Here is a 72,089-nt window from a genome sequence, read left to right on the forward strand (position 1 = left end):
AAAAAAAAGGTAGTGTTGAGAGTGACTTTTTGGTCCTTTTTATCCTTGAGAGTCACTCCCTGATATTAAAATTCAAAAAAAAGTTGTTATGTTTTTTTATCACAACCAATCATTTTTCTATATAGCTAATGTTTGTCTTTAGGTGTATATAACATAATAGTGTACGTAATTCACACATGCATACTAATGCACATGTGTATAATTTCGGTGTGAAAAATAATTTTATATAGTAATAGAAAATAACCGATTAGGAAACTGATGGATAACCATGAGTTAAAACCAGAACCTTTCCCTTTTTTTCATATAAAAGCCGCTAAAAAACAAAAATATCCAAACTGAAACTGCCAAAAACTGAACAGTTGAAACTGTATCCCTACCATGCATATATCATGGACATTGGACTTGTTATAGTCAATGGACAAGACAAAATAACAAAAAAAAAAAAAAAAAAACTCACTACTAGAAAAAGAGTGGTGCAAAATGAGAAGGTCTACTTTTAAGAGATTTACATTAGTAGAATTAGTAAGTTGATTTAATAGTTTCCGTTACTGTGTTTAATTAGATTTAGAAATCTAGGTTTCTTGGTTATCAAGTATGACTTATCTATATAAAGAGGTCATTGTAGTTTGATTCGATCATTTAATAAATTTGGTCAATATCAAACCAATTATCAAAATTATCTCAAACCTAATATTCATCATTTTCAAAACTTCATCGTCTTATTCAATATAAGTTGATTGTTGCACCTTTAGGTTTTTTCCTTATCTTTTTTTTTTTTTTTTTTTTGAAATAATATTTTATTTGATATCCAAAAGAAATCGATCATACAAAGTTAGAAGGGGTCAAAAGTGCCACAAATTGCGCCGCAAGCCCATTCTGAAAAGATTTCCTAAAAGTGAACATAAATAAAATAAAATAAATAAATTGTGATTATATAAAGATTAAAAGACTTAAAGTTAGTAGGTTTGTTTTCAAAAGCAAACTCCATACTCATCATGCATAACAACTTTGATTGAACATCTGGGAATGGCTAAAACATGTGACTAGAGAGTAGAGATATATGATTATCATATTGGCAACCATTATTGTAAGAACTAATTTTATTCTTAAAATCAAATTTCACATAAATGATTTTGACTTAAACCTTTATCAAAAAAGTGATACCAAACAACCAAATACAAAACAATTTATGATTTAATGATGGGAACAAATATGGAAAGAGAAAATTACTAAAAAAGAAAAAAAAAATGAAAATATGGTAACTCATTTGAAGAGGAAAGCTCCACAATTTTTGTTTCTCATTCTTTAAGCTAGTTTTTTTGGTTTATGATTTAATTGGTTATCTTATTTCAAGAATGAGATAATGGTTTTTAAAATTCTCTACCAAATAAGTTTTTTTATACCCAAAAACAATTATGATAACCATAATAGATTATTTGTCATATAATGCATTATCATAATGGTTTCCAAACGGCCCCGACCTTGTGTTTAATTTCTATAGACAACAATTACTAGTTGAGAAAATAGAGCAGCGACATGACTGCTATTCAAAAGCTCTTTTGTACATACTAAAACTCTAAAAGCTAAGTCAACAATCAAGAAAGTGGTTATCATACACCATACCCATTCCTTCAAAGTCTTGAGCATTATTTTCCGAATACAACTCAGCCTTCCATCCAATATTTTCCAAATACACTATCATACTACCCATTAAACTTTCATAGTTCCATCACATCCAAAATTCCTAATATATTTCTTGATACGCGTGATTATGCAATTAGTGATCGATTACTATACTGCCTGGGAATGGTGTTGAGTTGGAGTCCTTTATTTACCTCATTTTCTTTAGGGTTATTTAGGTTTTAGTCGTACCTTTTTTTATATGGTATTTAGGTTTTTGTCCTAAAATTATGGATTATTAGGTTTATATCCTATACTTTTATCTGTTGACAGTGAGTCATTCAAGTTGACTATGGTCAAGCTGTTAGTTAGATTTTATTATATAGCCAAACTACCCTTGTACTTGCCTCCAACGTGGTGGTGACTACGCATTATAGTGTTGAAACTAATCAAACCAGTGTGCCACGTGTCAAAAATATGTTGAGTATTCAAGATATTAATGATCATTAATGGAAAAAGAAGTACAATACTTCCAAACTTTAACAATAGAAAGTCATAATCACAAGTGCATTGGTATTAAGTCAATAACAACATCAAATTCAATTATAAATTGTGGAATTAGATATATTGATTTTCTTATTAAACATTAAATCAAGATACTCATGAACAACTAACTTAATCCCAATAATGAATACCATGTCACTGAACATGCATCACTCTTCATCCTCCATATCCATTGAACTAACGGTGCAACAACATCTATCTTTGAATCAACGACAATTTCACCCAATTCCCAACCAATTATTTATTTATCAAGATAACCCATATTATACACTAATTCTATTCAATGAATATGAGAAAAGAGAGTTGAGAGATAGTAGGGATGGGGTTCCTACTAAGTAATTAGATTTTTTTTGGGGTTATTTCGTAATTGGGTGTTTTCTTGTGAATGGATGAGAAGGAATAAGGAGAGAGAAACTAGAAGAGAATGGTGTGAATGGGTATTTTGGTCATGTTAGTAAGAAAGTATTGGTTAACACAGTCAACAAATGGAAGTAATAGGATATAAGCCTAATAATCCATAATTTTATAGCAAAAACCTAAATACCTCATAAAAAGTAGGAGAAATAGTAAACCTAAATAAGCATTTTATTTATCTTTTCATATTCTCGTTGTTATTAGATTTGTACTTTGGTTCCTCTGTATCTTTTACTTTTTTCTTTATGGTTAGGTTTCTACAACTCTTTAGTTTCTTTATATGTACTTTGGATGGAGCCTGGAGGTAGTTTTTTCTCCCGTACTTATGTTGGAAGCTTTAGCATAGTTCTAAACCCCCAAAACAAAGGTATGTATGTACATATATAAAGCTGAATATATAACAAGTTGAAGTTGAAGTGCAAGACACTAACTAAAAGTAATATGCCCAACAAAGAAAAATGGAAAGGAATAACTTAAATTTAAAAAGATGCCCACTCACCCATTAAACTTGCCACCACTTCATCGAAAAGAATCCATGATTAGCAAGTGTGTACAGGGTCGAGTACTATATAGATTTGACAAGTGTCTTGGTTAACAAGAAGAACGATCGACTCTTTAGCATGTACATGTACAGATCTAGAGGAGGAAGCAAAACGAATAAAAACAAGCTTCAAATCAAATGTCGTACGTAACAAAATGTTGTTGAACTTAAATTAAATGCTTAAGAACACATAGTATCCACTTCCTTTGATAATAATGTCAGATTTACTAACAAAACTTGCTCAAAACATCAAAAATACAATCTAATCAAATGAATTAAATGCCCTAAAAAACATCTCCTTTCTCCAAAACAATCACAAATTTACCTCCAAAGCTTTCTGGATATTGGCCTCACTTCGCATAGCATCCTCTATCCTAAAGGGAAGTTTCTTCACAGGTATACGTACTTATACAATAGATCTTTCTTACCTACTTGGACTTCAACCTACATATATATATATATTAGATCAAATCAGTAATGGTGGTATCAAATCGCTTAACAATAGTGTAGAACTACAAATAATACAAAACATTTACCTGTTGTGTGACTTGTGTCGTCCTTAGGAACATAAACAATTCCATGAACAACAATGTACACTAGCTAGACTCATTATTCAAACCGAAAGCATACTCCACCATCCGTTTGCTAACAAGCTACGACACTTTCGTAACAACACATTGTACAGTGTGTGTCAGTGTCATATTCCTTAATACCAAGAGTATGATTTGTTTTCCCCAAAGGAGCAATTGGCATGCACTCAGGGCGGGGCAATGTTGTCTAAGGCCTTGCATAGGACCCCCAATATAAACCAAAACAAAATGCTCCATTAAGCTCGAAAAAACCCACTATAATAATTTTTTAAAGGGTGTTACCCCCATGGGAAGTTAGGGTCTCTCCCCAAATACACCCGCCCCCCTAAATGGGAAATTAGGGTCGCCCCCCTAAATACACACCGAATTTTTTTCGTGTGTATTTGGGGAAAATCCTAATTGGCTCATCTAGTGGGGGTAATATTGGTTAACCATTTTTTAAATCAACACAAAAATCCCATTCTCTAAAAAAAAAGGAAATAAAGGCCCTCATTTTGCAGACTTTGCATTGGCCATTCAAACACAGGGCGCCCCCATGCACTCTACCCTTAATAAAAACTTCTTTACCCTTTAGCCCCTCCTCATCTAGTGATCGAATTTCGGTATACTTTAAGTTTATTATGGCGAACATCTCCATATTTTCGAGAAAGAGGATCAGGTTGAACTGTTCGTCAAAGTAGCGGGAGCGAACTAGCAAAAAAAAGTAGCGGGAGCGGAAGTGGAAACTGCCTCTTGTTACGTTTTTCTTGCTTCTCAAGTTTCATCTATTCTGTATTAGCCGCTTTCTTGCTGAGAGAAAGAGTTGGTGTATTGGTTTCTTCTTTCGCTGCTGCAACTGGTCAAGGGTTCTGCCGGTATCGGAAGACAAGATTCAAACTGAAAAACATGGAAGAAATTTTGTTAAAAAATTTAAACTATAAAGAAACCCCCATTAAGGGAGAGACTTAAGGGTCTGTTTGTTAAATTTTAACTAATGGAAAGGAAAGGAAATAAGTGGTCCACTATGGAAAGGAAAGGAAAGGAATGGAATGGAATGGAAATAGTTTTAAAAATATGTCTGTTTGGCAAACTGTGGAAAGGAAAGTAAATTGTGTCTGTTTTTTTTGTTTCCTTTCCTTTCCCTAAAATTTTTAGGTCTGGACCATGGACACAAAATCATTTCCATTTCCTTAGTTTTGTTTCCGTACGGAAAGCAGCCTTTCCTTTCCATGGGCAAACAAACAACAAAAAAATTATGGAAAAGGTGGACCACACCTATTTTCCTTTCCTTTCCTTAGCATTTCCTTCAAAACAAACAGGCCCTAATTTATCAAAACAAAAGTACTAAGCCCAAGTCCAAGCCCCAGTCCAGTTATTGGCAGTTGGTTTGGGTTGGGCCCAGAATCCACAGCCAATTATACCCGCTCTGTTCTCATTCTCACAAAACCAAACTAAAAACACAAACACACGTTTCCTCTCAATTCTCAAAAAATATCAATCCGCACCTCTCCGATCACAAAAACAGCAACTGGGAATTTAATAATTCGAAAATGAGGACTAGAAATTCGGACACCCCAAAACCAGCTCCAACAAAGAAAACACCACCAATAAAAAAAAACCCCCCTTCTAAATCATCAACCAAGCCCACACCCGCCACGTCAGCAACAACTACCACACCGAAAACCGGCTCTACAAGTACCCCAAAACAAATAAAAACCACCGCTGCAACTGCCTCAAAACTGTCTACTACAAAGGTTGTCACAAAACCCAAAGGTAAATTATAAAACCCTCTTGGTGAATTTTTTTACTATTTGAGGTTATAAATTTATTTACTTCGTTAAATGTTTGTTTGTTATTAGTTGAAAAGGACGCGAGTTTAACGCCTGAAATTAAAGTTACACTTGTTACTTCAAAGCCTAAAGGTAATTTTGAACCCACCCCTTATTGTATGTTTCTTGGTGAATGTTTGAGGTTAATTAATTTTATTTAATGGTTATTATTAGTCGAAAAGGACGCAAGTTCATCCACGCCTAAAGGTAACCTCGAATCCATTGTTATGTGAAATTTTATGTTTCTTGGTTAATATTTATGATTCATATTATGCATTTATTATTATCAGTTGAAAAGGTCGCAAGTTCGCCTGTGGAAACTACTACCACGCCTGAAATTAAAGTGACACCTCCTGTAGCTACAATGCCTAAAGGTAATACTGAGACTGTTATTCTTGAAACCCTAGTTAATGGAATTCGTTTTCATTTTTGGGTTTTAATGGTTTATTAGTTGAAGAAGGTGGGAATGCTTTGGCGGAAACGGTGAAGGTGACACCAAAGGCTAAAGGCACACCTAAAGCTAGAACTGTTGTAGTAAAGAAGAAGATTGTTAAAATGACTTCTGCAGCTGCAAAAGCTAAAGCAGCTGCTGCAAAACCTGCTTTGGTTATTGTTGATGAAACTGTTAAGAAAGAAGAAGAACCTGTTGTTGAGAATGTGAACGAGCCATTGAATAAGGAAGAAGAAGAAGTTGTTGGTGGTGTTGATGAATCTTTAAAGAAAGAAGAATCAGTTGTTGCAAAGGTTGGTGAATCTTTGAAAGAGAAAGAAAAAGATGTTATGAATGATGAGGAAGATTCAAAGAAGGAAGAAATTTCTCATTCACATTCTGTTGAGTCTCCTAAGAACGTTGAGAGTGAACCTGTTGATGTGAAGGAGGAAGAGCAGATGGAAAAAGAAGATGATGTACAGGAAGCTGTTGATGATACGATGGATCCTGTGGGTAATGTAGATAATATGGAAGAAGATGTTAAGGAAGATACTGAAGGGAAAGAAGTTCAACTTGATGAAGAAGACCAGGATATTGAGGAGGAAATAGCAGATTATGGTGAGGAGGAAGGGTTTGAAGAACCTGCTGGGGATGAAGAGTGCTCTGAAGATGATCAATCGGAGCCAGATGAAGAAGCTAAGGGGTTGGATGAGGAAAATAGGGAAATATCTGCTCTTGCAAAGGAGAGAAAGATAAAGAAGGAGCGAGAGATATTTGTGGGTGGGCTGGATCGTGATGCTGGGGAGGAGGATGTTAGGAAGGTGTTTGAAAGTGTTGGAGAGGTTATTGAAGTTCGGTTGAATAAGAATCCGTCTAGTAATAAGAACAAAGGGTATGCATTTGTCAAGTTTGCAAATAAGGAGCAGGCAAACAAGGCACTGTCGGAAATAAAGAATCCTGTGGTATGAATCATTTCATTTTGTTTTCTCTGAGATATATTCTGTTGCATGAGTTTATTTGTCATTGCTTTTCCTATGACAGATACGTGGGAAGCGGTGTGGAGTCGCTCCTAGTGAAGACAATGATACGTTGTTTGTTGGAAATATCTGCAACACCTGGACAAAAGAAGCTGTAAGATTTGTTAAGAACACATCTCAAACATGTTTTCATATTTGGTTTATTTATTATTTGTGGACACTCCATGGTTTTGCAGATTAAGAAAAAGCTAAAGGAGTATGGGCTTGAAGGTGTTGAGAACATAACTCTTGTTGCGGATGCCCGACACGAAGGGCTGAGTCGTGGTTTTTCCTTCGTCGAGTTCTCTTGCCATGTTGATGCAATGCTTGCATATAAACGGCTGCAGAAGCCGGATGCTGTTTTTGGTCACGCTGAAAGGACTGTTAAAGTGGCCTTCGCTGAACCCTTACGTGAGCCAGATCCAGAGATTATGGCCCAGGTTAAGTCTGTGTTTGTGGATGGGCTCCCTCCTTATTGGGATGAAGATCGTGTTAGAGAGCATTTTAAACCGTATGGGGAGATAGAAAGGATTGTGCTGGCACGCAACATGCCTTCGGCCAAAAGGAAGGACTTTGGGTTTGTTGATTTTACTACCCATGGAGCTGCTATTACCTGCATTGACGGTGTAAATAACACAGAATTGGGTGATGAGAAATCAAAGGTACATTTAACATTTTAGTTTGTGTATCTTACAGTGCTAACAATGTATTTGCATGTAATCCCTGTGTACATCTCTGCTGGTACCGAGGCATTTCTAGGGGAAAACTTAATAAAACTGAGAGAGATGTTTCTGGAAAAAAATAGTTATATCATCTTTATGTTTATTGATAGAAATCTTAAAGGTCCTGCTCTTGTTTGTTCTTGATTTCATTTATTTCCAGCTTTCTCCTGCGGCCTGTCCTTTTGTCTTGAATGTGAATATATACGTACACAAGTACATGACTACATGCATAGGTGACTTAATAATTACTGAGATTGATTTGACTTGGCTTGGCACTAACCTTGTATTTTGTTAATGCCATGTGATGTCCAGTCAAAAGTTAAAGTGAGGCTATCAAATCCTCTTCCAAAGACTCAGGCTGTGAAGGGTGGACTTTGTGGGGGATTTCGAATAGGTCGTCCTGGAAGTGGGTTCTCCAGATTTGGTATGTCATAACTATCTTAAGGACCAACTCACTAAAAATCATGATTATTTTTGGTATGCTAATCTCCATCTGTTGGTTAAAAGGGAGAGGGAATGGACGAGGTGGACGCCCTTTTAATCGTGTCAACTTTCAACGTGGAAACGATTTCCATGCACGTGGGAGGGGGCGAACTGGAAGATTTTCATCTCCTTGTGATATTGTGGAAAGCCCATATACTGAGATTCGTGTACGCCGACCTGTTGATGGTCGAGGTGGCTTTGGTAAGCTTTTCAAGTTACAGCTGAATATATTTTTGTTTCCTCATCTCTTTTTCTACTTTTTTTTTTTTCTTTTTCTTTTTCTATGCCACTTTCCAAATGATTTATAAATCTCAATTCATTACAAAAATGACCCGTTATCGTACGATAACAGGAGGACAAAGGGGATACAATGAAGAGTTTTCTTCTAGAGCTGCTCCTCCTCCTCCATCAAGACCTGATCTTGGTAGATCTAGGTATGCTTCCACTGAGAGAGGACGCGGGAGGTACACCCAACTTAGGAGGCAACCATATTCACCCGAAGGACGCTTTAGTCGGCCTGTTGGGGCTAGGCATTACGTTGATGATCCTTACCTGTATGAGGATGGAGGTTATGGTTTAAAACGACCATATTCCATGGTGGTGAGTAAATTCAATTCCTATTTCAGTATTCCTCACTTTTTGCACTGCATCACTATATTGCTCATTTTTTGAAATTTGTCTTCTATGTTGGTTCAGGACCATGACCCTGGATATTTGGAGCCTAGTAGACTACGTCCGCGGTTTGATCAACCTGATCTCGTAATGCCATCACGTGAAACTCGTTATCAAGGTATATCTGTCTTCCTCTCCTTGCATTCTCTTTTATCTATACATACCTAATTACATATACATGTATAAGTTTTACCTTTCCACGGCGAAACCGAGTGGAGAAGCTTAGCGAGATTCTTACCATCATATTCTTGTTAAATAATGCTGTTCGGTTATGGGTGGATTGTGCTCTTTTTTTGAGTTGTTTATCTTAACCCCTTGTCTTTACTCGATGTCTAAGCACCTGTCCATTTCCATGTGTGTGTACACAGATAGATGTACATACATTTGTGTATGTGTTTGAGAGGTGTGTGTATTATATGAGTATTTTGACAGTTACAACTTACAACACTTCAGCGGGGTAAAGGGAATAAAGTTCTGAGTACAAAAAAAAAAAAAGTATATAATCTTTTAAAGACGCAAAAGAGCTATCTAAGTTCGGCTGGTTATCTGCATTCTGCACCAAAAGTCAGCCCCTAAGATATGGCCATTGGTAACCCACAGAGAGACAGAGATAGATATTTGGTTGCATATTAGTTTCTGATGTTTTATGCATGCATGACACCCACACACACAGGAGAGACAGAGAGGGGAGGGAGAGAGAGATTTCGTTCTGATGTTTTACGTATATATTTTGTGCAGATTCATTCGGAGCAGGAAGTAGTCGCTATCCGCCTGATTATTATAATTCTGCAGTAAGTGCACTAATGCATAATGCTTACATCGTGTTTTTTTTTAGCATGTCTAATATTCTTTCTTGAATCTCATATTACAGTATAGTAGCGGTGCATACTCACCAATGTATGGCGCTGACCGTTCATATGGAGGTGGCTATTACTTCTAAAGTCAAATCTTGGTAATAAAAAGCTTTTTCTCCAAGCAAATTAAATACTGCATGTTTGCTCCATCTTGTTTCAAAGTTCACCATTGACTCAATCAAGTTGGTCTTGCAGATGTCCTTCACGGTGTGCGCAAAGATGGATCATGGGCTAATTGCTGTGTGGGAAAATCGAAATTACGCCTCACCTTTGTTCTTTATATATTAGTGTCTACGTGTTGGTTGGTATCTGTTATGTTTCTTATCAGCTTATGTTTGTTAGAGGGGCTTTTAGTAGGATAGAGTTACTAGAGAAAATAAAAAACGTGGGTAGCATGGACTTTGAGGAGGGTATGGATTACTTAATCCAAAAATGAACCATGGGATGAAGTTTAGAGTGGATGAGAGATCTGGTGATGTGGTTTTTGAGTTTGCACTCTGGTTTGGAGGCTTCAAACCTGTAGACATTTTCCTTTGTGATCAAAATGGTTAGGTTGACTATTAATGTTGTTTCAATTTGAAAGACAAATTGACTTTGGTGATTTTGTTTTGGAGATGTAATCAGGTGCATAAATTCTGTATGAGCATGCCAAACATTAATCTTGAATGCAATTCGTCTATCGTGAACCGCAGATCCTACATTATCTGAACAAGAATGGGCAACTATAGTAGTTGATGCTATCCTTTAGTTATGTCAGTTATGGCTTGGGTATGCATCTCACTTGGGGTTTCTGGATATATAGGCCTTGGCAGTAAAATAAATCTGAAGGCACATCAATCTTTGTGCATTGTTGTGGTGAGGATAAGCCAGTGATTTGCTTCTTTTGAGTCTATGTTTCAAATTGATGTTAAGCTTCTCAAATGTGGAAGAGAGGACCAAATGGATAAATCATGTCAGTTTGGTAATAATGCCGAATACTACACATTTTTGCACATTTTGTTTTCTATCAGGCTGTATATCCTTTTATGCCACTTCTCAGCTCAGGGATTCTAGTAAGAGCTTGTGTTAGTTATGTGGTGGACTCTGTTCAAATAACCTAGTTGCCTAAATGTTTAGCGGATTGCTCCAAGGCTTTGGGTTTTATCGTGATCAGCACTAAATGTGGTTGCCATTTTGCCCATTTAGTAGGTGATGCTTGAAGAGCTTATTACTAGTCTAGTCAAAGCATGAAATTTCATGTCAAGAGCATGTATGTATTATTATGGCGTACTATCACATTTCCCTATGTCAGGGTGTTGCTAATTGACCTGATTGTTTGTATCTTTAGAAGAAAGGTGAGGAACACTGTGCTACGTTGACTGTCTTGGATTGTTGAAGCTTAGATGTAGGTTACATAACCATTGGACTTTGAAGCTCTTTCTTTTGATCTGATGGCAATGGTCAACAGCTGACAGGCCTAGCTCATTTTTTACCATGAATTAGCTCATATACTGTGAAAACTCTGGCTCCCTTTGACAATTGAATTTTAATCTACAATGAAAGATTTTGGCGAATCAGTTTCATTTCTGCGTTGAGGATGTGATAAGCTCTTGAGGTTGAGTCCCTTCACTAGTTTAATGAAGATTTACATTTGTCCAAGTCAGGGTTGGGAAGTGGTACTTTTGGGACTAATCTGCTTAACAATGGTGCCACATAATGGATATAGACCTTTTAAAAGAATGTGTATGGAAATAAGAATTAAACAGTTTTCATGAAAAATAAATGATTCAGTGATCTGATCAAATAATAACTATATATATATATATATGGAATTTTGGAATAAATGAAGTGAGCGGAGTCTGGAGTATTTTATAGTTGGAATTTTTTAGTCCGTAATCCCCTTATTTGTCAGTGAAGGTGGGAATTGAACCCAAGGCCTTGAGACCATCCTCACAAGTCTTGACCAGTAAGTGGACATCTTCCATCCCATGATAATTCATATTAATCTGATATATATACTGGTCCGTTATATACCTATTGGAGTTTATGATCTATGATCTGTTATTGTCTTTGTAAGCATGCTCAAGTCAATTTTTGGTGGTCTCTCTTGTCATATGTTGGTTGGCTTGTACTTTATGTTGTAATAATTTTATTTTTGATAGTTAAAACTTTGCCCCTAATCCCTTTATTTGCCGGTGAAGGTGGGGTTCGAACCCAAGACCTTGAGAGCATTTTCCAAAGTCTTGACCAGTAAGTGGACATCTTCCATGTCATGATAATTTATAGTAATCTGATATATAATGGTTTTCTTATATACCTACTGAGTTTATTATTTGTGATATGTTATCGTCTTTGTAAACATGCTGGAGTGAATTTTAGTGGTCTCTTCTTGTATGCTGGTCGTCTTGTGCCTTATATTGAATCTCAGATGCTTTTTTTGCTAACTCAGTACTTTATATTGAATGTTAAATGCTTAATATATAATGATCCTTGAGGTAATGCTATTTTTAATTCATATATTTTTCTCAAGTGTAAAATTTTTGTTCTTGAATTTTGTGATATGATTAAATTGTGAGGCTAAATATGAAATTTATTTTTGTGGCGAGAAAATGTACCTCTTGGTTTATACCTTTTGCTATTTGCTTAAGCTCCTTAGTTATACTTTAAACCTATTTGGTATGTGTGAGTGACTAATCTTTGGAATCATTTAATAAAAACCATGGGAGCGAAAGTAGCCCCCCAATAGAACCACAATTTCCAATGGAGGTAAAAACTTAAGCTACAATCATCAAACTGATGTAATCAAAGTATTGGTATATTTATTTTTTTCCTTCATCCATATGCTAGATAAGGATAGGTTTACATTGATAAAATGGTTTCAACAAAGAACACTAGCAGAATTATTATTTTCGTCCATCCACACGCCTAGTGCAGTTGCGTCTATTATTCTTCTTCGTTAGTATTGAAGTTGTACATGGTGATATTTCAACTTCTGCGGATAAACACATGCTAAAATATGTAGAAGAATCTACCTAAATTATCTTTTCCTCAGGTTATTATATATTTTGTCCTCAGTATTTGGTATTGGTTGTAACTATTGTGCAGACGCTGAAATACTTTGTTGACAATGATTAGTATGTAAATATAGTTAGTGTCATTGAACTTTGGTTCTTGGTTGAGACTCTGTAGGTTTCTACATAATTACATCTGGTAATATTATTGACTAGTTGGGAAGTTAAACTCATGTCATTAGATTAGTAGGTGTCATCCGACATATGCATGTGGTAAGATCAGTGGCAGCAACTCTCAATTCTTGCAGCTGCGTCTGTTATAATGCTAGCAGAGTACGCATATTCTGATATTCATGGGAATTGTGATATACATGTTCTCACATAAGATAACACAGGAAAAAAAAATCATATACATTCCAGGTCCCAACTCCTATGTTTTAAGTGGTGAACATCAGCATAGTTGTGTATCTTTGCTGTAGTATTTGTACAATTGTATACTTTATTAGAGGACGCTATATCTGTTGTAGTTATCTTTTTCCGTATATATATATCGTAGAGTGAGGGATGATAGATGGTTTGCAGCAGATAAATTTCCCATACAGTCAGTGGTCATAATTGACCTGGTTAGTGAAATCTTCGAGTTCCAATAGAAGCTGACTGTAGTGAGCTATGGCGAGCTGCTAGTGTGCTATGTACGATCTAGAGATTGAGACTCCTCTGTTAGAGCATTCCCAATGCAAGTGAGAGTTTTTCACCTCCACATAGGCTCAATTTCTCTTGTTTCCTACCGTTTTGGTGAAAAGCAAGGTGAGCCTGTGCAATGCAAAGGTGAGTTTGAATTTTGGATAGAATGTTTGATTCCGTCTGGATGCATTTTGTTCGAAACGGAATGAAATATTCCGTTTGATATTTTGCCCAAAATGGAATGAAACATCTCGTCTGGTATTTTATAACGAGACGGAATGAAACTTTCCATCTGGTAAGTCTAATATAATAGACGCAAAATAGCCTACTTTCAGTTTCTTCCATTGTGCCTCCATTGTGTTTTTTAGTCTTCCATTGCAATTTTTTTCAATTTCTTGAATTTCTAATGACTTTTCCACCCCCTAATGATTCTCCACCTGTCTCACCACACCAAGAGCGTCGTAGATGGTTTGGAAATTACAAAATTTCAAAAAAAAAAAAATGGGTAAAAAAGATCGTCGTCAACAACTCAAAATGTGGACGAAATTGAATTTGGTTTTAATTTTTCACCACGTTGTGAAATCGACCAACACCAACTATTAGCGTCAACATCTGCCTAAAATGTAGCAAATAGAGTGGTGGTGTCTCAAATAAGTTTTAGATTTTTTTTTTATGTTAATTATTATCATTTATGTTAGTTTATATCAAATTTGTTGTTGTGTAATTAGTTTGAATTTGTTGTATTGTATTAAAAAAAAATTGAGTTGAAATTATATCATGTTGAATAGTTTGTTGAAATTTAAGTTAATTATTTTATAGCAGGGTTCTCCAACTCTTGCACACGTCTCTGAAGTTGCAACGTTTGATTTCGCTCTTGTTTTAAGTACTCAAAACTTTGACGAGAGGACTCTATGAATGACATAAACTTAGAGAGCTGTAGTTAAGGAGCTCCGACTTTATTTTCTCATGTTTAACAAAACAAATACATGTTACATGTTATAGTCAATAATAATAACAAATAATTTTTAAATTTAAATCATACTAACCATGGCTAATTGTTCAAACTGTTCTGACAAATCTGTGCCCAATGCGACATTTGTTAGGAGAATAGGTATGCTCATCTTTTGCCCCGAGAATTAATCATGCTCCAGTGCCAAAGGTTAGACTCATCAAATATCTGTAGAGTTTTTTGCGGCATCTCAATATCATGAAACACTCTGGGCTGTGACTGTGGCAACTCCACTCTTTCTGGGAAATGAATGTCAAGCCTCAATGCTTCGGAAGTAACATTTTTAAAGTTGGTGCCTCGATATAACGCGCCTAGCAAGAGACCTCGACCAACCCTCTTCCAATACAATTCATAATCTCCTGTAAAAATGAAAGCTGTTGTGTTCGGCCAATTATTTGGGTTTACTCTATAGTGTGCAAGAGTTGCAGGAAGAATATCAGAAGTTGTCATATCAATGAGTGGTGGGCAAGGTATAACAATCTCTCCAGATACTTAACGCCAACATTAACCCTACAAGTATCACTCGCAGCTGAAAAAGAAACCTTGCACTATGACACATATGACAATCTACGGTACTCATTGTTCTCTATAACATTTGGAATATTCTCATAAAGGGTCTGAAAGATGAAGGAATAAGCCCAGGGTTGTCACTCAATTTGTGTAGCTCTTAAAAGCTCAATCTATTGATGAGTGTTATGAATATTATGAAATAGATTATTATATCTCCCCTCTGCCTACGATGAAGCCCCATGCTTGAATACGTGGAATCAGGTCATGAGTCTCATTCTCTTGCAACATCTTCAACACAGGATGCATTACACGAAAATATTCGTACAACCAATACTAAGTCAATAGATAAAATACAATATCAGCATAAATATAAATATGTCAACATTAATAACTAAATAAATAAATGAGATGAAACAATAATTTAATAAATAAGACTTACTAGTATAATCCAAACAAAGTCGTACAAATTGCATTTAGCTGCTTTAGTCTTAACTGTGAGGTCTAACCAATGGTAAAGGTATGCTAAGATCGATTGACCACAGTCATAATCTCACATTCTCTCTACGTCTAAGATAGCGGCCATCCACCCGATACGTAAGAAACTATCAGAGTATCTAAATAGTACCGCAGCAACAAAGTAAAAGAGGGAGGCACGTACATATTCTTCGATCGACTCAATGCCAATATGATAGTCTATCGGCTTCTCTTTTAGCCTATTCAAGTATCTCGAAGTAAACCAACTCATATTTATAGCTCTTCCCTTAAAGTGCTCAGTCGATATTCTCAAGAACACGTCTTCTTCATCATCTTCTATCATATCAAAATTTTGAAAGAAACTCATTGCAGTAGTAAAAATCTCTAAATTTTCATCAAAAGGAGCGACATCTTCATAACCAGTAGGGATATCTGTGAGCATAGTGAAATCAAGAGAGGTAATTCCAAGCTCACTCCATGGGAAATAGAACGTGCGGGTAGATTTCTACCACCGCTCAATTATTCCAAACAACAATGTTTGATCATTTTGTTCCAAATTTGAATTTAAAAAGTTTTCAAATGGTGTGGCAGCTATAATATTAATAACCGTGACAAAATTAGGGTATGTTTTTTTATCTCAAACAACGCCACCATGACACGACATTTGAAAGTGCACAGCGCATTTTTCATAGGTGCTTGAAGGTTGATGGGAAACTGTCTTTCAAGATAGAATGGATTTCCTTCTATAGAAAGCTAATACTTCAATTTTATTAAGACTCAGCGAACACAACATAGAATTTGACTAAGAACAGAGTTAGAAGAGAAAGATCAGAACTCTGTGTGATTTGGTGTGTCTTTCTCTCCAAATTCATATAGTATTTATAGGTGAGTGGTGGATCTTCGAAACAACACAGTGACTCTTGGGAAAAAGTAAGCAACTCTTTGAAAAGCCACATGTTTTGAAAGGACATACCATTTCAGCATAAAACACTGTTTCGAACCAGTGCCTATTTCGAAAGGTCACACCTTTTCGGCATGATGCACTATTTCGAACCAGTGCACATTTCGAAAGGTCGCATTTTTTCGGCATAATGCACTGTTTCGAACCAGTGCCTATTTCGAAAAGGTTTTTCTCACTTTATGTATTATTTCAAGAGAAACCCATTTCATCCCAATGTGGGATAATTTGGGAGACAAATTACTCATTCATATCTCAATGAATTTGTGCAAACCAAATCCATTTTTCTAACAATCCCCCACATAAATGAAAATTTGGCTTTTTCTATCATAAACATCGGATTTCTGTTCTTTTACAAATGAAAAGATACCGCATCAAGTCAAGTAGCATGGGAGGCATTGAGCTTGCCTTAGTGAAAGATGATCAGATTTAATTGGACGATTCAGTAGACTTCAATTAATGTCCTTGAACTGTCAGTCATTTGTATAAACTTAGACAATCATCTTCATGCAGTACCTTCTCGAATACTATTGGTTCTCACGTTTATGTTCATTTTGGCCTTGAACACTTCTTGGTTTCAGATAGTGTTTTTGAGACATTTGCCTTTAAAATTATCATAGAAAGCGACCCTATTTCGCACTAACATAGGTGATTTCTATAAAGAGTATCCTGCAATACTCCACTTTGATAACATAACTTTCCAAGATATAGTAAATCACTAAAAACTTGACTTATTTTTGTTCTTGCGGCAGATATGCACTATCTTATATAGGAATGGGTTAAAATATATTATTACTCTCTAATGCTAACTGAGTCATAGACATAATTCAGTTGGCCCATTGAACCTAGATCTTGGGATCTCCAATCAACTAGGGTGGTTTTTCCATTATGAAGACTCTTGGTTGATTATCTCAAAGGCTTTAAGCCCATTCCCCTTGATAATATTTTCATTTGTTCTCTTGTTAAACTTTTTGTAGGCGGATTCGCAATGTTATCTTTTGACCTTACATAGTCGATTGAGATAACTCCATTTGAGAGCAATTGTCTAACGGTGTTATGTCTACGACGTATGTGTCTAGACTTCCCGTTATACATGCTACTTTGTGCTCTACCAATAGCATATTGGCTGTCATAGTGTATACACTGCTGACACAGATTTAGCCCAGTTTGGAATATCCTCTAAGAAATTTCGAAACCACTCTGCTTTTTCTCTAGCCTTGTCCACTGTTATGAATTCTGATTCCATAGTAGACCTCGCTATGCACGTTTGTTTTGAGGATTTCCTTGAAATTTATACATCTCTCCTTGAGTAAAACACCACATTTGATGTCTTTTGAGTAATGCTTCAACAAATTTCCATTTTTGAATTGATTAATTCAATGAGATACATAATCCCCCATATTTTTCCAATTTCTCATGACAAAGTACCAATTTAGATATATATTTTTCAAGTGAGGCGTGATAAGCACCCAAAAGTGTATTATGAAACCCCATTGAGACATATAAATTTGGTTAATTATGTATTTAATAATCATGAAATAAATATGTTTTCATACTTTTGCGGTATTTGCGATAAACATGGAAATATTGGTTTAAACCGCGATAAAGCACGAGCGAACGTATGTATGAATTCTTCCAAACCGCACGAAGCATCAAACTTCCAAAGCTCCTACCTCTTGAACCGGGACTCGAATCGACAAGAGAGCAGCTCGGATAATCGGGACGATGAACTCTACGCATATAGGCGGGGAAGTTGTAAAAGCGCCAAAAATACCGAACCGCCATCGGATCTGCATACATGGACCCCACTATGCGGGGCCACAAGATTGGATGAGTCATCAATCATGGAGCATGTCAAGACAAAAATAACAAATTATTGGTGCAAAGTTGACACCTTGCATGTAATAAATTAGATTAGGTGTTAATAGTGAAAAAAAGGCAAGGTGTCACTTTGTTTAAATGTGGTGGATAAAAATGAATTAATGTGGTTTGATGATTCACGTGGGAGGAAATGAGATTTCTCTCAAATGGAGAAGAAATTAGATAAGGGTGGGGGACACTCCATTTACTCCCTTGACTTATTTTCCTTACATTGCATTATTTTAGTTCCTTAGTGAAAAAAAAAGGAAAAGTTACTTTTTAGTTTTTATAAGAAAAGCTTGTAATAGTTTTAATGGAGGAAACACTTGTTTTCTTCTAGAAAATAAATAGAAGTGAGTTTGATTGTTTAGCTTTCTCTTCTCTCTATCTCTTTTGTTTTTTTTTAGTTTATAAATCCTTGTCCGAAGGATCATGAGCTAACTTCCCTTTTGGAGAGTTAATCCAACTCATGTGAGGGTAAATCAATTTTTGTTGGTTTGGTAGGTTGTTAGGAAGAACAACTAGCTCTACACCCTATCCCAAAATGATAGTTGGTGTAGTGTCTAGTTAGGAATCAAAGCAATGAGCTTAGAGATAAGTCATTGCTTAGTTTGACTTGCTGCTAGCATGTGTGAGCTCTTAAGTGAGCCATACATGCTAGGGATCAAATCTTTTATTCCATTAGGGGCTTGTCTATGAGTCTAGGAAGGATCAAATAACCTTTTTCAAATCAACAACTAATGATAGTTTCACATGAGTAGGATTAACTCTCCACCTTTTCTTTCAAATCTCTATTTTGGTATTAAGTGCATGTTTTCAAACTTTAATGTCTTTCTTAATGTTTGTGTAGGAAGGAAAACCTAGCATCAATATTATAACCTTACTCCTTAGTTCCCTTTATTGTAACATCCAATTTGTAGTTGTTCTAAAACTTTAGGTTAGATCGAATCCTTATTCCAACTCTACGAAACGAAGATCGTGAGTAAGGAACTTTGAGTGCTTTTGCATCAATTTAGAGAGTTCAAACCTCTAAGTAGTAGTAAAGAGGCATATATCAAATGGCGCCGCTGCTGTTCTAAAGCCATAGAACTTGTGCTACTGATCGGAAGTTGCATCGAGGGGAACCCCATTCTCTTTCTTTCTTTTTCCTTTTTTCGTTTCGTTTTACGTTTTTTGTTCAAATTGTATTTTTTACCTCACAATAGACACTGTTAAGCTCACAAATTTTTCGCTCCACTTCTAGGTACCAAAAGTTAGGATTTGGGAAAGATAAATCTGCGATTATAAGACTTCGAGAAAATTTGAAAGTATTCGAATTCTTGGACAAGCGTCTTGTGGTGTGGAGTCACGTCTTGTGAGTGGGACCAGCGTCAGCGGGTGAATTTCTTCGGTTGTTGCTCTGTTCAACCACCAAGCATTTCACGATCTACCTTGATCCATTTTCAGGCCTAAATATCCGCCCTCAGATTTGCTTGAAAAATTCGATAATCCTTTGGGATTAATCGCGTCGGCAATTAAGAAACGTTTTGTTTTGAGTTCCGCAGCGGAAAAAGCGGGAAGCTACAGGTTCTAAATTTTCAGTATTATTGTAATTATTTTATGTTTTTTCTGCATGTATGCCATGTATATAGTATTAGGAAAAATTTATGGATTATTATTGAAGTTTTAGCCTAAAATTATGCATGAATCAAGTTCGTACACCGGTAAATATTTATATACGACTACATGGACATGAATTGCATATTAATGTATATTTACATATTAATGGTACTGTTTTGTATGGGTATATGTCTTTCTACGTATAAATGTTTCTTGTTACATGTTTAATATTTTCACGATTATCGCATTACCAAGATTGTCTAATAAGTCGATTTTGTCAAGAAAGAGGAGAACATTCCAACGAGGGTTAAAATCTCGAGTTGGGTAAGTTGTTTCTAAACCCCACGGGTAAAGTCGCTCTCTATATGACATTCGCAATCTCAATGAGTATTGTCGAAATCGAATTATTATGCAATACAAGAGTCGTATTTTAGTTTATGTATGATACCTTGCATGTTTAGTTTTGTCGATTTATCCACAGCGTATGTATACTATATCCGCATGCTTATGTATTTAGATAATGTATGAGTGATTCAAATTTGCACATTCTTGTTGATATCGTTTACGTAATATCGATTTATAAATTAGCGTACATATCATTATTTTGGTGTATATTTGCACAGACGTATGGAAATATTTATCGATGACACAAGCTTGCCTATACGTATGAGTAGAGTACCTTCACATGCTACTGCACCTAGTATTGTATGAGTAGATTGTATTTGCATGTTTGTATTTTCACCCTTGCATAAATCTTAAAAATAAAAAAAATAATAAATAAATAAATAAATTAATTAATTAATTAAATTAAAATTAATACCGCCTTTGCATAAATTTTAATTCCATAAATCTTAATCATATTCCGACGGTGTCTAGGAAACTTGAAAGATTGAGGTTTCTTAATTAGAACCGTGCTTGCACGGAAAGCCTCCCTCATATCTCTCTTGTGACTTGTGACACATTTGGTTTATGCACACGTATTCCTAGCTTCATCGCTACGTTAGCAAAGAATTTTAGGCATATGTTGTTAAACTCTAATGTTTAAGATAATAATAAAATTCGAGTGCTACTAAATTCCTTCTGTAAGTTAGATTTAATTTTATGCTTGCATGAGATTAAGGTCTGGTTCCACTAAAGAAATTGAACATACCTATCGTCGAAAAAAATACGATAAGTATAACACCCCGTGTTTTAGTTCTCTTATTTTGCATAATAATAATAATAATAAATAATAATAATAATAATAATGAAAATAGATAATGGATAGAGGATAATTATCAGTTACGGATAAAGCCCGTAGATAATAGATAAGGGTTGTCCTTGTCTTTCGGTGAGTTTTCTCACGTAAAGTTTTTGGGAAAAAACAGCGAGGGTTTTTAAAAAAAAAATGGGAGTTTTACTGACCGCAGAAAAGGAAGTTTTTCTAGTAGCTGGTTAATAATCGGAGAGCGCTGCAGGTGAGTAGATTAGTTTCTATTTCACGAAATGTGTTAATTATTCTGTTATTAATATTCGTCCTGTCAGTGGTAAAACGATCGTTATTAAAACTGATTAAAATCTGTTGAACTCCGTATATTTGAGATCGAACTGTCGAACCGTGATATTGAGCCTTTAGACTGTCGAACATTATGGATTGAACTTGGATATATAGTTTTGTCTATAGTATTGTTTTATTGGAACTGTTGAAGCTTCGAGGAGCGTCAATGGCGGCTCCTCTGTCCGTATGCGCGTTACTGCTGGGGAGGAAGGGTCGATCCCATGTATAGGGTAGTTGTTTTGGTTATTGGTTTGTGTTTGGTTGGTTATTGGTTGTGATTGGGGTTGTGTAGTGAGATGGGGGCAGTGAAGCTCGGAGGAGAAGCTTTAATGGCGGCGACCAGAAATCGCCCCATTTAGATTAAACTTTGTTGTTTGGGTTTTGTTGTTGTGTTTGTGAGTGGTTGGTTGTTTGATGAATGGGGGTAGTGAGGAGGCGTGAATGCTGTTGGAAGCTTGTCGCAGCCATTAATGGCGGCAATGAAGGTTCCAAATCCAGTTTTGGTTGAGGATTTTAAACTTAAGAATTGAGTTTTTGGCTTTTAGTAAAGTTGTAGGGTTGGTGTTGGGGACTGATTGCGGTTAGTTGAAATGGGAGATGGTGGTGGCCGGAGATTGGTGGCTGCTGGAGGAAGGAGATGACCGGCTGGGCTTGGGCCTGGGTCGGTTTCTCTATGGGCCAGTTCAGTTGATGTTGGCCCCGGTTTTGTTTTAAATTTTGTGGACCAGTTAGATTTTAAGTTGTTGGGCCGGACCAGTTCAACTAAGTTTTGGACCAATTTGGATTAGTTTTTGGGCGGTTTCAGTTCAATGTTTGGACCGAACCACTTGACTGTTTTGGGCCGGTTTCTAATATTGCTTGGGGCCAGTCCATAGGACTTAAAATAGATCCAATTGGGTCAGGTGGAATAAATAAGTTGGTTTTAGACTTTCGGGTTCTAAGGTTTGGGCTTGGCCAGTTGGGTCCGAACCATGACCTTAGTCACGAGCCCATGAGCCATGCACCTTTGACCTTAGCCATGAACCATGGCTATGACCCTGAACCTGTTGAATATAGAAACGACAGTTTGACTTTGACAATGAGGTGTTGACTTTGACCAGAGTTGACGGTTGACCAGGGTTGACTTTGACCAGTTGACCCAATTTGACTTTTTAACTCGGATTATGATTTGGGCTATTCGGATAGGTCTAGGGCTATTAGCATACTTGACTTTAGGCTAAGACCTCTATATATACGTGTGTATGTGTATTAACTACTATGTGATTTTGCTGTATTTTATGATATGCAACGTTATGACACTAAGACATCCCTGAAATTAATAACGCGTAAATAAAAAATACAGGAATCAAGATACTCATTCGTTATCTTAAATGATATATAAAATAAAGTTCAATAATGCGTAAATAAATTTACCGCACTCTTTTAGAACTCCACGACTCAAGTTTTGGGATTGAGTTTTATGACTGTTGATGTCATATGTTAGGTGGGCATTTATTGAATGTGTCATAAATGGCCCGTTAGCGTTATATAGGGGTATTCATTGAATGTGCCATGAATGACCAGATTGTTTGGACTACCCTAGAGAGGAACTAAGGTATTCGCCTTGCGGGTTAGTTGTATTCCTTGAGTGTACGGGAATGTAAGGTTGGGTATTCCTTGAATGTGGCGGGAATGACCTAAGGTACATAGGTTGTGAAATATGTGTATAAGAAAAGAAATTGATTAATTAATAAGAGAAATTAATTTGATTATGCGAGTGTATTTGGGCTTGCATTGGAATACCTATAGGATATCTACACATATTATATAAAATTGCTAACTTTTTTTTTGGGAGGGTAGGACTTTAATAATATTTTTGTCAGGGGCCGGGTCCTACCCTTATATACAAAGAAAGTGGATATCGGTAAGTTTTAATTCTGGTATTTAGATATTAAAACGAGATATTAGAATGAGTTAAGATAATAGAAGTTTTGCTTGGGAAGAACTATGCCGGTTGAGATGACGGAACTACCTGTCTTCCAAGCTGAGAATGATTAGGTCATGATAGAGTTAAAGTGTTAGTTGGATAAGAAAAGTTTTGAAATGGTTTTATGTGGTTAGTCTACTCATACCAGCAAATTCCATTTTGCTGACCCATGTTTTCTTTGTTTTGGCAACGTGGGTGTGTTCTTGGGAACATAGGTGGAAGGAAGTGGAACCGCGGCGTGTGATTGGGATTCGTGCCTGGAGCAGTCCGTTAGTTTTCTTTTAGGTTTGATTCTTTTGGAAGTATGTAATAACGTAGTTTTCTTTTTATATGACATGAGAATACAATGTTGGAAATTGTTATTCTTAAAGTTGTTTATGTTTGTATTGGGATGGAAGAAAGTTTTAATAAAGTGATAGTTGAGGAATTTGGAGATTTTTGTTGTTAAGTTGATCCTGTTATGATGTGGGTTTTAGGTTTTGACATGTGTTGTATCCCCCCGTCATAGCCTGGGTTTTTAGACAATTGAACCAAGTGATGGTTGAGATATTTATATTTCAATTATTCATTTTTTTTTAATTGTTTAGAAATTCGGGCTGTGACAATAAGCAATTGCGTAAGCTCTCACCTAAAAATTGTTCTTCTTCTGCTAATTACCTTCATCACAATCCTTCGTCGCCATCAACTTCTGTCATTATGGCCGACGATCCTCCACCAGCAGAGAAGCCCATCTCGGACTTCTATATCGCGACATTACAGAAGGACCTTCTTCTTCGCGATCAAACTTGAGGACATTGTCGGTGATTTTCGTATCCCACCAAACGTTTTCAGTTTGTTACCTATATATCATGGTTTGGAGCACGAAAAACCTTACAATCATCTTCGTAGGCTTCAACAAGTGGCAACAACATTTCACCATCCAGCAGTCTCTAAGGAACAACTCTTGCTTCGACTGTTTCCATTCACTTTAGCGGAAAAAGCGTCAATCTGGCTAGCAGGACAACAGCCACAGTCCATAGACACATGGAATAAACTAGTTCAAGCTTTCATGCTTCAATTTTACACTCAGAAGAAAACAACTGAAATGCTTCAGAAAATTCAATTCTTTCGTCAAAATCCTCATGAATCCTTTACAGAAGCATGGAGTCATTTTACTGATCTTCTGTTAGAATGTCCTCATCACCAACTGGACAAAGCTGTCCTTGTTTGTTCATTCTTTAATGGTCTTTTCGATCATCAAAAAAGAAACTCTTGATATAATGAACGGAGGTTGCTTCATGGACAAAGGAGCTAAGCTTATACTTTTCTTGAAAAACAAGCGAAAAAAGGTACACACTGGGGTAACACTGAGTCGTCTAGATCATCAAAGGATACTGTTACAAAAGCCACATCTATTTTTGAGGTAAAACCCGATCCCGAAATAAAAAATTTGATAGAATCCCTAACTAAAAAAGTAGATGCCCTTGCAGTTCAAGTAAACGATCAACTACCAAAACCAGTCATGAACGTTGACACCGCTCCTTGTGTCCTTTGTCTTAGTCCTGACCATCCTGATGCATATTGTCCCTTGTTATATGCTTCCCCTACTCAACAATCGGAGGAGGCATGTGCATTTAACATTCCCAATGCACCGTGGAGACAACATCCGAATTTCGCTTGGCGCCAAAATAACCAACAAATGGGGGCTCCTCCAGGTTTCGCTAATCCACCTGTTCGGCCTACCAACAATTTTATTCCATACCAACAAGGTCAATTTCAAAATAATTCCAATGCTAACTATCAAACCAGCCACAGCCTTGTTCCTGCTAATCCAGATTCAAACTATAATCACCAACTTTTAAGCAATAATCGAGAACTACTACCTGTTGCACAACCTGCGCCAACCATTACGGATAGGACAAATGAGACTTTCTTGGCTTACATGAACCAACAGTCTCAAATTTTAACGTCTATCCAACAATCACTTCAAAGAATTGGCGCAAGAAAAGAGTCGAAGGCGTGTTTCCGCGACAAGCAGGTTCCAAACCCTAAACCAGCAAGAAACGACCTTTGAACTCACCAATGCCCTCGGTACAAGCACCCCCAACCAAGGTGAGGTGCATGCAATCACTACTCTACGATCCGGAAAAATTGTGGACAATCGACACATTATGCGGATGATCAACCAAAGGAAAAAGAGGGTTCCAAGGAATCTATTTCTAATAATGAACCTACGAAAGATTCCCCAGATCCAACAAAGTCAACACCTCCGAATGTAGGAAACAAGCAAGTAGACCCCTTTGCCAAATTCCGCCCTAAGGCACCGTTTCCTGCATGCTTGGCAAAGAATAAACCTGATGAGAATTTTGCTGAAATTCGAGAGACTTTTCAAAATTTAACAATCAACTTACCTTTTCTCGATGCCTTAAAACTATTACCAAAACATGCAAAATTTCTGAAAGATATGTGCACCACAAAAAGGAGAACTTATGTTCCTCAACAAGCGTTCCTCACTGAACAATTTCCCTCCATCACCGAACACAATGGTATAGTAAAATACAAGGACCCTGGTAGACCAACGGTTCCATGCACCTTAGGTGACAAATACACGGCTACTGCACTACTAGACCTAGGAGCTAGTGTGAACTTACTTCCATATTATTTATTTAAACAACTAGGTCTTCATGAGCTCAAACCTACCACCATGACTCTATAGTTAGCAAATCGTTCCATAAAGTATCCAAAATGAATTGTGGAAAACGTCCTTGTAAAAGTCCAAGATTTCTTCTATCCTGCAGACTTTGTTATTTTGGATACAGAAGTTGCATGTGATTCCATTCCTATCATCTTAGGACGTCTGTTCCTCACCACTGCTAATGCTCTTATTAACTGTAGAGATGGTTCCATGACCATGTCCTTCGGAAATCTTTCGGTCGAGGTGAATGTGTTCAAGTTGATGAAACAACTTCCGAGCGACATTGATGGTGAGGTCAATTGGGGTTGACAAAGATTCCGCAAAGAGTATTTCATAAACTCTTTTCCCGAAGATGAAGTGTACCAATTTCTTTCCTTTAGCTTAATCTGAGTTTGAGGGCGATGATTATACACAAGAAGTAAATGAGTTATTAGAGTCGATTACCATTATTTTAACCCTACAACAGTTGATGTCAAGTAACTTGGATGATCATCAACTGCTTTTACTACATGGATGATGACCTTCCTCAAGAATCTTTAATACCCACTCAGCCCCCCCCCTGAATTAAAACCTCTTCCTTCGAATTAAAATACGCATGACTTTGATGCCGATGGTCGCCACCCGATTATTATTTCTTCACAATTAACTGACGATCGTGAAGCTCGTTTAATTAATGTCATTCAACAACATCGTTCTGCTATTGGATGGTCCCTCGATGGCATTGAACCTAATGTGTGCACCCATCGCATACACTTGGAAGAAAATGCTAAGACATCGCGGAACCACAAAGATCGCCTAAACCCTACCATGAAAGATGTGGTCCGAGAGGAAGTGTTAAAATTACTAGATGCTGGTATTATTTACCCTATCTCGATAGTGTTTGGGTGAGTCCCGTATTAACGAAGTTCCAAAGAAATCGGCATTACGGTTGTCTTTGCGAAATGATAAAGATGAATGCATTTCCGCCAGATCCCAAGAAATGGTGAATATGCATTGACTATCGCAAACTTAATGCCGTCACTCATAAGGATCACTTTCCACCTCCATTCATCGATCAAATGCTTGAACGTTTAGCCGGTCATGCCTATTACTGCTTTCTTGATGGTTATTTAGGTTATTTTCAGATAGTCATAGACCTCGCCGATCAAGAAAAAGACAACGCTCAATTGGTCCATTTGGTACATTTGCATATAGACGAATGCCTTTCGGCCTTTGCAATGCACCTAGTACTTTCCAACGCTGCATGCTTCATATTTTCAGTGATATGGTTGAACGGTTTATGGAAATATTCATGGACGACTTCTCAATTTATAGAGATTCTTTCGATAGCTGTCTATCAAATCTTGAAAAGGTCTTTACACGTTGTGAAGAGAAAAACCTTGTTCTTAATTGGGAAAAATGCCATTTCATGGTTACTAAAGGAATAGTTTTAGGACACATCGTTTCAAAGGACGGAATTGAAGTCGACAAAGCTAAGATAGAAAAAATTGCTTCACTTCCTATACCAAAAACAGTTTGAGACATTCACAAGATTTCTTAGGACACTTGAGGTTTCTATAGGAGATTTATTCAAGATTTTCAAAGGTTGCTAGACCTTTAACCAATCTCCTACTTAAAGATGCCATTTTTATTTATTTCGCCAGTTGCAAACAAGCCTTTGAGATATTAAAAACCGCATTAACTACCGCTCCCATAATTCAACCACCTGATTGGTCTAAACCTTTTGAATTAATGTGTGACGCGAGCGACTATGTTATAGGAGCTGTACTAGGGCAACGCCGAGAAGATAAGCCAGTTGTCATTTACTATGCAAGTAAAACCCTTAATGAAGCTCAACGTAACTATACCACCACTGAGAAAGAGTTTCTCGCCGTTATATATGCGTTAGATAAGTTTCGTCCTTACCTAGTGGGTTCTCCAACTATTGTCTACACTGACCATGCGGCACTTCGTTATCTATTAGCGAAAAAAGATGCAAAACAAAGGTTGATCCGATGGATTCTCCTTTTGCAAGAGTTTACTCTCGAAATTAGAGATAAAAAAGGTAGCGAAAATGTGGTTGCAGACCATTTATCAAGACTTGTCAATGATGTTGATACTGATACCGAACCTATCTGTGATTCCTTTCCAGATGAACACTTGTACTCTATTTTTTCGTCCCCTTGGTACGCAGACATAGTAAATTACTTAGTTACCGAGGAAGTCCCTTTATCTTGGTCTCAGAATGACCGGAAAAAGTTTTTATCCATTGCGGAAATTCTATTTCGGGATGATCCCTACCTCTTCAAGTATTGTTCGGACTAACTAATCCATTTGTTGCATTCCCGACCGGGAACACAATGATGTGTTATCCTTCTGCCATGAACAATCTTGTGGTGGTCATTTTAGTGGTAAGAAAACTGCGGCCAAGGTTCTACAATGTGGTTTTTATTGGCCAACACTGTTTAGAGATGCACATGAGCATTGCAAAGCATGCAATCGCCTGCCAGTTAGGTCGCATTACTCAACGCAATATGATGCCCTTAAATCCCATTCTAATTGTGGAAATCTTTGATGTATGGGGCATCGACTTCATGGGTCCATTTCCAAATTCTCATGGCTTCCTATACATACTTGTAGCAGTTGACTATGTGTCAAAATGGATTGAGGCATTGGCATGTCGTGCTAACGATCATAAAACGATCATTTTGTTCGTAAAAGAAAATATTTTCTCTCGATTTGGTGTTCCAAAAGCTATAATTAGTGACGGGGGAAAACATTTCTGCAATAAAATTTTTGAATCGTTAGTAAAGAAATATGGAGTCACACACAAAGTGGCAACTCCGTATCATCCTCAAACCAGTGGTCAAGTAGAAGTCTATAATCGAGAAATCAAATCCATTTTGGAAAAAACTGTCAATCCATCTAGGAAAGACTGGTCTCTACGATTATCTGATGCCTTGTGGGCATATAGAACAGCTTTTAAGACACCTATAGGGATGTCTCTATATCGCCTCGTTTTTGGAAAACATTGTCATCTGCCGGTTGAACTTGAACACCGTGCTCTATGGGCCATCAAAAGCCTCAATTATAACACTAACGTGGCAGGTCGAAAAGAGAAAATTGCAGTTAAATGAGCTTGAGGAAATTCGGAGTGATGCCTATGATCTCTCGAAATCCTATAAAGCCAACATGAAAAGAGTGCATGACAAGCTCATATTGAGAAAAGAATTCAAAGTCGGTCAAAAAGTTTTGATGTACAACTCAAGATTACACATTTTTCCAGGAAAATTAAAAACTCGATGGTCTGGTCCTTTCACTGTCTCTGCTGTCACCCCTTATGGGGCTATCTCTGTGAAAAACGTAAATAATGGTAGCGAATTTCAAGTAAATGGCCAGCGCCTTAAACATTATCATGAGTTGCGCTCTCCAGATGTCGAAGAGACTCTTCTCAATGATCTAGTCTACACAGACTAATAGATTCGCTAGTGTACTTCTTTCCATGTATTTAAATAGGAAAAGTATGCCATTAGGGTAGCCGGGCCCTCTTCTATTTTCTTTTCTAAAAATCCTTAGAGTGTGTGGGTTGAACCGGAACCTTAGTCCACAAAACTCTACTTTAACCGAACTGAGTATAAATGTCTTCTGATAATCGAGCAAACGTGCCTTCAGAACTGTCAAGCTCCTTTCTGTCCAGGTCTTGATCTTCTATCCGAGATGAGTCGGTATAAGGTATATTATTGTCTGACACCAGCTCAGCAGGATAAACTTCATCGTCGTCCCGTTATTCCCACAGGTTGGGAATCGTCTTGAGGATCTGACGTTAAAAGACTCACAATCGTCTTGAGGATCTGACGTTAAAAGACTCACAATCGTCTTGAGGATCTGACGTTAAAAAACTCACATTCGTCTTGAGGATCTGACGTAAAAAGACTCAACATGTATATACTCGTTTTTTTTTTAATTATTAGCACCCAGCATGGTGCCCAAAGAGAGTCGTGATATGCACCATCGGATATTTCCTAGTTCATACGGGCAATGGATTCCACCAGGCCAACCCCGATCAGTTTTCTATGTGACTCGCTTTGGCGGTTTGAGGCTATACCATATGTACTAAGGGTAATATTATTATTAGACCATTGCACATTGGTCAGGGATGGTACCGTCCTGAACCCTAGGCCCCTAAAACATAAAGGATAAGCCATAGTCTGGCTGGATTGGGTTCGCCCAGAGTCGACATGAAAGTTGCCTGAGTTAAGCTGTTTTGATGTGTTGTTTTATTTGGACTTCCGGTGTTGTTAACACGTTCTTCTCGACTTGTACATTTGTATATAAAAGTGTAAATAAATAAAACAAAAAAAAAAAAAAAAAAATTGTTTGAATGTGATTTTTTTCATATTCTAGTGGATGGCAATTTTAATGCCGATCGTTTTGATATCTCATCCGTTCAATTTGGAGTTGAAACGAATTGAATTTCCACGTTTGAAATTTCGAACATTTCGGGACATAAGGGGAATTTCTGTTATTCATTTGGGCTTGGGCCAAAATTTTGACCGACCCAAAAATAAAAATCCGGTATTAAAGCCCACGCCACGAGGCACCCACGCTGGCCCACCCTCTCATTTCTTCTTCCACAAAAATCGGATCTTGGTCCCCACACATCACAAGACACAAGACGCTGACTAGGGCAGAGGTGAATTCGACCACGCGACGCGGGCCAAAGTCCACCAAACTCAACCCCTTCCTCCAGCACCATCTCCTCCACCTCCTCTTGCTATTTGCACCCTCAAAATATCCTCTTACACCGCTTATGGCAAAGACGAAGGCGTTAATTACAGTTGAGAGGAATTTCACAAATCTCTACAATTCCGGATGTTTCACCCATTTTTTCGATGAAGAAATTGCTAGTAGAGAGTGGGAATATCTATTGCAATCAATTCCAGCTCAAGACTCGAAGATTTAGTGTTGAAATTTTACAACAATGGAGGTTTCCGGGTGATTTAATTTTGGATACGGGCGGATGGGTTGGAACGTGAACTCACACTCGGAGTTGATTTCGAATACCGCATTGATTCCGATAAACTCGATAGTCCGACCCCGTTATTGTCGAGTATCCGACCACGAGGGATTTGATGTTTGACACGCTTCTCGAGGGAGAGTACAACACCGGCTCGAATCGCGGTACCAAAGATTCGCCGACGTAACCAATTAGCCGCCACTCAATGGATGGCTGGCGCATAACGCCATTGGAACTTCAAAGACGCGTCGACGTGAACAAGACTTTCTTACACTGGCCGTGGATCCTACGGGAGGGGAAGAACACTTTTGTATGGTCCATTTCATGGGCCATATTCTTACGACCGCGTCAAACAGTGTCTCCTCTTCTTCGTACTTGTTACTCAGCTTATGCTTAACTTAGGGTTCCCAGTCCGCTACTCCTTTCATTGAAACAAGGTCTTTCGAGAATTTTGGAATTTTTGAGACTTGTGTTTTAGACCACCGGGACCCCAAGTAGCTAGAGATAACATTGAGCATGATAACGCATCTCCTCCTCCTCCTCCTTCACCACCCGACCGTTTTAATGAAGATACCATGCGCCGAATCAATACTCCTATGGACGCCTTGAGGCACATGAATACTAGTATGCGTAGGATGTTTCTTTGCCAGAAGAGATGCTTACTTCTTCGAATGACTTCCAAGAAGAAATGAGAAATCGCCAAGGCCCGTTTCTAGAGAATGATGATGGCAACTCAAAGAAGAATTCCAAGATCGTTTGTTCTGATCTATAGGCCACATTCCGCGGTCATTTCGGCTGAAGTTCGCGTGGCGTAAAACGTAGAAACCCGGGTTCATCTTCTGCTAACCCGGAGGATTCCCAGTAGCTGTTTATTTCCCTTGGTTTAGAAATGACTATGTCATTTATTTCCCTTATGCATTGCATTTTTATTTCTTTAGTGCTAAATTATTATATCTCGGTTGATTTCTCATAATTTTGTATCTCCAAACGGTTTGAATGAGAAATTATTTATGTTATGCGAATATAGTACTTTCAAAAATATGAGTTTGCTCCTTGATTCATTGGGCCTACTCTCAAAGCCCAACGGTCAGAACCCAACGGACTGATCCAAACGGTCAGATGCCCAACGGACAGAAATCAAGTTATAAATACAACTCTCCTTTCCACTTTCACTCATTCCCTTCTCTCACTCTTCACAAATTCTTCTTCACAAATTTTCAATTCCTTGAACATAATGAATCAAATAGACCGATGAGAAAAAGAGCAACGCGAATGGGCTATCACATTAATCGTGATAACAGTGTTTATCATTATTCTCTTGTCACTCATGCATAACATGATCCAGAACATCTAGATCTATGTAACCGTTTTTTTTTTTTTTTTATTTTTTTTTAATTTTTTTTTTATTTATTTTTTATTTTTCTGATTTTCATTTTGTATATTAGTATGGTGTGTTAAATAATTCTCACACATGTGTACGGGTTACTTATTAAATGGAGAAGTTCCGTATTAAATATTTGTGTATATTAGTTATTTTTTTCTCTCTAAAAAAAATAAAAAAATAATAATAATAATAATAATAAATAAAAAATAAATAATAATAATAATATATAAAAATATATAAAAAATAAAAATAATAACAAAAATAATAATAATTAAATAAATAAACAAACCATAACAAAGAAAGGCCATCCAAAACTCACCAAAATAATTAATGGATACACATGGTGTTCAGAGAAAATCGCGCACGCTACAAGGTACACATAACACTTGTCACACATGCAGCTCGATTATTCTATCCATATTCTATTACTGAGTTATGATTATCATTTCTGAAATTACGTGTAAGTCTAACTACCCTGTGAAACTTTCCTCCATATTTTCTAATATTAAACCATCTCATTAATTGTATTTGGATATCTGACATGACAAAGACTTACTGTGGATCCCCTATGATGCTGTTCATAATCACATGGGTCATTAACTACACTTGGACTCCAGATTGGTATAGACTCATAGATTGGCTATAAATCTCTTCTTTTTCAGCCATTCTTATTTAAACAATTTTCACTATCCTTCCCTCAGTAATGGCTCAACCAAGAAAAATAACGGCAGAGAAAGACTACCTGAAAACTTTCGAAGAGGGCTGGTTTTCTCCTTATTTTGACACCGAAATCATACGTCGCGGATGAACGCCTCTTCTATATCATTCAGCAGCTGGTTATTCCCGAGAATTGGTTTTGATGTTCTACCAATTTAGCGGATATGAAGATGGAAAATTCTACTTCAATGCCTATGGACAACGATTGGAATTGAATAAGGAAATGATCTCCGACATACTTCAAATCCCAAAACATACCCAGGAGTCCCTTATTCAAGAGTCATCATTTGATTCCGCAACAACTTTGCTGCGAGCTACCGTATCTCATGGCGACGTCGAAAATACACATCACATTGTTCTTCAACGCTCTTTGAAACAAAATCAACGTGTTGTGCTCCACTGGTTGGGACATAATGTGGTAGGTACATCACACCAATCAGAAGTCACAAAGCCTCAACTTCACCTACTTTGGATTTTGCAAACTCAAAGAGATGACTTTTGTCTGATCCAACACCTCTGGAACATAATCACCAAGAAAACAAGAAGGTCAGCACCCCTACCCACTTTAGTAACGAAGATTATGATGCGTTGGGGTTATCCAATAATTTCTCCAGAGACACCCCTTCAAAGAGCATATATAAAGGTACTCCAAACAGACTACTCCGTTGGTTTTTGGACCCCTGATACTCTAATAGATGAGCAGAACAACCCAAGCTCAAATTCTGACCATTTATTTGATGAAAATGCCATGCTGAATATTGTTAATCCCATGGAAGGCATTAAACTTCTTCATCGGGTTTGAGGGAACTACACGTCAGTAATATCATCATCACAACTCTTCAGATTTCCAAGATCGTCAAGCAACGATGATGTTGAACAGGAGGAGATCTTGGAAAATCATTCTCAATCCTTGCAAAATCACGCTCTCCTAATGGAAAATCAAACCGTACTCTCTGCCGCCAAGGGGACATTCAGATGCGCATTTCGCCAACAAATAGAAGACCTAAACAATGCGGTGCAAAATATGCATCTCCAAGATCAATATAAGAATCCATGATATTACTAAGTCAATAAGTATATAATCATATATGTTATTACGCTTTTTTCCGTAGTATGTATTTTGTCTTATCTTTTTGTCTTCTTTTGTATACAATGCTTAGTAGGATTGTCATCATTTCGTTGTGACTAATATCAATTTTAACATGTGCTTCTGGGGAGGGTCTATTTTCTTACATACTCATTTTTCCATCCAGTTGCGGTATCGTTACCCATTTCTTTACTTCACCCACCATGGCATCTTCATCAAACATTGCATCTTCATCATCCATGGTACCTCCCAAACTCATTCCCCGAAAGCAATCTTTTTCAGTCTATCTTTGGATTCCAATGCCTATGGCCATCTCTTCCATGATTACATCACAAACATTGGGTGGTCTTCCCTAATTCTTCAACCCGACCAAACTTATTCTCCGAAGTTTGGCTGCATACTTTTATGCTAATATGGAAGACACACCAAAGATTCAACCATGCGCATGGTTTCTACTTAGACGGGTTCACAATCCGAGTTGGTGACATACCTCATATCTTTTATGAACAACAACTTGCCCTAACTTTGGACCTTCCATACCACGAACCTGCTGGATCTTGGCATTACATCTATCAAAATTCTTACCGTTCCTTTCAGTGGCAAGTGTTTCACGACTCTTATGGTGATGGTCTTGAGATCAAACGAGAAGGAGATGGCCATGTGCCATGGCGCAACATCACCATTCCATTAGCAAGCATGACCATGAACATGGGGACTGCAATGTTATTTGTACTCCTGAACATTATGGGAGATTGGCATTTTTCTACTGCCAATGAGGCTGCTTGCGTCATATTCAGTGCACTAGCTCAGGGTCATGCATTATTTAACATTTTAGGTTGTGTTGTCTCCAACCTGAAACGAGCTCGCACTTTTCAGGATCAGTATATACTTTTACCAATCACCGCTTGCCGAATCATGAAGACACACTTCCCACAGTTTGCAGCTACTTTTCATGACTGGGTCAAGGTGGATTCCATGTGCCCAACAAACAGAATCATTCGCTCATTGAGGTTTCGTTAATGGAAGCGTCCCGCTCGATACCTGAGGCATGTTCGATGTTACCCAAAGGACGAAAAGATGAAGACCAATTTGAGGGAATCCGGAGACAAATAATGGGGCGAAATTTGGCAAACTATTATCTATTGGTGCGATGCTAAGGAAATGCATTTCCTTAAAGAGGACGCCAGACCTTCACATCCTGCTGGATGGTAAACTTGAGTTTGCCATTGTACATATATCTAGTTAAACCTTATTCTTGGTGTGCTATTGTTTTTCATGTTTCAGATGCTATTATTGTTTTTATTTAGGCGGTGCTATGTTTAGTGTGCTATTGAACATTTTCTTGTTCTTTCTGAATAATATATTATGCTCTCCAACCTTTCTGTTCCAGCAATCTAGTCCTAATTTTGCTCACGGTTCTTAGGTACTTTCTCTCTTTAATTATTGATACTTCGAGGACTAAGCATCATTCTGTTTGGGGGTGCTTTTAAACCTCAGAGCAAAAAATTAGGCATCTTGTAGCCCTTGTATATAGTTTTTATTTTCATATTAATAATTGTACTTAGTGACAAAGTCTTGTTTACTTTTCAATGATGAAAATTGTCTAGAAATCTCACATTAGTATCCGAATTAGGATTTGTTTTTAAGAAACTTTAGATAATACATATGCAATAGTTTATACATCTTTTCATGAATATTCATGTACTGGAGTATCATCAATTGTACATAGCAATAAGTTTCGGAACCAACGGTTAGTTACTTAAACTATAAATCCTGTGAGAATCTAACCAAAAGCCTTGACATGAGTGATTTGTGTGTGATGACACAGAGGAGTAGTTTTTCCGATTAGAGGAAATCACGCATCTACTTACTTGATCACCACCCGAACCCTAGGTGAGAATTTAGGCCTTCTTTGGATCGACATAGCTAAAAATTCTTACCTGTTAGAAATATTACCGCTAGTCACTCCATTGAACCTTTCATCAAACCTTTCACTTTCACCACAAAAATTCCTTACCCATCTATTAAACCAAATAAAAGAACCTACCTAAGTGATGAGTATGAGAAATAGGATGGAATGTGGAAGAATAAAGAGAAAGACTTGTCCTAAATATAAGTCAGTTACTTGCTTCAGGAAAGAAAAATAGAATCATGTTCTTAAGCCATATATATATATATATAAATCCAGAGGCTTAAGAACAAGGTTGGAAAAACTTAGTTAGAAGAAGGAAAGGAAACAAGGATTTCTCTAGTGTAAATATATGAAGACCCTAGTCTCTCATACTCGTAAATTTTGATTATCCATTTCCATTTTCTTGTACACTATCACCTAAGCCCCACAATACCTAATAAATACCTCTAGCTCAATTAGGAGTAGGGTGGTGTGATAATAAGTAGTAGAGGCGTGATTGATCGACATCGCCCTCCTCACTGTCATCATTGAGATGTGAGGAAACGTGTGCCCACCGCATTAACTGGAGTTAACAAAACCTAAGTGGTAAAATTTTGAGTGGAATTGTGTTTCGACACATACCGTGGAGAACCCATTTAGGTGCGCTTCTCTCCAAAGGATCCGTAAACAACCCCGCTAGTATATTTCAATGAAAAGTTCATCGCATGAATAATCATATGTAGATGTTTTAATTATTGAATACATATTAACTTGAGTTTCAAAGAAATCAATCCTCGTTCCCTGCTAAGGAGATGTATGGATATCCGAGATTAATTTAGGAAACGAGTTTACATCCATCGAAGTCGTTGTAGTATAAATGAAGTTTGTGAGTATCTTTTCTCGGAAAACTCTCACGAGGGCTATAACTCGGCCCACTAGGGAATTCCTAGTGGTTTAAGGCCTTGTTGCATATGGTCAATGCAACCGCATTCTGCGAAACAAGAATTAGTTTAGGACTACACATTTTTGGCCACTTATCTATTTTAGTGTCTCTTCTTTGCTTGAAGACAAGCAAAGTGCTGTTTGGGGGTAGTGTGATAAGCACCCAAAAGTGTATTATGAAACCCCATTGAGACATATAAATTTGGTTAATTATGTATTTAATAATCATGAAATAAATATGTTTTCATACTTTTGCAGGTATTTGCAGTAAACATGGAAATATTGGTTAAACCTGCGATAAAGCACGAGGAACGACGTATATATGAATTCTTCCAAATCCGCACAGAAGCATCAAACTTCCAAAGCTCCTACCTCTCGAACCAGGACTCCGAATGCGACAAGAGAGCTGCTCAGACAATCAGGATGATGAACTCTACGCATAGGCGGGAAGTTGTCAAAACTGCCCAAAATATCGGACCGCCACTGGACTGCACACTATGCGGGGCCACAAGATTGGATGAGTCATCAATCATGGAGCATGTCAAGACAAAAATAACAAATTATTGGTGCAAAGTTGACACCTTGCATGTAATAAATTAGATTAGGTGTTAATAGTGAAAAAAAGGCAAGGTGTCACTTTGTTTAAATGTGGTGGATAAAAATGAATTAATGTGGTTTGATGATTCACGTGGGAGAAAATGAGATTTCTCTCAAATGGAGAAGAAATTAGACAAGGGTTGGGGACACTCCATTTACTCCCTTGACTTATTTTCCTTACATTGCATTATTTTAGTTCCTTAGTGGAAAAAAAATAAAAATAATAAGTTAGTTTTTAGTTTTTATAAGAAAAGCTTGTAATAGTTTTAATGGAGGAAACACTTGTTTTCTTCTAGAAAATAAATAGAAGTGAGTTTGATTGTTTAGCTTTCTCCTCTCTCTCTCTCTTTTGTTTTTTTTAGTTTATAAATCCTTGTCCCAAGGATCATGAGCTAACTTCCCTTTTGGGGAGTTAATCCAACTCATGTGAGGGTAAATCAATTTTTGTTGGTTTGGTAGGTTGTTAGGAAGAACAACTAGCTCTACACCCTATCCCAAAATGATAGTTGGTGTAGTGTCTAGTTAGGAATCAAAGCAATGAGCTTAGAGATAAGTCATTGCTTAGTTCCACTTGCTAGCATGTGTGAGCTCTTAAGTGAACCATACATGCTAGGGATCAAATCTTCTCTTCCATTAGGGGCTTGTCTATGAGTCTAGGAAGGATCAAATAACCTTTTTCAAATCAACAACTAATGATAGTTTCACATGAGTAGGATTAACTCTCCACCTTTTCTTTCAAATCTCTATTTTGGTATTAAGTGCATGTTTTCAAACTTTAATGTCTTTCTTAATGTTTGTGTAGGAAGGAAAACCTAGCATCAATATTATAACCTTACTCCTTAGTTCCCTTTATTGTAACATCCAATTTGTAGTTGTTCTAAAACTTTAGGTTAGATCGAATCCTTATTCCAACTCTACGAAACGAAGATCGTGAGTAAGAAACTTTGAGTGCTTTTGCATCAATTTAGAGAGTTAAAACCTCTAAGTAGTAGTAAAGAGGCATATATCAAGGCGTCTTGTTAAAGAATATCAAATATCATTCATATCATGTCGAAAACACTTCTAAAACCTCAATTTTGCTTACAAGTATGCTTACAAAACAATATCTTAAGCAATGTTCTTTATTAGCACTTTAGCACTCTTTAGCGCAATAGTAAAACACATATATCTTACAAATAATAAAATACTTTTAGAATCCTTTTAGCACCCGCCATTCCTAACATCTGGAATGAAGCAAGGATTCTCAGAATCTTGGTGCAAGTCTCTCATAGAGTCTTTACATTCTGCGAGTTTCAATCCAATAACCTCGGATACATACTCAGAGATTAATGTATGAGTTGAACCAGTATCCACCATTGCTAGTAGACACCTATAGTTGTCGAGTTCCACCTCTACGAACATAAGGTCGTCATTGGGGACCAAAATATTCGTACCATTCAACGAACTAGTAGGTAAACTAATATGTGAACTTGCTTCTGTTTGAGAGAGAAAGAATGGAACACCTCCGGTATAATTAGTGGGCGTTGAAAATACCTTTTCAATAAGAGACAAACAGTGCATGAGATGTCCTTTTCAGAAGGTTCAAAATTGGAAACAATTTACCGTTCTCAGTAAAAGACAAAGACCATTTGAAACAATCTTTTTGAAATGCAGCCTCTAAAGAATATTTTGTTTCCTGTACGAACCAATTTACTGGTTTCTTAGTAATAGACAAATACCATGATTTTGTGTTTTTATTTTTATATGCTTTCTTTTTTTGGTTTTTTACGAACTGTTTTTTGGCAATAGGGTTTATTCCCTTTTTTTTTTTTTTTGGAAACTCAAATTAAGCCGCCAATGAAAAAGGTAAAATTGGTGCGGGTCTTAACAAATTCGCGCTGAAAACAACTGACCGCATAATTGACAAAAAAACGCTGCAATTACATACCTTATCTCGACGAAACTCTAGTCGAAAAAGCCATATGGAAAGCAAAAGAATTGCCTATGTTAATAAACATTGTAAATTATGAACAATTGGCTACGGTTTCTAAAAGCGTCGCCACGTATCCACCACCAACGACATACGAAAGCGTCCATAAATATTAGATAGTATTTCCCACGCTCAAGACGTCGCCCATGACATGTTTATGTCTTGAAAAGTAAATATTTGATTTTTATAAGTAATTTAATATTATTAGCAATGAAATAAATGTAGCAAAAAAGGATGCTTTTATATGGCGACAATAAACAATGTGAGACGTACAAAAGCGTCGGTAAAGGTGTGTTTCACCTACGATTCTGAAACGTCGCAATAAATATCGTCGCTAAAAAACATGTTTGTTGTAGTGATATGTCCTTTCGAACATGCATCATTTCGAACATGGGCACCTTTTACCTTTTACTAACCAGAAGGGCCCAAGCCATAATTAAAAAAACTTTGGCTATTAGGCTTAGGCGTTGCTTACTTTTACTGTCCCACATATTTCAAGAAAATCTCTGTGCACATTTCGAAAAATCTATTTGATCAACTCACTATGAATAATCAAATGATTAACTGCCACCCATCTTTTGTCGGTTTTGGCATTGGCACGATACTGGTATATATGCTGAAACGGTGTCTACTTTGACTCCTAACAGTTTATTAAGATATCCATAAATTAATATAGACACTTAAAACGAAACTAAAATCCAACTTATTGATATTTGAAATATTGCAACCCTGTGCGTTTCTGATTTCTCATATGTTTGAAGTTTACTGGTATGCTCCATTCGAAGACCACATCTTATATAAGCGTAATCCGATTCTCCATGGCAAGAAATAATTCTGCCACTTATCAATCTTTTGACCACTGCAACGACACGTTAACAAAAACGTACTTCAAGATTGTTAGTGCATTTACAATAAATATAACCAAAATTAATTTCAACCAAATTAATTTAAAAAAAAAAAAAAAACTGTCTTAAGATTGTATGAAACTTATTTCAAAAATATATTTATTGTTAAGTAAACAAGAAAATCAAATTGATATAACAAATATATCATGAACAAATCTTTAGTTCAAGAAACAAACAAATATTTTAGTTCAACTAATTAACTTAATTTACCAATGATTAAATCTGAGCTTAGTGAAGATTCACTATGTCCTTAAGACAGATTTTCCCCTCACGGTACTTAAAGGTTGATGGGAAATTGTCTCCCAAGATAGAACGGATTTTCTTATATAGAAAGCTAACATTTCAATTCTATAAACTCAGCGAACACAACATAGTATTTGACTAAGAACAGAGGGAGAAGAGAAAGATCAGAACTCTGTGTGATCTGGTGTGTCTTTCTCTCCAAATTCATCTAGTATTTATAGATGAGTGGTGCATCTTCGAAACAACATAGTGACTCTTGGGAAAAAGTAAGCAACTCTTTAAAAAGTCACATGTTTCAAAAGGACACACCATTTCGGCATAAAGCACTGTTTCGAACCAGTGCCTATTTCGAAAGGTCACACCTTTTCGGCATGATGCACTATTTCGAACCAGTGCACATTTCGAAAGGTCGCACATTTTCGGCATAATGCACTGTTTCGAACCAGTGCCTATTTCGAAAAGGTTTTTCTCACTTTATGTATTATTTCAAGAGAAACCCATTTCATCCCAATGTAGGATAACTTGGGAGACAAATTACTCATTTATATCTCAATGAATTTGTGCAAAGCAAGTCCATTTTTCTAACAACTTTTGGTGTGGTGAGGCAAGTGGGGAATCATTGGGGGATGGAGAAGTCATTAGGAATTCAAGAAATTGAAAAAAAATCGCAATAGAGGATTGAAAATCACAATGGAGGCGTAATGGAAGAAACTGAAAGTGGGCTGTTTCACGTCTGTTATATTAGACTTACTATACAAGATGTTTCATTCTGTCTCGTTATAAAATACCAGATGGGATGTTTTATTCTGTCGGGCAAAATATCAGACGGAATGTTACATTCCGTTTCCAAAAAAAATGCATCCAGACGGAATCAAACATTCCTTTTGAGATTCAAACTCACCTTTGTATTGCACAGTCTCACCTTGCTTTTCACCAAAACGGTAGGAAACAAGGGATATTGAGTCTACGTGGAGGTGAAAAACTCTCGCTTGCATTGGGAATGCTCTTATGGAGAGAAATTGCCCAAACGATTTTCTTTGTCCCGAATGTTAAGTGGATCACATGCGCAGACCAGTTGGCAATGCTCACAGTTACATATATGATTTGTTAAAGTATATGAGTTGAATATATTGTGCTTGATTGTATTGTATGCATAGTATAAAATTCCGGGATATTATTTTTTTTTGGTAATCAAAGATATAGATATATATATATATATATATATAAAGTCAGATGACTGAGCCTATACATATGGGTATGGATGTCCTATCTTTATCTATGGCATCCAATAGCCATTGAGGGAGGGAATCTTCCCAGAGGAATGATTCTCCTAGAGCTATTGTTTTCTTAGAAATAAAGTCTGTTATGCCATTTATGTTACGGCTATAAAAGATAATATCAAAATATTCAAAATTAGTTGCGAGAGATATGATATCCCTGATGATGTCTTTAGAGCGCCAAGATAGATTAGATGATCGGGTAACCCATTCCACTGAAATTTCTTGAGCATCGATCTCCAACTCTAGGTGAGTGAGTTGTCGTTCTAAAGCCCACTGGGCATTCAGCCTATCCAAGTGGGCCTTAGAAGAACCCCTCGGCATTCAGCCTCCTCTGCGGTGGTGGCATGTCCTATCCAAATACCTGCTACTAAGACGTTTCTGTGAGAGTAGCCTATACCAAATGAGAGTGTTTGGCTAATGAATGAAGCATCTATATTCATTTTAAGGAAAGGTGGTTTAGGTGGTTGCCACAATGGGCTGGTAGTATCGCGATATTTATTGAGTATTTATAAAACGATATGATATTATCACGAGAAAATAACATGTTTTGTCTTTCTCATACTGTAGGTGAGAAATGTAACACATGAGATATCATAAAAGTAGTATCTGAAAAAGAAAAGAAACGTAACATCAAAATGATCAAAGAGCTCTTCTTGTTGTAATGGAAATAAAAGAAAAGTCTTTTCTTCTTTCTCAACCTTTGGTCCCTCCTTCCTTCTTGCTCATTCGTTACTCCAAAGATGAGAGTAGTAGAATCATCAAAGGGGGTGGAGGTGATTTTGTATGGGAATGATTGTTATGAATGGGGAAGAAAAAAGCACTAACAAAACATTTGGGTTCTTAGGGCATCTCCAATGGGGGGTGTAAAATTACACCTCCACCTAGGCTCCACGTAGGTGCCATTAGGATTTTACACCTCTAATTGTATATTATTGTATAACTTATAAATATCCACACTCTATACTCTCCAATGGAAAAGTGTAAAAAAAAATAGATTTTAAACTCGGAGGTTCACTTGGAGTGACGTCCCTCTTTAATTTAAACTGGGACGTCACTCCAAGTGACGTCCGAGTTAAAAAATTACTTTAGAATTAGAAAGGGACGTTACTCCAAGTGACGTTCGAAAATTATTTCACTCAGACGTCAGTTCGAGTGTCGCCTGGGATTTTTATTAACTAATAGCGAGAGGGGGAATTCCCCACCCTTTCTATTAGCTAATACACTATTACCTACGGTATAGCACCTCCATTGGAGAGAGTTTTTTCATATTTGGGGTGTAAAATTTCCACTCTATACGGTTTACACCCCCCATTGGAGATGCCCTTAGTGGGTGGATTTAACTTTTCAAGAGAAAGAAAAAATTAAATTAATGTTTGGTGGTGCATAATTTGGGTGTGACCTTTTATTGGGTTGTAATTTTCAGTGGCTTCTTGAATCCCTTTTTAATGTCTCAAGTTCTTCCCCTTCTTGGTATCTGTAATTTATCGACAGTTATCAAAGATGCCATGGAAATATCAAAGATTTCAAAGATCCCTTGGTGTTAAGTGACAATGAGTTAATATATGATATTTTTCAATATATTGGGATATATCGTCAATTGATACATATGGACAAATGTTAAATGATGATACATGAGGGGATATATCCATGATATATACGATATTTTAAAGATTGATATATTATTATATCTTGATATTTTGTTCTATGGTTGTATGTACTAAATATCAGGATAGGGCAATATATCGATATCTAGTATATGGATATGTATCGTGAATATTCTCCTATGTGGGGATATTTTACATTAGGGCGCTGCAAATATTGTGGATATATTGTGTGATATATCCACAAATATCATCAATATTTTTATTAAATGTGATAATAGTTTTAATATAAACAGCTCTAGTGTTCAAAATTGCTAACGAATTTATTTGCACATATATATGATTGTTATATACCTCATGAAATCATATTTTGAGTTCTAAATATAAGTTCAAATATAAGCGCAACATCAATAAGTTTGAGATTCATGGTGCTCTTAGAACTGGGAGAGAAAAAAATTGAACGCCTTTGTCTTTGCAAGAATTTGAGTTTGTAACATTGGTGTTTCTATCTGTAATGTAATAATCAGACTAAGCCCAAACCTCAACCCGGGAAAGAAATAGGGTTATTGGGTTGAACTGTACAAATTAATAGGTATACAATAATAGATTGGTTCATGAATATTAATGTTATTTATTCTCTAGTAATTAGTGGGCCTATCATTTAAGGAAGAGCCCTAGGTTCAATCCCAAAAAAAAAGCTTAAGGGTGGTGATGTTGGCACCCCCCTTATTACACACTACACCCTCTTAATGTTAACTTTTTTGTTGGACAGAAAAGTCTTTGTTTGCACCCACTTTAACAAATTAGATTTTTGGGTTTAGTGTGGTAAACTTTGTAAAGAACCCCTCATGATTTGGCAACTCACACATAACTACCCACTCCATCCCGGTTCTGTTTCTCTAACATCCATATTTTCGTTATTGACAACTCTACTATTTCTTCTCTCTCCTCTATAAATTCTCCAACTCCAAATCAAGTGACAAATTTAGGGTTTATTCATAAGATGAGCAAAATGGGTGGTGGCGAAGCATCAGGGTCAAATACAAACAAAGTTCAGTTCAAGGTTAGTTAGTGTACTTGTCATCGCTCATCTTCTTCATCATTCCATTAACTGGAACTAGTTCGGGGAGAGGATCTCAAATGTTTTAGCTAAAATTGGGGTTTTTTTTTATAAATAATTCACTTCTACCATTTCAGGTTCGTCATAACACAGGAAAATGTTTTGAATGCGGGGAGTTTGGTCATTGGAAGCCTGATTGTTCATGGCTTAACTATCCCTGTGTTAAAGGGTACCCAGAAAAGATGAAGCTGTATTAAAGTTCTCAAGAGAATACCAAGGGTCAAAGGTTTCTTTCCTGCTATAGAAGACTTAAGTGCAAGGCTTTTGTCTAGGTTGATTTAGAACGACCAACTGACACAGAAGTAGAAAATGAAAAAATAGAAATAAATGATGGTGGGAAGCTAAAACTGACTATTTCTGGACCTTGTAACATGCAAATTGAAGGGTCTGTCAATGATGTGGGTGAACTTGTAAGGAAATTGATATTGGAAAAGTAGTGGAATGAAAAGCTGAAAATTAGTATTTTATCATTGTCTAACTCTTGCATTTACATAGCATTAACAGAGTACCAACCTACAAGTGTTACAAACATTCAATAAAGCCTTCAATACAATGCAACATCATCAAACCGAAGCCAGCAACCAAAATCCAAAATATGGCAACATTTAACATCATAATAACCATTCAAACAAAACAACTAAAATGTAGCAACATAACATCCAACTTAATAGCCAAAGATCTTGTCTACACATCCAAAACAATAACAAAAACCAATATCAAACCATAGTGTTTAGACACATACAAAACCACCAAAAAAACAAAAGAAATAACCATAAGCATTTATGACTTTCTTGACTTTGTCCTTCTTGATTCTTCAGGCAAAGTTGGTGCCGCAGGTATAGCCAGTTGGGGTCTAACAGTGAATGGTGGTGGAAAGGTTGGTTGAGTCTGAGCCATTGGTGGTTGAGAACCACTAAATGGTATCTCAACAAGTGCAACAACATTAGCAGTTCCTCTTTCTCTCCCTCTAGTTCCTCTTTCTCTCCATCTAGTTCCTCTTCCACCCCTTCCCCTAGATGCCACATTAGCAGTAGAAGCCTCATCAGCACCAGCTTCTCCACTCCCTCTTCCTCTTCTCCTTGGTGCAACACTGCAACATCATCACATACAACATAAGTATAGATATGTAAACATAAGTAAAGATATGTAAACCTTACTTTTTTCATAGCAACCTTCTAGGTTTGATAACACATACAGTATGAATGCAAGGAATCCCATTCACTTGTCATTAATTGCAAGTGCACTCATGTTTCTCTAGATTTACTGTCCACCAATGTGTAGCATTCCATCACTACTACAAAAACGTCAATAGATAGCATTTGTTTAATTGCATTTATAAAAAAACGCTATCCAAAAAATAGCCATTGCGTTTGCCAAATATAACGTAATCCTTTACTAGTATGTTTTCGATTTCAATTACATTTAGCACTCGCACGCTGTCCCCAGATCCTAATAAACGCTATCTCGACTTCATACGTGGGTAAACCGTGCACTTAAAGTTCACACATGTGACAAAATCAGCGAAGTATATAAGTTATTTAGAACCCATCAACTCATTAACTTCGGGGGAAACAGAAAATTGAAAGCCCTAAAAACAAAATCTAAGAAAGGAGCTCCGATGGTTGATGGGATTATAAGTCGGAACCACCATCAAATCAAGTTGGTCTTCACGTACATCTTATTTTCTTTTGAATTATTGACTGTAAGTGAGTAATTTAAGGAGAAAAATGGTTTTTGATGGAATTAGGAGTTGGGGATTGTGTTGTTAGTGAGTTTACTTTGGTATTTGTTATAAAGGTTGGTTTTTTATGGGTAAACTTGGTTGGGGAGAATAATTTAGGTGTTGATATTGTTGCCAATTTGTTGTGTTAAACTTGAAATATTGGTTTTTGGTGGTCTTCGTGTCAACTTTGAACTCTCCAGTTATGTTCTTCTCTACTATTTTTTTTATTATTGTTCTTCAATCTTCACTTCTTCTGCTCTTCAGTTCTCTTCTTTTCTTCTTCAATTCTTCTTCAGTTCTTTGTTCTTCACTTCTTCTCCAGCCTCCCTACACTCCCTACACTCTCTTCTTCAGCTCTTCTCTATTTTTTTTTTCTTTTAACAGTCCACTCAAAGTTGATTGTTGATAACGGTGCTGGTGGAAGTAGTACTTGGTTTGCTTTTGAGTGATGTATTTTGGGAGGCGGCAAAAAGGAAGATGTGTAAAATGTAGAGAGAATCTAGTTGAGGTCCCTCGTCTTTCTTACAACTATATCGCACCATTTCTATAAACTCACAATTTAAAAAAAAAAAATAATAATATAATAAACTGTTGTGATCTAGTGTCTCTGGCTTTTGCTAATACTGTTGTAGTGTTGTCATACCTTTGGATGTTGAATGAGAAAATGTCAATTTTAGTACATGTGCTATTGAGGAATGTTCAATCACTTCAATGCCAATATTTAATTAACTAATGGGGAGTTTTAAAGTCAAGAAATGAGAACGCATTTGATACTTGATACGGTTAAGATTGTATTTCGTAGAACTATTTGGTGATTTATATTTCGTATTAAATAATATAATGGCTTGATTACCTTCAAATTTTGGGTTCTATGATGTACTGTTTAATGGTTGATTATGGGTGCAGTCGGGTGCGTATAGGTTGTCGAAAGAAGGATTAGTGCTTCTTCAGTTTGCTCTTGCTTCTGGGGTCAGGCAGTATGATTAGAGCAGAAAGCAGGTGAGCTTTGTTTATGTTGAATGTCACACACTCACACATATTTTATGTGAATCTACTTTGGTGCATGTTGGAGGTTTGGAAATTATTTTGTTGAAGGGTTACCTGGTTTCTATGATGTAAAATTATGTTAAGGTTCGACGGAAATGGTAGCACCAATAAGAGAAAAGCTAGCTATCTAGTGATAGTTGGAGACTTGGAAGGAATAAGCATAGAAGGTTGAAAGCAATGTGGATTTAAGCTAACGAGTAATTGTTTGACGGCATGTGCTTGTTATAAGTACACATTGACTGTTTTCTTATTGCTAAACTCAGTATACAGGACAAGGCACCACACTGATAATTGGATATTAGCAACACACAATATTTTCACTTACCAACACTTGTTTACCGTTGCATACTTAGTAACACTTTTTAAGTGTTGGATAGTGATTTAAGTGAGACCGTTTGAGATATTAGAAAGGGATGGGGTCTATTTCTGGTGGTTATATGGATGTGTTGTGTGAGTTAGATTGTGCAACTTCCTGTTTTGATTTTGAGTTTTAGGACTTAAGTACTATACGAAGATCAAGGAACTTCATTTAAATATAAGCAACTGCTTGCGTCCTCTTTGATTTATATGTCAATTGTAGTTTCAATAGAGCAGATCAACACGCTTAGTGGCAAAGAGCATGTACGTACCATCTCCCGAGGACCCAACTATCATCTTCTTGAGGTAGTAAGAATCACCACTTCTTGACCACTTTTGTTTTTTAGAGTTCCCTCAAAGTTTTATTAACTTAATTTGATCTTATTGCATGGATTATGTTAGTATTGGTACCTCCCTCACCTGCTTTATATACCTTTCTGTCTACATTAATTCGTTTATTCTTCTATGAATTTTTCATGTCGTGACATATATATTTAGTATTGTAGTAGAGTTTTGGTGTATGTTAAATATATTGTGGAGACATCACTTGAGTATCATGCAAAGTGTTTAAGAGTCGGTGAACATAGAAGACTATAAAACACGTCATTAATTTCTTAGACTATGCTGCTATACTCTGCTCAATTCTCTATTACAGTATGGCATAGTACTTGGGTCAAATATCAGTATACCTCAAATGAATATATTGACTGGATTTATATGTAAATCTTGTATAGTACTTGAGTCGATCTTTTTAATTACTGTTTGCTTATTTAATTATGTATGGTGGTTTTTATATATATTTGATTTACATAAATCAATTATTTATATACAGGTTAGATCAATTCTTGTGGTATTACATGAAGAAGAAAAGGCTTAAATATGGCAGCAAATATCTTGGAAGTAGATGCTGATCTTCTTGGTCAGAAAGCCATAGGTATACACGCTAAGCCTTTCATTGAAATAATATATATACTTGTACATCATATGACACTTGAAAAGAGCTTAAACTTGAAAATTCTAAAATATTCACTTCTAGGATTCTAGTACACCCAAATTTTAATTTTAATTGCCCACCCCCAATATGCTTAGAACCGAGTTAGGCCCAAGTCAAATTTAAATAGGAAGTTCGGAACCCATATCAATTAATTTGATAAGTTAATGGTCTTAGAGAAGAAGACAGATCGTTGATTGGATCAACAGGGAATAGATATGATGTTGTATGATTCTGTCACCTTTTTCCCATAAAAGGGGTTCCTTCATTGTATAGTTACTTGTTAGACTACTTTGTTTTTTTCCAATACTATAATTTTTTGGTGCTAGATGTACTTCAGGACATGTTATTTTTCCTTCCCCTGTGCGTAGTCAATCGTGCTACATTGCTACATTATTTCCAGCTCAATTCTAACGTTTACTCTTGACATGCTGTAAAATTAGTGAATACTTAGGAAAAAAATTTATGTTAATGATGAGGGTGCAGTTTAAATGTGTATGTTGTTCGAGTCCAATATGTTTGCATGTTACCTAATTTATAGCCTAAGTAATTTGCTCAGTCATATACAAGCATTTTCTATTATCATTTCTCATAGATTTGTTTAATGATCAAATTCATAGTTGTCAATAAGTGTTCTCTAATGGATTAATAAGCTCTAAATGGTAAGAGCGCTCTTAATTGAGAGGTTGGTGGTTCAAATCCATCTGAATCCGATTTTAAGCTTAAAAAAATATATTATAAATATTTAATAGCGTTGAAAAACTGCTATCATACTCCATAGCGTTTTTCTCAGAAACGCTATAAAAAGTACAATAGCGTTTGAGGAAATCGCTATTGAATTTCATAGCATTTATCTTAAAACGCTATCATTTTTATAGCGTTTTATTCACAAACGCTATCTTAAAAAGGATAGCATGGAGATTGATAACATTTGTCAAAATGCTATCGACTTGATTTCATAGCGTTTTTTCAGTGCTATCTATTGACTTTTTTCCAGTAGTACATGATACACACAACTTGTTATTATCTACACCAGCTACATCATAATTTTTGATATCTTCATACCTCTTGTTGATCAACTCCTTTACCCTAGGCACCAACTCATCATCCTCCCACAACTCAGATTTCAGCTTTCTTTAGTACAAAATCTTCATTTGCAATATCAAAATCTTTGAAATCATCTTTGCAACAAGCTTGTCTCTAGCATCCAAAATCTAACTATTCCAAGCCTCAGTGAAACTATTGGACAGATGGTCTGATGTTGATGTTGTGTCAAAGTGTGATCTTGCCCACAAACTTGGATTCTTAAGCATCAGCCAATCATGTGCCCCTGCATTCATTTTTTCTTAATGATTTCCATTTTCTTTGTCCACTGTACAAATGAAAATTGTTTTGCTGCATCCCATGATTCCAACTCCAAACCCCTATACTTCCTCTTCATATTCTTCACCATATGCCTAAAACAAAATCTCTTATGACAATTGGGTAAGACAGCTTGGACTGCATTACTCAAACCTTTCTGTCTATCTGAAATGACGGTAAGTGGTTTTTCATGCCTCATGATATATGGAGCAATGATACCCAGAAACGTTGTTCAACTTTCAGTATCTGCAGCTATGCAAATGTAAAATGCCAAAGGATACAATCCATTATTCTCATCCAAAGCAATCATACTTAAGCATACACCCCCATGCTTTCCCTTGAGAAAACACCCATCCAACCCTATTATAGGCCTACATCCACTGACAAAGCCATCTAAACAAGGTTTCAATGCTATACATATGTCAAAGGTCATGTAGTTTGGGTTTCTATTAAATTTTGCTATACTACCTAGGTTTCATTTCAAAATTTGCCTACACAATGCAGGAAGTCTCTGGTATGAATCATCATAACTACCTAAATTACTGCCATATATAGCTATATTCCTAGCATACCAAGCTGTATAGTAGTTTATATGTACCTGATATCTCCTCCAAATCAAAGTAATGATATCACTTAGCTTGCCCTGAAACTTTTGTGATCCCTCAAATCTGCTTCAACTTGTGCAGCAACCCAAGGTGCATTAGCTAATTAATGAATTTTTATCTTCAGGATCAGCTTCACATGTGTGCACATCATTCAATTTCCTCACATTCATTTTATGATGATCATTTGTCACCCTTACATAACACCTCCAACTACAGTTTTTAATTGAGCACACAAATTCTATCTTGTCACTGTCATTTCTTTTGTACCTAAATGAAAACTTTCTCCTAATAGTATGAAACCTCACAAAAGCTCTGCATTCATACATATCACCCCAAATCTGGGCAACAAACAACTTATTCTCTGCTGTAACTCCAACTGGACCTTCATCACTTGGAATCTGAAAAGTTCTTTCAGCCACATCTTCTTCAGGATTAGTGTGAACTTCATCTTCATTAAGTACAAACCTAGCTGGTGCCACATCATCTGGTTCATTAATTTCATTTTCTGCAGGCATGTAGTCCTCATCTTCAGAAAAATCTGAATAGTACTCATCCTCAACATCTATTTGATCAATGTCCACCTCTCTAGCACCTCTTCTTTTCACTATGAACATAAAAGAGACATAATAAACTTCAATAGAATATAAATTATAATAAATAATCTAAATTAATTCATAGTTATAATAAATGTTCACCACTACTAGAAGATCCATCTTCAAAAGTTGATGTAGTTGGATTGTTGTCATCTGATCTAGTTGGATTAATGTCAACTTCTTCTGCTTCAATTCCCTCCTGAAGAATCTGTACAAAAGTATCAGTTGGATTGTTCTCCACTGCTTCTGGTTCATTTCCCTCCTCATGAATCTCTACAAAAGTATCATTTGGATTCTGCTCTAGCCAACCATCATCAAAGTCTTCATCAATAATACCATATGGAACACTGCTTCTCTTCTTATTCAGCCTCCCAGATGTAGAGTTGGGTTTTTTTATTTCTCTTTTCAACATTTTTTTTATTTTGGTTGTGGTCCCCCCATGATGTAAAGCAGACACATTTTGCCCCCCATTAGGCACTTCATTTGTCCTACATGTCTGATTTTGTTCGTATCCCAAAAGAAGTTGGGACCTACTATTTGCCAACTTCTTTACAACTTCTTCTTGTCTATCATACTCTTCCACAATTGGCCATTCATCCAAATCAAATGCAACAGGTTCCTTTTCAGAGAATGGTTCATCATCAAATGGCTCCTCATCATCATCACTACCACTAGAGAGTACTTCAGTGATGCGGATAAACAAATGAGTAAGGCCATCCCTATCTTCTCTAGTATGTCTCCACATGTACATCAACTCATCATCTGATACAATTTGTTTAGTTTCCTAACCATGCACCCAAGTTATCTCAATAACAGGGTTTGGCCATGAAGCAAACTTGGAAGTAATCCACTGAACCAAAGCAAGAACATCTACCCTATTCCCATATATTAGACCTATATCTTCATACTCCCCACCAATGTAACTATAACGTCTACGATTGTTCCTAATAGTTTCACCCAAATTCCCACCATGGTGACACCTAAGATTTCTTGGACCAAAATCGCCAATTTTACTGCATTTAACAACCATGCATGTATATAAGCAACTAATTTATAATATCAACAAAAACCCTAGCACAATTAACACTAACTGCACCCAAATCACAGCTTGATGAAAAAACTTACATTTTCTCGTGATCTGAAATAGTACGACCACCAGATGAAGAAATAAGAGAAGCTAACCAAAGCAAAACCAAAACAAAGGAGATAAGGACAAATAAATATTGGGTTTGATGGAAAATTTGGGGTTAGGATTTAGGGTTTGGCGATAAAGAGATCTGTGTTAGCTACTACTGTTCGTGATAATATGGGGGGTTTCACTCTAGAGACAAAATAAAAGCAACTGAAAGGGTAGAGTTGTCAATAACAAAAATGTGGATGTTAGAAAAATGGAATTGGGATGGAGTGGGTAGTTATGTGTGAGTTGCCAAATCATATGGGGTTCTTTACAAAGTGTACCAAACTTTTGGGGGATTTATCTAAAAAACCCTAGATTTTTTTTCTCTCTACACACAAAAAATTAAATAAAAATATAAAAAAGTAGAGAATGTATTATTCTTTTTTTATTGACAATTGGGATCTACTTAACGTCCTTGGTTGAGCTAGACGACTAATTAAATGAACCTTATATGATTATCCTTAGTCGAGCTAGATGACTAATTAAATATAGCTCATATACTTATAGTAGAAAAGCACATACTAGAGATGTGGTTCTTGGGGTTTTTAATTTTTGTTATTGGTTTTAGGGAGTTTACATCTTACCAAGGTTATAGTTTGTGTATTGCTTCATTTTTGGGATGCATTATGAGTATATATTATAAGTTACGACAGACTCATGCAAATTTAATTTATTATTAATGGGAGAAAGGATTGGCTTTGTTTATGATAGAGAAGAGAGGAAATAATGAGGTTTCAAAATAAAAATAAAAAGGTGGGTTTCTTAATCAAGTGGGTGCAAACCTTTAGCCATGTGAGTTTAGTCACAAAAGTGGGTGTAGTGCGTAATAATGGTGGTGCCAATATCACCACCTTTGTTATTAAAAACTGTATTTTGTAAATTTTAATTTTAAAAATAATTTGAGAGCCAACATCTCTACTAGTAGTATAGCCTATAATGATCGTGACCTCTTAAATTTGTTAATGAGGACTACTTTGTCTTTGTATGCCTTTATAAATTTTCAGTACCGATATTGTCCTTAAATAAAAATATTGCTTAACACCTTTAAATAGGAGCAATCAATCTTTTCATGTGGCAGTATATTAGAAAACCAAATCCACGTCATTCTCAGATGTACGCCATACTATAAATGCCATTTAATTATCAATAATTGGGTTATTTAATAAGAGGTTAAGAAAAGGGAAAATCTAATCAGAATACAAACCGATTCTTTTCTCTTCTGTTTCTCATCATTTTTTTTTTCTAACAATGAAACTACTACTCTCATATTGGTCCATGCATAAACACCAATTGAAAAATCTAATAATCCCAACTTGGAGATAACGGAGGTGGAGATATACAGGTAACCTCCGATTTCTTAGTTATTTGTTTCTGAATCAATCTATTTCATTTTCAATGACTGTTGGTTCCATTGATTTTTTTTTTTTTGAAGTTGTGCTTAAGAAAACTTGATTATATCGCACTTGACCCCGTTCAATGATTGTTGGTTCTATTTATATCGCATTGGATTTCTATCTTCATATCTTCTTAAGAAAACCGTTTTCTATTTTTTTGGAATGACTGAGTAGTGTTTGTTTAATTCGAGCTATGGATGGATTTAGTTGTGGACTTTCTTGTGATTCACGGTAGAGCTTTGTTTCACTAAGAAGTCGAACAAGTTTTGGGTGGATTAATTCTTTCTCACTTTTACATTTCAGCTAATCTATAAAAAAATAGATTCAATGTGTTTTAGAGTATATTATGCATAGTTATTCCTCAATTGTGGGTGTAGTGTGCTCTTGCTTTTCGTATGGTCTTCATGTGTATAAGGGAGTTAGTTGATGCCAGCTCAGTTAATTGGTTGGATAGAAGGGAAACACGCAGAAGGACAGGAGGTAAATTTTGCTAATTACGGTAAATCTTTCAATCAAGGTACTGATACATTTAAAGGGTATGGAAAAGGAAATGCAAATCATGAAATTGGATTCAAGATATATGGAGTTAACACCACTTTCAAAGATTATAGTCCAACGGGTATCACTTTTTCTAAATATACCAATTCAAGTCCTGATTCTTTAACTCAGAGTGGTGAAGCTGTGAATAGATGGTTGAGCCAGGTAAATTTTTTCATGAATCTATGTTGAAACAAGGAACTGTTATGCAAATGCCAGACATTAGTGACAAAATGCCAAAAAGGTCATTGCCCAGGACTATTTCCTCGAAATTACCTTTCTCCATGAAACGAGTTGTTGAGTTGAAACAGATTTTTCACGCAAGTTCTCACTCGAGAATGGAGCGATTTATTGAAGATACAGTTCAAGAGTGTGAGAGAAAACCGAGCCCAGGTGAGTCGAAACAGTGTGCTGGATCGATTGAGAATATGATCATGTGTATTTTGCGAGCATGCTGTCCGATACTTGAGCTAACGAAACCAAGTACTGCACTCATGCAAAAGAATGCAGCCAAAACATAGCTAGACAGTTGGATTAACGCACTCGTGATGAATAAATTTCCCAGAGATATGAGTTTCAAACCCTTTTGATTTTTTGTGACCATTGTCTTCAGGATATGGAGTGTGTATTGTTGTTGGATTGAGTGTGATTCTGCAGTAGGAAAGGTGTATATATGGACTATATGTTTGTTTTGGTTTGTTAGGAAAGTATACGAGAACTTGATGAAGAGTCAAATATTGTTCTTAACAACAAATAAAGAACACAAGAAAATTTGTTAAACATGGGTCAAGCAAGTCATGTTTGTTTTAGAGCTTGATGGATCACTCTGAAGCGATTTTATTACAGTTATAGGTCAAAGCTTTGGCTCAGGTGAAAGTAGTTAGGTGTAAAAAAGATGTATTTGCATCCCTGCATCTTGATTTCCCTCCTCTTGCTAATTAAATGACCAATCTATTAGTTAAAATTAAATGCCAACTTTTCTCTTATTAGTGTTATTGTCTATGGCTTGGATAAATTCCCATGCCGACTGACTCAAGTTTTTAATGCTTATAGGGAAGAGTCAGATATGTTGTCAGACCTGCCTTACCTTATGGCTGTGAAAAAGCTACAAGTCCCTGTGGTGCTATTGGTACAACTGACTCTATGAACTTGGGTGCTTACGGCGTTGAACTTACATTGAAAAATATGGAGTATAAAGCTATGGATGTTAGTACGATAAAAAAAGGTATGTTATGTTCTTCTGGTCAGTTTTGTTGCTAATTTTGTGAACCGAAATGAAGGACTTTGGCTGGATTGTGGATGCAATCGTGACCACTATATTTTAAGAAGTGTCTCACAACGTAGTGCCAATGACCATATTTCTCGCTGGGGTTTTATACCCATCGTCGAGCCCTCGAAGTATCTGCTCGATTCCATATTTTTCCCTTTTTTCCTCCATTTTTGAGATACTTTTGACTTTTGATTCAGAATTGTTTTATTTTTAGTTTGCAATATGAGTGTAATCAAAATTAGTTTGTATGTCACTATTTTTTCGGTTATAGTTTCATTATTGCTATTGTAATCAAATTGGACTTTGAATTTTCAAGTTGAAGCAAAGAAGGTCGTTCCTAGGGATGATCAGCATTCTCAATAGAAATAGTAGTAGCATTCATGGATCACCAGGTCCTGCCTGCACAAAAAAGATATTTGTAGGAGGTTTAGCATCCACCGTAACAAAGAGTGACTTTAAGAAATACTTTGATCAGTTTGGGACAATTACAGATGTAGTGGTAATGTATGACCATAATACTCAAAGGCCAAGAGGCTTTGGATTCATTACTTACGATTCAGAGGATGCATAGAAAAAGTTATATTCAAAACTTTTCATGAACTGAATGGTAACATGGTTGAAGTCAAAAGAGTTGTCCCTAAAGAGTTATCCCCAAGGCCTAGCAGGAGCCTGCTAGGTGGATATAATTACAGTCTGAGTAGGGTTAATAGCTTTCTAAATGGATACACTCAGGGGTACAATCAGAACTCGATAGGAAACTACGGAGTAAGGATGGATGGGAGATTTAGTCCAGGTTCTGGTAGTCGAAAGTGGATTTCCTCCTTTTGGTCCTCCTGCTTATGGAATAAGTGAATTTCGAGCCAGGTCTGAGTCCAAGTTATGGGGGCAACACAAACTTCAATACTAGCCTTGCTATTAATCAAAAGAAACTTGATATTAATCTTTTTGTTAACCTTCTTCAGGTGAGTTTCTTTGGAGAACCATGTGGAGAATTTCAGCAGTTTGAAAGGTAAGTGTTTTAATTTTAATTTTTTAATTCGTTCTTAATCTCATATATCATTCGTTAGCTTCAAGTAGTCATTCAACATTTTAAACAATGAGCTGGTGGAACTATTTTGGACCAACTAACAGTAATTGCATTGATCAACACCTGGTATATATATTCACACCCATGTATTTGGTTTGATTATGCTTTTCTTTTCATCAGGATAATGATTATGACTAACTAACATGTTATTCTTCTTCAAAGTTATGATTTTTTTTATTTAAACTTTTAATTTTCTTTAATGTATAATTTTCTTATTTTTCCCTCACAGAAGTAGTTTATCTTCAAAGGCAAAGTTCAGTTGTATTTAATATGGTTTTTAGCAAGAATTTTACTTAACCAAGAGACGGGATAATATGGACACAAAGACTGAAAGAAGAATACAAATCACTGATTGCATATACAGGCCGATATGAACAAGTCAAATGATAATGATTGGTTTAGAATATCAGTTGCAAATCCAGAAGGAACAAAGTGGACTGGGAAATGTTGGTATGTTCACAATCTGTTGAAGTATGAGTTTGATATTCCTTTTACTTATCCTGCTACTACTCCTGAACTTTCGATGGAAAAACTCACAAGGTTTGATTGGTTATTTTTGTTATTGTTTCTAATTAATTGTTGGGGTTTTGTTAATTAAATGTTTTTTAAAAAAAACTCAGATGTATAGAGGAGGAAAGATTTGCCTCACAGTTCATTTTAAACCATTGTGGGCGAAAACTAGTATGTGGAATGTCCCTTTTTCTAATGCAATTTAAGGATCAATGGGTTGGTTTCCTTAGGAGTTGCAATTTTGTTGTAATTACCTTGGTGCATGGATGTTAGTAAGTTGTTGTTTTCTCCTTTTTTGATTCTTTGTATGTGTTCCACTTTTTTCTCATGTAAGTACTTGAGTGTAGCAAAGGTATGTATATCTAAGTATCTACCTATAGATTGTAGATTCCACAACAGCTCAATAGGGTGATACTGGGGAAGTATATGGTTCCCCCAAGAAGTTGGTGTGTCGTGTGTGTAGTAAAACTATGTACATATGTCTAATACTAGATATAAGTGAGAGAAAAGTGAGGGAAGGGGAAAAGGAAAAAAAGGAGGGGTGGATGAAAAAGAAAAAAAGAAGAAGTTTGCCCCGCCTACTCAAGAGCTTACTTGGCCTGTGGATTGCAGGTTGACCAGAAACTTCATATATGTGGTATATGCTACTAGGATAACTCTTCGTCGTTCTTACAAATCTATATGTGAGTTCAGGATCATGCAATTCTGTTAACAATAGTTAAGTTCTCCAGGAGAAATGGATGCTGGTATGAAATCGTTATATAATTTTTCTTTAGATTAGTTTTAGACAACTCTGAATACTACATCCTTTGGAATAGTCAAGAAAGGAAGACTATGGAATTTTTCAGTGGAATTCAAAGTAGATGAAGCTACTTTGATAATCCAAGTTTGAAATACATTGGTTCAGCTGGGGACCAAATATAGGGGTTGGTTTAGAAGAAAATTAGTTTTAGGATAAGATAAAATATCGACAAAGTGATGGTAAACCAGGACGGAAAGTTTTTGGTTATCTCTGCTTTTTTTTCCCATAGGAGATCCACATGGAGATTGGAGGGATTTTGGGGAAACCTTTCGCTATGATAGCCTATGTTTTTTAAGATTGTCCAAGGCAAGTAAGGCGCCCTGGCTGCCAAGGTGGCAATGTTTTGTGCAAATAGTTGCAGGTTGTCATCAAAAGTCGTCTCACTGTTGAATGGGTTAGTTTAGAAACCTCTGCACTTTGCTTCACCCCTAATAACTTAGAGAAAAATTACATCGCCACATTCAGAGTTCCTAGAAAGGTAGGAGAGAAACATGACAAAGATAGTGAATCAGAGCTCACAACAATTACATTGGCCCTAATCCATTGTACAAGTGGTAAGTAGATGTGTTTTTAGATTCCAAGTTGGTTGCTTCCCTAATCAATGAAGCGCCAAGATGAATATAGATGTGTTTTCGGGTTCCAGGCTTGGATCTCTAATATAGCAACGTTTCACGCATTAACTTTCATGGGGGTTATCCTCACTTCTGTTTAAAATAAATTTCGGGACTCATAAATTTTCACATTAATGAGTTACGTTATTAATCCCGTTGTTCTCAATCCTTCAACTTCTTCTCCTCCAGAAAATAAGCGCCTAATATAAAGGGGATTAGATGATGCGTTTAATATACAATTACATTTCTCCCAGTACAAAATGGTCGTTTCAGAAATGGTACCCTCAAGTCTCAAACTCTAAGTTCATTTGATTTATTGTTTCATTTGATGTAAATTCTCCGATTTGTTTTCTACTTCGCTTTAGGGGTGTATATTGAAGAGAAGCATTATCATTCAATTTGATTGGTGTTTTATTGTGGATTAATTTACAAGCCGAGTCATGTAGGGAAGGCGATGAAGTAATGGACTTTACTAGGCAGTTGAAGCAAAAGAAGGGATGCCCATTTAAAACGAAACTGTAACTCCGGCGTCAATCAAGCTCCAAAATTACTTTCGCCAGTTTCCTATCCTCTGTCCAATAGCCAATTGCAGGTAAGCAGATTTTAATTATATGTTCTTTTTTGAATTTCTAAAATTGATAGAAATTAAAGAAAATACATTGTTTCTGTGTTGCTTTGATTGTTGCCGACGTATAAGTGTTGTATATTTCATGTTCTAAAGTTATAGAGAAATATATATAAGTACTTTTTGTATCTTCTTCTCGGCGTGTGGGGGTTGACTGGGGTTTGATTTCATATATTGTAAATGATAGAGTACGTTAATATGTGCTCTTGCTTTTTATTTTCTTTTATGGTGAAGAATTTGTGATCTTGCTGGTCGTTGGTGTATCATTTTTATATTTGGTTTTCTATTCTTTTTTAGACAAGGAAGAGCTTTCTCTAGAGAGCTGATGCAGGACGTGAACTGTGAATTCTAGGACTCAGTTAGGACGACATACTCGCATGTATATGTTGGTACCCTTTTCTTTCAATACTTTTATGACTTCTGTTATTTTCCAAAGGATCATCTTAAAATTTGTATGCAACAAAGACACCTATCAACTGTACCTGCATGTTTCCCCCCTTGATTGTAACAATGATTCACCTTATTAAAATAATGTAACACATTTACTATAGGAAATAGTGGATTGTTCGCATCACTTCTCTTTAGGATACTGACTACTGAGGGACATGAATGTTGTACATGCTAAACAAGGCACTACGCCAGGTAGTGATTCATATGAGTTATGCATAGGTTTGAATAGAGTAATTGTCCTCTGTAGAGCAAGATATGCAAAAGTTTCATTAGGTTACTGTAGTAACCACTAGACCACCACTAGACCCATGTGATAGACTATTGGATGATTAAACCATATTTACGTTGATAGTGAGTGGTGTGGCTGTGGGTGATTAAACCATATTTACGAGGTGTTGGATTCAGGGCACATTTTAATTGTTTGTAATTTCATGTCATACCAAAGATTGAAGTCCATGTGTACTGTCACAATATATTTTAGACTTTATTCATACTTTCTTGGTCCACCTGATAATTAAGACGGAGGCTGGACATCATCAACTTCAAAATTTGAACTTCACTTGAATGTTCTTCTTTGTACACATATTTTCTCCAGAATCATATAAGAGACCCATACAAAAGGCTTAGAATCAGCGGTGAAGCTTCTGAGGATGAAATACAAGCAACAAGGAACTCTCTGATTAACAAATATGCAGGACACAAGCCCAATGTCGATGCTATAGAATCGGTGCATGACAAGATAATTATGCAAAAGTTTCATGAAAGGAAGAGACCAAAACTTAACATCAAGAAAAAAGTGGGGGATGTAACTCAGTCATGGGTTGTGTTGGCTGTCACAAGTAGATTTCAAACTCCTTCCACCAACTTCGTCATAAAGACAGCTGTCATCTTTGCAGTACTTGCTGTGCTTAGCGTACTCTTTCCGACAAAGGATGGATCGACTCTATAGGTGTTAATATCTCTTTTAACAACCATATATTTCATATATGATCGTATGAAGAGCAAACTCCGAGCTCTGCTATATGGGTATGCATATTGATAGTATACAGCGGTATCATTGTTATTTTCATTCCAAAACCACCTATTCTTTCATTCCTTATCGTTCATTGTTGGCTCTTTTATTCATTAATGTGATTACGCAACAGATCTAGCATCGCCTAACTAACGGAATAGGTACTTTTCATATTGTTCTTCTTTTGTCGTGTGTTGTATGTTCTAGAAGCAATGGTCTTAAGCAAAGAACAACTAGCATCTGCATAAAAAAGATTGAGCAAAAATGAAAGTTGCAGCAAAAAAGGCATCTGGATACTATGAGTCCTCACTTTTCGAATCTGCGCAAACAGATAAGGCAAAGAATAGGTAGTAGTACAACACAAGTTCACATCTATTCCCATACAAATGTTCATATGGATGGTACAAGTACAAGGACCACTTCGACTTTAGTTCACGATGATCAACTTCTATGTGATAAACAACAACAAGTAAGCATAACTGTTTTTTTGGTATATATAATCAATCAACTTTTTGTTATTACTTTGACCTTGATCTTTAATTATGGTTTTGCTCTCTTTATATACCTTTGCTATCTTCAATGCAGGTGCAGTCTAAAGCTACCAGTTTACTCTAACGGCTCATTTTAAGGTGTACCAATGCCTGTGTAGTATCCGTGTTTTGTGGAGATACCTTAAGTTGGAATAAGGGCTTTTTAAGGACCCTATTTTTCTGTATTTCTTTCATTTCATTATTTCACACCAATAGGCACTCGCTGTCTTTTTAACATGTACAGAAGGTACAGTGTAAAACATTGGTCCGCTCTTTCAAAAGGTTTGAATAAAGCGCAAAACGTGTTTGGACTATACAACATATCCTTCAACCCCCAACTATAGCATCTCTGTTACCACTAAAGGATCTATTTTTTGGATATGATGCTCCTCTATCCTTATTCACATGTAGTCTAGAAATTTTGAGTGGTGCATCGTACCTTCATTGATCCTAATTCTTGCAGGCATGCTTGCTGAATGGCCAAATGATTGTAAACTTGGAATAAAAACTACAATTTGTATATCAGTTGTAAGGCTCTTACAGTAAAATAGTTAACATATTGGATTGTGGTGATCAAATATATAAATTTGGGCTTCTGCAGAACACAACTCCAAGTGCCATATTACTTCCTAGGAGCATTTTCCAGCTTGAAGCGGTACAAAGTTCATGCGGCTTCTTCCCTTCTCTTCTGGCCAGCATATCTTTGTCATTTTTTCTCTTACCATGTATATGCCATTTTCTTTAATTTGTTGCCATGTATTTGAGATACACAAGGAAGATTTTCTTTAAATATTCAAATTTTTTGTTATGTCTACGTTCTCCAGCACATGTCATCATGTCAACAAATGTTGTGAAATACCAGAGGCAACGTCCTCAATCAAATAGAAACAATTACTCGAAACCACCTCACTAGTTCACGCTCAACGAGCGTGCCCAAAAGGCTTTCAATTTATTGTCCATCATGCAGTCAAGCGGAAAAGAGACTATGTGAGTAACTCCATATTAAATACTATGCCATTGTAACTCCAGTTTGGATGATTGATTAACAAACCAAATGACTTAGCTTTTGGAGGGTATGTCCTATTCTTCCAATTCAATACCTACGGTTGCATATTATATATTTACCTAAGGTTTGGATATTGGTTTCAATGCATAATGTTACATAGATGCTTTTGATGCACTAACTTTTTATCTTTGTCGTTTGCAACGTGCACTTGCTAGGATGAGTGGCTCAAAGTACATGTGATTTGGAACTATACTTAGAAGTTTATTGCTTACGTATGTCTGAAAATCAAATAGGCATGGAGTTCCATTCAATTCAAATTTAAAATGGCTGCCAGTGTGTCTGCTCAGGCATAATGTCAATTGTAAGTGTGCTCACCCAAATTATGTTTACACTATTCCTTAAGTTTTGTTTGACATCGCGTGCATAACACGTGCATCTTGCTAGTTTACATAACAAACTAGTGGCACTAGTGGTAGGCTGTAGGCATGTTAGTCCTCAACACAAGGGAATAAGGTTTGACATCACACTTGAGCAAAAATATTTTACATTTAAAAAACATGTAGAATAGGTTCGGTTGATATTTCGTTTGTTGACATATTATCGATATATCAACAAATATCACCTATATTTACAGTTGAATATGTCGATTACTATATTGTGATATTTATATATCTTTGCTTGATTTTGTACTATGCATATGTATGGTTTGATTTTGTACTATGCATGGTTGTATGAACATCTTGAAAAAAAATTAGTTTTCTATTTTACGAAAAAGAGTGAAAAAACCAAAACAAAACCAGGAGGAAAAGCAAAATGATTGTAAATGGCTAGATTCTGGTGCCTATGAAGCAATTAACTTTTCCATGAATCTTTTGGCTAAATGCTAATTGCTGACTGACAAACTTGTGGTGAAGGGACTGAATGTGAGTTCTTTTCTTATATATATATATATGGGGAGGGATAGAGGCACATTCTTATGCGCACAATATAGCCACATTGTAAATTAATTCAAGCAAAATCATAGACTTAAAAATTGAATTAAGGGTTGATTTTTTGTAGATATGATATCCCCACCATGGAGAACATGCTCACAAAAATTTAGCTCATTCAAAGAAGTCTAACATTAGAACATGCTCACAAAACTTTTAGACCGTTAGATGAAAAGTTCAAACATGAACACAAATGAACACTAATTTTTACATGGTTAGACATATCCAAATATTATGATTTTTTGTGAGAATGATCTTCATGGTGGGGAGATCATCTCCACAAAAAATTAGGCCTTAATTTATTTGTATGTCGAAAATGTGGCTATAATGTGCGCATAATGAATGTGTCTCTATCCCTCCTATATATATATATATATATCTAATATAACAAGGGAGGGAAGTTTTATGACCTACGGCTGGGATTCAATATGAGCGGGTATAAATCGAGGGCCACCGTTCCGCCACGTGTTGGAGTTTGATGGTAATTAAGACTTCCCATTAATTTACCAAATCAAATAATAGTAATTAAGACTTCTATTTATTAAATCAATAAATAATGATAGTTAAAATTTGTTATTAATTAAGCAAATCAATAAATAATGGTTTAATTGGTAATTAAAACTTTTCATTAATTTATTAAATCAATAAATAATGATAGTTAATTTTTTTTATTAATTTTGCAAATCAATAAATAATGGCTTAATTAGGTAATTAAAAAATAATTTTCCAATAATATCAAATTAATTAATGCTTTTAGCAATATTTCAAAAATTAAAATAAAGAACTCAGTTCAATCAAAATTTTCAATTTTTTTTTTTTTTTTATTATCAAAGTTGATATTTAAAGAATAAAAAATCCTACACATCGATTGTTCCCACATAGTCACCACAGTGTGAGGTTTTTTGACACCGACAACAAGTTTTCAGGAGGCCACCCATCTTATGACTACTCCTACATGAGCAAACTTCACTACATAGTTTCCATGAATCCATAAATCCGGAAAAAAAAATCTCTATGTTGGGATTTGGTGGATGAATTACTTATGTCTCAGATCTCAAACAACTTCATAGATGTTAGAATTCATACATGACGCGACCCTTGCCCCACGGGCTAGGCACCTTTCCAAGTACCTGTTTCAACCTCGCTTCATGGGCTAGGCGATGCAGTATATTCTCACACGGGCCGGGGTATTACACTATATGCCAAAGATTTTAGACTATCTAAAATACTAAAATAAAATTAGCAAATTATTTAAGGTTTCTACCATTTTTCCAAAAGCAATTTATTAAAAGACAAGTCTACAAAAAAATCAAAATAAAAAATAGCAAGTTTATAGAGAAGTTCTTATAGAGATGATCAACAGTTCAATGAGGCTTTTTCATGGGTATTTTAATTTCTTAATTGATAGCTTACAAGAATTTAAAAACGGATCGGAAAGTTATGACAAGTATGAATTGGATATTACTACAGAATTAACTGGTTAAAATATAGGATGAGACATACTCTAAAATAGTTGGATTTCAATCTCAGTCAATAACATGCGAGACGTTAAAATATGAGGACGACAAAACCATTATGCAACACTTTAAAATGGATAGTTGGTTTACATCGTCTCGATGAAATTGGAATTATAGAAAAACTATGAGTTAACGAAAATGAAATAAACAAAAACAATTCAAAACCATAAAATCAAATCAAATTATGAAATTTACTTAAAAAGACACGTACCTCCCGGTGCATGTAGTCCTTTGTTTATATATATATATATATATATATATATATATATATATATATATATATATATATATATATATATATATATAAAATGCTAACTTGCCCACTTAAAATGATGACCCATCTTTGACTCATCACGTCCATTCGATTATACCGATCCAACGCCCGGATCTTGCACTAATTTCACAAAGCAAATATGAGAGGGTACAATAGTCATTTTATTTTTCTTTTCACAAATTAGATTAGAAAATTGGATAAAAACTGGCCTCTTTCTTCTTCCTCATCCTCTTTTCTCTCTCGACTCTGGGGACACCCACCACTAAGTTTTCGAGAGAAACCCACTACCATGTTTTTTTCATGAAAACTTTGCACTGAAACTCAATGGAACCGGTTAACCCACAATCAAATCTTAAGAATCAAAAGAAAAATATAATTAAAGTTGAATCCTTGAAACCCAACTCAATCAAGTTTGAAGAACTCATTTGAAAATTGATTACCTCTGCTCAACAATAGAAACAAAGAGAAACAAAAAACTCACCAAGATTCTCAACTCAACCATCCATATCTTTAATTCCTTCCAATGGTTTACATAAAAAAAGGTGTCATAACTATATAAGGTATTTCTTTATCAATGATTCAATGGAAGTCAAAGAATTCACTTTAACAGATAACCGATCACCCACTTCATATTTATGAGGATAACTCCAAGGTAAATTATACCCATCTCCAAATTGAAGAATTATACACAAATCAATACCCAACTATGAAATTTTATGCAGAGATGGCTTCTGTTAGGAGGAAGAAGAATGGGGTCGTGGATTTTTTGTGGATCTTTTTTTTTTTTTGTGAATAGAAAGTCAAATGACCATTGTACCCTCTCTTATTTGGGGTATGAACAATCATTGTTCATACCCAATATGAGCTATGAACACTCATTGTTCATATGAACATTCATTGTTCATACATATTTGGGGTATGAACAATCAATGTTCATACCTCACTATATAAGCTGTGTACAACACTATATAACAGAGAAAGTTTATATACGACAATGTATAAATGCGGCGTGTGGAAGACTACCAAAATGGTTGGAAGACTACCAAAATAAATTATGATCTAATCTCAACCGTTTATCAAAACAAAAATAAAGATGATATTATTATCGGAAAAATCACTCCTCTCACCGCAAAACAAGGGGTATCTCAAATTAACCATTCTTTGTTCATACCACAGTCATGAGCTATGAACATTTTTTGTTCATATCACAATTGAACTATGAACAGTGAGTGTTCATAGTCCATACTGTACGTATTATAAACAATCAATGTTCATAGTCATGAGCTATGAATATTCTTTGTGCATACTATAATTGGACTATGAACAATGATTGTTCATAGAAATGCATAATATGGACTATGAACACTCATTGTTCATAGCTATGTTCATAGCTCATAGCTATGGACAATGAGTGTTCATAGCTACCGAACTATGAACAATCACTGTTCATAGTCCAATTGTGATATGAACAAAGAATGTTCATAGCCCATAATATGATTAACTTTTAATATGGACTTTGTTACCCGCTTTTCCAGTTCATTGACGTATGTCAACTTCATTGACATACACATCATATGCCAACTTCATTGACATCATTGGCAAACTGTATTGCATCAACTATGAACACTGAATGTTCATAGTCTAATAAGAGTATGAACATTCAATGTTCATAGTCCACTAGGAGTATGAACACTGAATGTTCATAGTCCAACAAGAGTATGAATATTAAGTGTTCATTGTTGATTTTGCGATTTCTTCATTGGGTTCATAAACAATGGGAATTGGTGGCACTTCGTTACATTTTCTTTTTCGGGTTTGGGTGCTTAATCCTCCTCGTGTTCGTGGAGGCATGTTTAAAATGACGGTCCTTCCACATGCTCCCAAAAAACTGGATAGTCAATTTAAAATTCAAACAATTCAAATTTTTGAGAAATTTTTAAAAATTTTTATTGAGAAATTTCGGTTTTTAGAACAATGCCGAAACTGTAGAGATTTGGGGTTATCAAAAGATCAAATTTTATCAAGGATTTCAGCTTTGGGGTTGTTAATATATACATTTTTTATCTTCTGCTATTGACTTTACAGTTGCTCGTTTCGCGACAAAGCGTATTCTGAAGTAGCTTAAAGGGTTTGGAGGAGGAGGAGGATTGATTCCTTTGTTTATATGCTGTTCACATTAGTTCAAGTTGCAAAGGTATGTGGGATCTTTTCACTCAGCCGAATTTCATTCCACTTGTTTGTGCATTTGATTTTTAAAGCTTTTTTTTTGCGTTGAATGTAGATCACTTATGTACTGATAAAATAAGGCCATTGGGTTTCGCTTTGGAAGTTTGAGATCACGCGCCTTATATCAAAGATCTTATCATGTTTTCCATAAGTGAGAATGGTCAACCTCCTTCCCCGATTTGGTTGGTTATGTAGTTGGAGGTAAAGCACATTGTCTTTGTTTTAAACTCAGAGGCACATTTTAGATCATTATTAAACTTCACCTGTTTCTACAGACCAAGCAGGCGGAGTTGGTGGAATGGTTGAATGATATAGTTCCCAATTTAAGCCTTCCGGTTGAAGCTTCGCATCTAAGTGAGGTCTTGCTTGTTAGATGGTTCTGTTTTTTGTAGCATCTTGAGCCGACTAAATCCGACCACGAGTAGAAGAGGTTGTGACTACTTGTTTGATGCTATACTCAAGTAGCGATTGCATTGAATCCGAATTTGCTATTGACATCGGGATTCTCGGTTTGATAGGTTTTCTTTTTGTAGGATGGAACTTGTGATAATTCATCTGAATCGCGACAGGTTATCTTTGTTAAACTTAAAGCTTTGTTATCAGCAATGCAAAAATAATTCAATGCTATGCTATTGTTTATATGGGTTCATTCATTATTGTTGTATTTGAATGCCAATTGGATCTGAAAACAGTTCTTTGTGGACTATGAACAATTTGTGGACTATGAACAAAGAATGTTCATAGCTCATGACTATGAACAATCAATGTTCATAGTCCAATTGTTCATAGTCAAAGCCCAAATCAAAAATGATAATCAAATTCCTAACATTCTCAAAATACTGATATGCAGACAAAGCTGCTCCATCAGGAACAACAATCGAATCACTCGGACTTTCTACAACCTAGGATCAGCTGCCTCATACCATTTTTCTAGTATCAATTATCCAACATAAAAAAAACCAAAATCATTGGTGTAAGCTCCCAAAAAATTGGATAGTTTTATAATTCTTACAATTAGAAAAAAAAACACCCAAAAAAACAAGACAGTAAGAACATAACCAACGGTCCTTCCACACTCAACAAGCATGTCATTCCACACTCTTGTTTTTTAATTTTTCTGGACAATTTCTGGAGTCGTGCTTAGCAATCTTATTACAAGATTTACACATTCTTCCTGGATTCTCTAAGGCTTCCTCCCTGGGGCCTTTCATTCTCTCCATTTTCTTCTTCCTCCCCTTCGTTTGAGAAATGTTGGGATTTAAAACCAATAGCTGAAAAGAAGATTTAAGAGTTAAAATCAAATAGGATTTTTATCATTGCAAAGATAAAAAAAACAAACTAAATAAATTACGTGAGGTATCAACTATAGGCTCTTTTTCTTGGAGGTGCTTCATTATTCATTGCATCCGTTTTGTTGATAGTTTCCTTGAGCTCCGATACTCCAATAGACATTTCACTCATCTTCTGAATAAAATATGCATGTCTCAACACTAGTTGATGCATCATAAGCCAATTGAGTAGCAACCTTGATACAATGGGCAACTCTTAATGGCTCATGGTCTTCATGACCGGCCACTAGTCCACCATCAAACACCGCTCTGTATGTATTTGCCTTTTGGGTCCACCGTTTCAAAATAAAATGATCTGGAATCTCTTCGATGTCATAACGCTGAAAAAGCTTTAAAATGTGAGCACAAAGTAATCCTTCGAACTGAAAATTCTTACATTCACATTCACCCTCCAAAGTTCCTCTATTAAAAGTCACTTTCCAAATTGAAGTTTGCTTAATGTCTCTTGTCTTCACCGTATAAATTCCTGTTCCATGTATGTCTATCTCTTCTCCAACAATTCTATACTTTATCTTAGCCTTTTCTAAATGTTTCTTGAATTTATTAAAAGCACTAATGGTATAAACTTTACCTGCATGCTTGAGGAGGAAAGCATCCTTAGCCACAATGCAAGAAGTATGTTGATATGATAACGGTAATCAGATTCCCTTTCATTCCTGGCTATCGATTCCAAAGACCTCTCATTACCATGGACAAATTCCATAAGTGTAGTCGTCGAACTAACGAATTGATCATAATGAGAATTCATTGATTCACTTCGCCCAGTCGTATGCATACCAGCAAAAAAAATGTCATTGTGATAAGCCGGAACCCAAGGCGACGGTTTTATATATTTCATCAACCAAGTATTTTCAGTCAAGTTATACTTCAAAGATGAGTGAGACCACCGCTTTCAAAATCAACAATCCTATATGACTTCCAAATAATATATGTAAGCTCAACACAAAGCATCGAGCCTATGGTAGACAAATGACAACTTCTCTCAAAAATTTTGCGATAATGTGCCAAAGACAAAATCGATGTCGAATAGTAGGGAAAACTCTTCTAACTGCTGCAGTCATCACTAAATCTTGGTAAAAGTAAGTATTGAAGTTGGTGATCTGACCACCCATAGCTACAAGCCATGTCCTGAAACAACCACACAAATGTCTCTTTCCGTCTCATCAAGTAGCAAGGCACAACCAAACTGAATGGATGCATGTGGTGGTTGACTCGATAAAAGGGGCAAATGGCATCTTTGTAAACATTAGTTCTATATGTTGTATCAAAAGATCGACATCCCCAAAGTACTCATATTGGACACGGGACCTTCCATCAACCCAAAAGAAATTTACTACTACACCTTTTGTATCTAATTGAGCGGCATAGTAGAGGCGAGGATTTTCAAGACTCTTACGCCTAAAATAGTGAAGCACGGTACATTTGCATCATTATCTTTTTAGGCATTTTTCTCGTCAAACCATAATGGTGGTTCCAACAATGCTTTATCCGAAACCCAATCTCATCCCCATGGAAAACGCCCCGCCACTTTCTCTACTGGGTATACCGTTGTCATGAAAAACCTCTGTCAAACTCTTTTGCAAACCGGGGCATATTTTTGTTACCTTTCATATATTGTCTCTTTGATGGAGGATTTTAAACCATGGCTATGGCGATTTTCAGCCAAACTCACATCATATATATCTTCAAGTTTTCTTTTTGTAACTTCGATTCTAGCTTGGCAACCACATCTAATAGTCGAAGTACTTCTCGAAGCTACACCTTCAATTTCTTCTTTCTTGTTATGGACCCCCTCGCGTGAGCAAACCAATAGACAACTAGAAGGCAATTCCACACCCGTTTGTTTTTTATCCGTAGTCCGAACACGAATCTCAAATCCCTCCTGTTTACCAAACTCTCTGTAGTAAGTCTTTGCTTCATCAACACTATTAAATTTCATACCTAAGTGTGGAGCAACTAATTTATTAACGTCATTACTTTGAGAATCAGTACAATAAGAAGAAGTGCCAACAAAAGCTCTAACATTTTCTTCCATTTCTAGCAAAAAAAGAAACAGAGAAAATATCAAATGACGCAAAATAGATATTAATAACTCTCATATATTAAATTGACAATTTTAACGTCTATTCTAATTAGCAAAAAACGATTATGGTATAAAAGAGGGCTATAGAGCAATTCTTCGAGAACAAACAACTAAGAATTCTAATTCGAAAAGAAAGCACTTAAGTTCAAAAGGACAATATCAAAGCAAAGAATATTAACTTCTTACAAATCGGAAAAACCAAAAGAACGATAAAATAAGATTAACTTACCTTGGTTTACAGAGATGGCTAATTCCAAAAAAAATAGTATAGTGATTTTTTGTGAAAAAGAAAGATAATGGGCTCCAATTGAATAGTTTGGTGATATTTTGTGAAGAAGAAACCGGCGTGGTTTCTCTCAGAGAGAGAGTGAGTGAGGAAGAGAGAGGAAGAAGAAGTCTCGGGGTGTTTTGTTGGGTTTTGTTTTTTATGAATAGAAAATCAAAATGACCATTATACCCACCCTGAATTCTTTGTTTGATAAGGAATAGTTCTTGGGCGTTGGATGTGTTGTGATCAAACCGGACGACGATTTGTCAAGATAATCTGTCAATTGGAGTCATCAAGGTAGCCAAAATTTCCTTATATATATATATATATATATATATATATATATATGACTACATGCACTGGAGGTACGTACTTTTCGTAAATTTCATAATTTGATTTGATTTTATGGTTATATTGTAGTTTATTTTATTTTATTTTTTAATATCGAAAACTAAATCATTAGGAGGGTGTATATACATGCTAGGGATACATATTGCCAAAACACGTGTGATGTATAAAGTTTGTGGACAAGCACGTTTTATGTATCATATTAGTCAAAATTGTTTCGGTTGGATGAATTTTTCACAATTACTTTTTGTTTTTGTTTTATTTCTTGAAATTGTGAAAAATACATGAATTAAAATATATATGTTCAAGACAAAAAACTGTACCAAAATCATAAAATAATGAATCAATAATTATTATTTAAATAAGAGGCGAACATAGAGATGATGTTTGTTAAAAGCTGTGGCTAGGAGAAAATATTAGTGAATCTAAACAAGAAAAATAATATTAAATAAATAAATAATAAAAAAAAAAAATCAATGCAAATCAAGAAATTCAAAACAATCCGTGCCAAAGGCACGGACATTCCTAGTATATATATATACATTTTACAAAAATTCCTAAAAGGACCTTAAATAAAAGTTTCAAATTTGAAAAAAAACACCCGTAAACAACTTCAACCTACTAAAAATGATTTATAAC

At 36.0% G+C, this 72,089-nt stretch overlaps 1 protein-coding gene, 1 long non-coding RNA gene and 1 pseudogene across 3 annotated transcripts; all 3 read left to right on the forward strand.

Annotated features, from left to right (window-relative positions):
* Nucleotides 1–5,152: 5,152 nt before the first annotated feature.
* On the forward strand, nt 5,153–10,400 carry LOC147492958 (uncharacterized). Of its 2 annotated transcripts, none has more exons than XM_086568709.1 (14): nt 5,153–5,481; nt 5,568–5,630; nt 5,712–5,744; nt 5,828–5,911; nt 5,989–6,929; nt 7,009–7,098; nt 7,181–7,645; nt 8,018–8,129; nt 8,213–8,389; nt 8,541–8,788; nt 8,885–8,978; nt 9,599–9,651; nt 9,732–9,812; nt 9,910–10,400. In XM_086568709.1, exons 1-13 carry the CDS (start codon nt 5,259–5,261, stop codon nt 9,798–9,800), a joined length of 2,652 nt encoding a protein of 883 aa, XP_086424835.1. In that variant the 5' UTR covers nt 5,153–5,258; the 3' UTR covers nt 9,801–9,812; nt 9,910–10,400. The 2 variants fall into 2 exon arrangements, with proteins under 2 accessions (XP_086424835.1, XP_086424836.1); XM_086568710.1 differs by having other exon boundaries at nt 5,998–6,929.
* A 362-nt stretch (nt 10,401–10,762) lies between these two features.
* On the forward strand, nt 10,763–12,212 carry LOC147492959 (uncharacterized). Its single transcript, XR_015199694.1, has 2 exons — nt 10,763–11,659; nt 11,895–12,212. It is a non-coding gene; the product is annotated as an uncharacterized LOC147492959 (long non-coding RNA).
* A 40,544-nt stretch (nt 12,213–52,756) lies between these two features.
* LOC147492960 (heterogeneous nuclear ribonucleoprotein 1-like) lies at nt 52,757–56,910 on the forward strand (annotated as a pseudogene).
* Nucleotides 56,911–72,089: the final 15,179 nt, after the last annotated feature.

The sequence above is a fragment of the Coptis chinensis genome, chromosome 6 (genome assembly GCF_015680905.1).
Source record: "Coptis chinensis isolate HL-2020 chromosome 6, ASM1568090v1, whole genome shotgun sequence".
NCBI lineage: Eukaryota > Viridiplantae > Streptophyta > Magnoliopsida > Ranunculales > Ranunculaceae > Coptis > Coptis chinensis.

What these genes read in the sequence shown, in the direction of transcription:
- LOC147492958 (XM_086568709.1), top strand. Translation starts at nt 5,259, where the DNA reads ATGAGGACTAGAAATTCGGACACCCCAAAACCAGCTCCAACAAAGAAA. An exon ending in CGGAAATAAAGAATCCTGTG is followed by an intron (nt 6,930 to 7,008) that starts GTATGAATCATT and finishes TTCCTATGACAG; the next exon opens with ATACGTGGGAAGCGGTGTGG. An exon ending in TGATGGTCGAGGTGGCTTTG is followed by an intron (nt 8,390 to 8,540) that starts GTAAGCTTTTCA and finishes GTACGATAACAG; the next exon opens with GAGGACAAAGGGGATACAAT.